The sequence below is a fragment of the Chelonia mydas genome, chromosome 9 (assembly GCF_015237465.2).
Source record: "Chelonia mydas isolate rCheMyd1 chromosome 9, rCheMyd1.pri.v2, whole genome shotgun sequence".
In the NCBI taxonomy this organism is placed as follows: domain Eukaryota; kingdom Metazoa; phylum Chordata; order Testudines; family Cheloniidae; genus Chelonia; species Chelonia mydas.
The window spans coordinates 8,032,211-8,093,158 of record NC_057855.1 but is presented as its reverse complement, the minus strand read 5'-3'; the positions used below and the strand labels follow the sequence as shown (position 1 = coordinate 8,093,158).

Genomic DNA, 60,948 nt, shown 5'->3' with positions numbered 1-60,948 from the left:
GAACAGCTCCCCAGACAATTATTGGCCAGCTTGCTGGCCACTTCCCAGTAATGTGTCAGCAAACGCAGAACTGGCCCCAGTGCCCACTAGAGCAGCCAGGCAAGAGCAAGGACGCTCCTTCCGTTTGATGCAGTCTCCTGTCACAGGCCCCCAGTAGCCCGTGGCCCACCCCCCGCCAATCTGCCATTGTGTTTTCACTCCCCTTACCATGCATCACCTCCATCTCCTGATCTCACCACACCAGACTCCATCTCAGCATTGGACCCTTTCATCTGACGCAGCCAGGTGGGAGCGAATGGTCCGGGCGCACCTGGAGCAACGGTACCCACAGTGACATGGCTGGACGGTCTCCGTGCCCACACAATGGCCGGACACTCCTGATCATCAGTTGCGTCGTTTATTTTTCAGGGGAGAAATGCCTCGTGGTCACCCCCTCCGGGGCTGTAGTCACCCCATTAATCTGCTGCACAGGTGGGGCAGCATCCTGCCCCCTCCTCCATCTGGCCTGCCAGTGTTAGCATGCTCTGGCACAGCACTGTGGGGGCAGTGGGGGGGCAAATGAACAAGTAAAATACCTCAGAGCCCACAGGTAGCTCTTGGGGAGCTTGGCTTGGGGGCCCTGCTCCTCCCATTTCTGGGGAGCATCCCCATGAACCCCCCTTCTAGGTCCCAGACATGGGCCATTCTTCCTTGGACGTCCACTGAGAATTGGACCTACTGTCTCCACACTCATCAGCCGGCCCTAGGGCTCTTGGCTTCTTAGCCACTAACCCCATTTTCAGGTCAGCACGGCCCAACCCCCGACCAGCCCAACCCAACAACGTCCTGCCCTTCCTCGAGGGTGGGGACGCCCTGGGCGCCAGCCAGCGCGGAGCTCTGTGGTCTGCATCGAAGCAGGCAGCAGCTGCCAGCCTGTTATCAGCACCAGTGACATTGTGCTGGTTCCTGGGCCACCTTTGCGCCGACGGCCAGAACGGGGAAGGCCAGGCCGGGCCGTGGTGATTGCTTCGGCCTGGGGCTCGTGCTCAGGAGCTCCTTTGGGTCAACGGTGAGCCACATGTGCGGAGAAACCCTGAATGCGCAAGGGGGGCATAGGAACACCAGGCACACAGGATGCAGCTCCCAGCCCAGCTCAGCAGACAGCTGCTCTGGCTGTCCATTGGGGGAGGGAAGCTGGCAGAGGATGGGCAGGGTTTGAACTCGAGCCTGGAGACTGCATGGAGCTGGGGCAGTTGGCATGAAGCACCCTTGCAAGGGAGAGGCTGCGGAGAAAGTTCCGTCCCTAATTTTTTTAGCGAGGGAGAGGGACAAAACCACCCCATTTGAAACGGTGACAGAGCTGTTCCCCCTTTCTATGAAACGCAGGGGGGCGGGGGTCAGGCTCACAGCCCCCACCGCTAAGAGGGACTGAAGGAGGTTTGCAGACACCATGTCCGCTATGCCCTCGCCCAGGAGCCAAGGGGGCTCAGGTCACGTGACAGCCCAGCAGCCATGGCTCGTTAACACCCTGATCTCACACCCCCATAGTGGGATCTACAGCGGGAGGCGTGCGGGGTTCCAGGGGGCTGGGCCAGCCGTTTAGACAATCGAAGGCGACAGCCCCAGATTGCACGCTCCAGCCATGGCTTTCCGGGGAGAGTCCTTCCACAATGCCTCACACCCCTTTCCCAGGCAGGGCCCCGGCGTGGGCACTCCATGAGTCACGGACGGAGGAGGAAGTGGGAGCAGAGACCCTGCTGCCATGTGTGACTTGTTCCCCTTTCACCGCAGTGTCAGCACCCGGTTCTTGCAGACGCTCACTGTTTTGGGATTAAGACCGAGGGCCAGGCTGGAGGCAAGCGGGGTCTGGCTGGTTCCAAGGCTGGAGGGGGACAGAGACAGGTCAAGGACTGGGCCTGCCGTGCTGCAGCGATGTTGAGGGCGGGTCTCACAAACAGCCTGGGCTGGGACTAGGGGAGAGCAGACCCCGACAGCACGGGGGAGCAGGGCCACTCTGCTGCAGCGAGCCTGAGCAAGGCCCACATGGGCAAAGGCTCCTGAGCCCACGCTAGATCCCGCTCCGGCCACCAAAAGTCTGTGCCCTGGCTGCCTGGCATTGGCTCTGGGGCAGGCTTCCTGCCCGCCTGGGGCTCATCAAAGCAGAGGTTGATGTGGACAAGGAGTCATTGCTTCTCCTCCCCGCCAGGGCCCACTCGCAGCCAGATGCCCCGTGCTGGCAGGCCAGACTGCTTACCACAGACACTGCCCGATTCACCCTGCCCCAAGCTCATCCCACCAGCCAGCCCTACACAGCTGCCCTGCTTTACCCCCACAAAAGGGAATGCTTCCTTCTCTCCCCACAACCCAGCATAGGGCTCACAGCCAGGTATCCCACAGCCCTGCCAGACTAGAGACAAAAGCCTTGAATCTAGGACAGGCAGATCCCTGAGCCCCTGCTGGGCCCAACTCACCAGGCTAAAGGCCGGCTGGAGGGTTGTGTGGTGTCGAAGAGGGGTTCAGAGCAGGCAGCTGGCGTGTGAGAGGCCTGCTCCCCCCCAACGTGCACTCCGGGCCATCACGCTGGAGGCCCAGCACATACAGCAGCAAACTCTCACTGTGCCGAGTGACGGTGGGTGGGCAGGGCTGTGACAAGCAGCAAGTCATCCCACACTTGTCCCATACGTGCCCATGTAACATGGATGTTCCAGGCCACAGTTAACCAGGGAGAGTTCCCTACCCCTGATGTGTGCGCAGTGCCCAGCGGGCACCCAGACATTACCACCACAATGGCAATCTACTTCCCTCGGGACCAGCCCCGCTCCTGCCCGTCCCAATCTCCCCACTTCCCTCAGGACCAGCCCCTGCCCGTCTCAGTCCCCCCACTTCCCTTCAGACCAGCCCCTGCCCGTCCTCATTCCCTCCACCCTGCAGCCTGACAACACTGAGGCCCGCCCAGGGCAGGCACTGGGTGAAGGTCATAGGGACAGAGAGAGTTGCTCCAAGCCCCAGACTGCTGTGCCCACCAGTTGAGTTCAGACGGGTGTCAGGGGGCTACGTCCCCACTGGACGAGCAGGCAGGGGTACAGCCAGAGGAACATAACACCAGCATCACCCCAATGCACTAGCCTGGATGCACCCCACTGCACTAGGTCTGGCCCCGTCCCCAGGGGGCTGGAGGCCCCAACTGTCTGCCCAGCCCTGCTCTCTAGACCTGGCACCGCTGCCTACCCTTGCTGGGAAGTGGGCCTGGGGAGAGTGTCTCTGATCGCATTTCCCTGAAGGTGCCAGACCATTACACCCAGGTGCCCCTCTTACTGCTCAAAATCCCCACCCCTCTGCAGACCAAGCCCATCACAGCCCAGGCGCACCGTCCTAGTACAGCGAGCAGCCCCCTGGGCCTGCTCCGACCCGCTCCAATACAGCCCTCAGGCACTCGCCAGCAGAACGAACCAGCTCTTCAAGGGTTGATACAAATCAATCCCAATTCAACAGCAGCATCTGAAAAGGCTGCCCCCCACAGGGTCGGGGAGATGGGGCAAGGCTCCGGCCCCTGCCCCACATGGTTCCCCTGGAAGCAGCAGGGCAGGCTCCATAAGTGCCCCCCGCCCCCATATCTCTCCCCTACCCCAGAGTGGGCAGTTGAGTCTCCACAGCCAACACAATGGGCAGACGTGCCACCAAACACCTGCCAGCCAGGGACCAGCCTCCAGCCAACAAAACCAAGTGACGACTTCTCTCCCCACCAGAGCCAGCTCGTGCTTCCAACCAGTCAATCTTCCCAGCCTGGGCCTGGCGTGGAGCTGGGTCCCAGCCCACCCATCCCCCCCCGCCCCCGACCAGGGGGAGGCCCCAGCTCATATTCTCTGCTCCCTGAGCCAGCCAGGGCTCCTGCCTGGGCCCACATGAGCACTGGTACCCCCTACAGGGGAACATTCCCCAGCCTGGATGTTCCCCCACACACACCCGGCAAGGCCCCATGTCTCACTCCCTAACCCCCACCCCAGGGCAATTTGCCTAGCGAGGGTAACAGCAGGAGAGGCTGGAAGAAGCTGCCCAGGGCAACTCTGCATGGCTCCCTGGGGCTGCCACAAAAGCCAGGGGAGGGGCCTTTGCTCAGCCTCCAGGCTCAGCCCCCCCCATGCAATACACCACAGCAGCCTCTGCCCTCCCGCACCCAGGGCCGCAAAGCCAGCCGCAGAGACAGAACCAGACCAGCGGCTGGAAGCCAGCCCCATTCAGATGAGGAATAAGGCTGACAGCGAGGGTGGTGAATGGCCAGAACCAGGCACCTCGAGCAGCAGGGGATTCTCCATCTGTCGCTGTCGCCCTGAGCGGCCTGGGGGGCAGGTTAGCCAGCCAAGTCACTGGGCTCAATACAGAGGTTACAGGGTGACATTTAATGGTCTGTGTTACACCAGGTCAGACTAGATGCGCTAATGATCCCTTCAGGCTGTACACTATGAATCATCTATCATCAATCCATCCACCACCACCCCTGCGTTGGCTCTGCCCAGCCCTCAGACATTGGGGCCCCTACAGCCTGGGGCAGGAGCTCAGAGGGTGTAGCCCCCTTCCCAGGGCTGGTGCATGCAATGCTCCAAAACACCCTCGCCTTCTGGACTGTACTCACGCCCCTTCGTTCCTGCCACCTCCCCTTGCCCACAGTAAGAATGGGCACAGTCCTTAGGGGACCCAGGCTGCCCCCAGGTGGCACCTGCCCCACAGCTCCTGGTCTTCGCTGGACTTCTGGGCTGCGTTCAGGTTCCCGGATCTCCCTCCAGACCAGACCCGCGAGCGCTTCTCTTCGGACTCCCCCGTTGGCGATCCTTAGGCTGGAAGAGTGATGGCTACAGTGCCACATAGGCGCCTTCACCCCATCCAGGGCATCCCGCCAGCACCAGCTCCAGACGGGCTGTAACTGCTTAGCACCCATTTGCTAGCTGGCCCCGAGTCCCTGAGCCTGGAGCCACTCTCTGTGCTGCGGGGGCGGCAGGTGAGCCCTCGCAGACACAGGCCCGGATCCGACAGCGGCACACGCAGCGGGATTTAGCAATGTTCTTTTATTTCCAGTTTAAGGTGAAAAGATGCCTTTAAATCTTCAATTAAATACTCCATAAAGAAAAGCAAAAAAAAAAAAAAAAATATTTACAAATTCATGTGACCGGTAATTGAATCCTTGTTTTAATAATTACGCGTGCGGCTCGTTAACATCCGGCGCTCTATAAATACAGGGGATGCAGATGAAGCCACCGCTTGCTAGCTCGCACAATTGTGGCCTTAAACGTGTTGGGGGGGTGGGGTGGGGGAGAAGGAGACAGGAGTTGCCGAGCTGGCCCTGTGAGAGGCTCACCCAGCGCAGAGGGGGCTGGAACTCCCGCTCCCGCCCGGAATGGCCCCAGCAGCTCCCAAGCCGATCTCAGAGGTGGGAGATTGGGGGGAGGGGGCTGAAATGATTTTTTTGAAAATAAAAAACCATCCGGCGGGTTTGTGGTGCAGGCTGTGATCCGGGAACGGGGGAGCGGGAGAGCAAAGTCCTGTCCCCAAACCAAATTTAATAAGTTTATATATATATAATCTCTCTATATTTCAGCAATAAATGGGGGGAGGAGACGGCCCCCAACAGACACGAGTTTCTGGTGCTTTGCACCCTGCAGAGTTTGGCCCCGCTCACTGCGATCCATCCGGGTTTCTGCGCTGGGGCTGAGCAGAGCCCCACAGCGTGCCTGCCTCCTTCAGCATGAATTTATTATCATCAGACACAAACCAATACAGGCCTCGAAAACAAAACAAAAGGAAAGGAGGGAGTTCAGGGGGCAGGGCGGCTCCCCGCGGCCTCTGCGCAAGAAGAGTCCGGGCCTTGGGGCGGGCCGGCAGGGCCCTGGCCCCGCTCCTCAGTTGTTGTCCGATTCGTCCTCAGCTTCCCGCAGCCAGGTGAAGAAGGCCGTCACTGACTTGAGGGCCACCCCCTTGCCCTGCTGCTCGGCCGGGTCCTTGCTCGACTCCCACTTGTAGAAGGCTTCCTCCTTGATGACGTCCTCGTCGTACAAGGCATCGAAGAACATTCGGAGCAGGTCTGTGGGGAGGGCGAGGGGGTGTGTGTGTCAAGGGGACACGGGAATAGCCCCTGCTGAATACCCCCACCCCACCCTGAGCAGCCGGCACAGAAGCCACGTCCACCAACAGGTGTGGGCTGGGATTGAGTGACTGCAGCCCTCCCAGCACCTCCTTTCATCTCCCTGGACTCCTCAGCCCGCCATCCCCCGGCCCTCCCAGAACCAGCAGCCATCCCCCGGCCAGCTGGAGACACTCACTCGGAGGCTGATCCAGCTTCACCACGAGGGCCTGTAAGGCGTAAAGCGCCTGCAGCTCCTTCTGCTCCTCGCTCACGTACTTCTGCAGCAGCTTGGCCCGGCTTTTGATCACCACTGTGTCCACCCGGTAAGGGTTCTCGACTGCGGGGGGAGGGGAGCAAGTGAGAGAGGCAGGGAGCAGCCCCAGACCAGCTCCTCCCACCCTGCCCCAAGGGCCGGAACTCCTGCCCCACTCCCAGCAGATCCTGTGGCCCAGCCCCAGGGTGCAGCAGGTGGGAAACGCAGCACCGGGAAGGGTGGAGGAACGGGGTCCACACTGCACTTGGCACCAGCCAGGTTCCCCCTCCCATCCCAGCTGCCAGGGCTCTGGCTAGTTCAGGCCACCCTCGTGGGCAGGTCTGGGCCCCAGCTGAGCCCACAGAGGCAGGGCAGCCTCCTCCCTACTTACAGACAATGGCCGAATGGCACACGGACGTCATCAGGGCCCTGACGAAGATGCTGGACGAGACCTGCTGCTCGCTCAGGTTGGCCTGGTCGGGGGGAGAACACTTCAGAGGGGCAGCCAGGCACAGCACTGGAGGAAGGAGACCCACCCCCACCCCAGGCCTGGCCTCCCCAGGGAAACCAGAGCAGCAGCAGTGACCCTGAGAGACAGCAAACGCCCCTACCCTGCTCCCCCGAGTGCCCGCTGCTGGGAGAGACTGGGACTGGAGCAGCCAGGTGCACCCCCAGTCAGCACTGCTGCCCTGCTCCCCCCAGGAGTACTTGGGGGCTTCCCCCATAGCCAGCGCCCCTTGCTGGGGAGGCCCTAGGGGCAGCGCACTCACCTCGATCCAGTCGTATATTCTTTGGTTGTTAGAGTTCTCTTTCAGCAGCTTCTCCATCTGCTTGCACAGCTCCTCGGCAGTCAGCTCCTTGCGGCTGGGCGTGTCCGAGCTGTCCCCCATGGTATACTCCACTTTCTGGGGACAGGAGAAGCCAGTGAGGGGAAGCCAGGGCGCTGCGACAGGAGGGAGATGCGCCCCAAGAGATGGCACTGGGGGATCCTGCCTGCAGCGCCGGGCACCGGACTGCTCAGCGTCAAGCTGCCCCCTGCTGGATCCTCCGGCACACAAAGCTCCAAAGCCAGCCAGGGCCTCTCCCGCCAGCAGCTCCCCTCCCCCAGGCCTGGAGAGGGTCCAGCCCCGCTCACCTGCTCCGTGACAAACTTGTTCACATCCTGGTCCTCGGGCAGGAACTCCTTCCAGCTCAGGCCACCCTCTCTCCACAGCGTCCCTGCCTTCTTGTGGCTCTGCAAAGGGGGACAGGGTGGGGAGAGCTCTCCTGTCATCAGGCTTCCCAGGCAGGTTCAAACGACCCCTTTCCGAGGCACAGGAGGGCAGAGTGAGCTGTGCCCAGCTGGAGGAAGGGGCTGGCTGGGGTGGGGGCAGACACTCAGCTCCTTCTGCAACTGCAGCAGGAAGCGTCTCCACATGGCCCAGATCAGGGCTCCAGGGCGGGGTCAGAGCTGCAGGGCAAAGCTTGGAGCCTGCGTTCATTCATAGAACTGGAAGGGACCTCGAGAGGTCATCTAGTCCAATCCCCTGCACTAAAGGCAGGACTGAGTATTATCTAGACCATCCCTAACAGGCATTTATCTAACCTGTTCTTAAAAATCTCCAATAATGCAGATTCCACAACCCGCCCTACGCAATTTATTCCAGTGCTTAACCACCCTGACAGTTAGGAAGTTTTTCCTGACCTCCAACCAAAATCGCCCTCACTGCAATTTAAGCCCATTGCTTCTTGTCCTGTCCTCAGAGCTTAAGAAGAATTTTTCTCCCTCCTCCTTGTAACAACCTTTTATGTCCTTGAAAACTTATCACATCCTCTCAGTCTTCTCTTCTCCAGACTAAACAAACCAAGTGTTTTCAATCTTCCCTCACAGGCCATGTTTTCTGGACCTTTAATCATTTTTGTTGCTCTTCTCTAGACTTTCTCCAATTTGTCCACATTTTTCCTTTCCAGAACTGGACACAACACTCCAGTTGAGGCCTAATCAGCGCGGAGTAGAGTGGAAAAATGACTTCTTGTGTCTTGCTTACAACACTCCTGCTAATACATCCCAGAATGATGTTTGACGTTTTTGCTAAAGCGTTACACTGCTGACTCATATTTAACTTGTGATCCATTATGACCCCAGATCCCTTTCTGCAGCTTCCTTTCATCTAGCGGTGCTTCCTCCAACTCAAACATCCCTTTGGCAGCAGGGTCACAGGGAGCAGGGCCGAGCCAGATGGGAAGGATGAGGACTGCAGGGGGTCAGGGCCATGCCCCAGAGCCAGACAGGAGGGATGAGAACTGCAGAGGGTGGAGTGGGTGAGGGCCATGCCCCAGAACCAGACAGGAAAGGTGGGGTCTGAGGGCCCGGGCCACGGCTCAGGTGTTACATGCAGACACCAGCCCTCCCTGCCACGGATGTGGCTCTCAGTCCCCACTAGCAGGCTGAGGCGAGCAGATGGGCACGGGGGCATCACTTACCATCCCCTTGCACAGCAACCCCAGGATCTCCAGCAGGAGGGTGCTGGCCTTGCCAATGGGCACCAGGGGCTTGGCAATCTCTCTGCAGGGTATAAAGACACAGGTCAGCTCCTCGTTACGCAGCCAGCCATGCGCCTGGTTACGCTCCCCCTAGCCCCAGGAGCAGGGCCTGGAAGGGCAGCCATGCGGGGAGCTGCTCACCTGAAGAGCTCCTCCATGGCGATGCCCCCTTCCCGCAGGATGGGGGTGATCAGCTCGGCCAGGTAGAGCCAGATGTGCGGGATGTCGATCTCCATGTCCTCGGCAATCTCCAGGATGTCGTGCACCCTGAGAGGGAAGCAGAGGAGGGCCGGGCGGGTCAGCGGGGAGGGGCAGCTTCCAGGAGCCCACAGCTCAGGGCCGGCAGCATGGGTGCTGTGTTTCCCTGCCAGCCCAGGGGCATCTGCAGAGTGAGCCAGAGGGGCAGAGCACAGGTTGGAGCAGGGGAGTGAATCCCACCCCTGCCCATGGGACCGGCCAGGCCCCCAGCCCTGATTCAGCAGCCCTAGGAGGGATGGGGCTCCAAGCCCTTGACTAGACCCTTCCCTAGCAAGGTCACAGGGCATGGGGGTTCTCTTACCCTTTGTAGTACTGCTCCTTGGTGAGGTTTCCAGCTTTCACCAGCTGGTACAGCAGCAGCCCCATGTGCTCACGGGCGATCATGCTCCTCTCCAGCGTGGACTCAATGCCATTCCGCACAAAGACATAGAGCTGGGAGGGACAGGCCAGCTCCTGCACGCACTGCAGTGCCTCCTACAGGGGGAAAGAAGACTCAGCATGGCCCTTGTTCCCACCCCTCCACATCTAACCCCCACTGCAGCGCCTCCTGAAGGGGGAGAGAGGGCTCAGCACCGCCCTGGTCCCACCATCACACACACTGCAGCACCTGCTGCGGGGTAGACTGGCACGGCTCAGAATGGCTCTGTGCTTGTTCCTGGTCCCCAGCAAAGGGCTGGCAGCTCCCAGCCGTGCCCCCCCAGCTACCACCAGACAGCCCAGACCCCTGCCCTGCCCCATCCACCCCTATTGTTAAAGGAAAGATCATTATCACTTGTAATTCTGCTGCCAGTTCCAGGGCTGCAGGCGTCTCAGGGCCCTGAGCGCAGATCCCAGCATGCAATGCTCCTCCGGAGGGGCTGCCCCTGCCTTCCAGTTCTCACCTTCATGTCGTTGATATGCAGGTACTCTTCAATGATGGCCTTGGATTTCTTCTCCAGCTCCTCCTCCGACAGCGCTGGCTTGGGGGGGGCCGCAGGGGGCGCCGGCTCTCGCTTAACTGTGGAGAGGGAGAGATCCCATCAGCATGGCTGGGCTGTCGGGAGGATGCCCCAGCCCAGCGCAGGCAGCCAGGCCCTTGACAGGACTTGGGCACAGGGCGGGTTAACATGGCACCGCGTCCCCCTCCCAGCACTGTGCCAGCCCCATTCCTCACCTGGCTCCCTGCTCCTGTCCCGCTCCTCTGTCATGCTGGAAACCTTCCGGACAGCCTCCTGGGCTCCCTGCCTCTCACGCTCCCGGCTCCTGTCCTCCATCTCCTTGCTGTAGCTCCGCTTGGTGATGGGGGGCCGGTTCCTGTCTGCCCGCTCCCCCCTGTCGGGGCGCTCCAAGCGGTCACCCCTCTCCAATCGCTCGCGCTCAAACCGCTCCCCTCGCTCTCCAGCCTTCTCTGACCGATCCCGGCTGGAGCTGCTCCTGGGGGGCGGGGAAGAGTAGGTGAAGCACCCCAGGACATAGCAACCTCCCCCCGCCCCCCAAGCAAGATTCCTCTCTCCTGACTGCACATGCTGCTTCCCCACCCTCTTGAACCCAGGGCGAGACGACTCCGGCCCCGGCCCCCACCTGGGGTTTTAAAGCCTTGCCTGGCTCCCTGTTGCATTTCTCCCTGTCCCCGTCCCCTTCTCCGCAGGTGTGAGAGCCTCCTCCTCAGCAGCTCCTGCATCTCTAGCTCCTTGGGGTCTCAGCCGGAAGTGCCCCGGGCTTTGCAGTCTGATTTTTGTGGCACTGCCTAGCTGGGACTTGGTATCCCGCACAGGCCTGGGGGGCTCTCCCACCTGCCCCACCCATGGCTGAATGAGTAGCAGCTGCAGGGGGCTGAGAGGAGCTCCTGTGTCCCAGAGGTGCAGCAGGGTCAGGGGACGTGCCAGCCAGCAGCGCCCCACTGACTCTAGGCCCCTCCAAAGCTTGGCTCCAGCAGCGTCACCACACACGCCTGGGACTGCCAGGCACTCAGGAAAGCTCCTTCCCCTTGCTGCGTGCTAGTGACTCTGTCCCCGGTCCATGCACAGCCCCGTGCCTGGGAATAATCACCCAGAACGCACTCACCAGGCCCTGGCAGCAGCACGGCCAACAGCCAAACGGGCTGATGCGACTCACCTCTGTACCACGCGCCGGGAATCCAGGCTCTCCGCGGGGGTCGACTGCTGCAGGGCTGAGAAGCGATTCAAGGTGCTAGTGGCTGGCCGGTTGGCATCAGAAGCTGGGAACAGAGAACAGATGAGTCAGAACCGGGTGCGGGCACAGCACACCCCCCCCCCACTGCCCATCTGAGATAGACCACCCAGGCGCCAGGCTCCCCCCGCCACAGAGCCGGCGAGCACTGCTCATGTACCTGAGTCAGCAGGCTTGGCACCAGATCCCCCGCTGCTGCCCTTCCCCCAGCTCAGACGCCCACCAGGTGCAAACAGCTGATTATTGGAGTCGATCGATCCAGGCTGCACAGAGAGAAACCGACACGGAGCTGGCTCGAGTCGTTCCTTGTCTAGCACTGCGCTCCGCCTCCCCCCACGCCCGTCAAAAGGAGCTGGCAGACGCTGGGGATGGCACGTGTCAGCATCCAGGACATCCAGGGCTCAAAGCCCAGCAGGGAAAGGCCATGACAGACACACAGCATCCACCCAGAGCTGGGCTCCCAGGCTCTTCGGAACCATGCTGCTTGCCCAGGAGCCCCCGCTGCCCCGAATCAGGCTTGCCCTAGATCCTGCAGCAAAGCCTCTGGATCTGGCACTGCTCTGGTCATTCCACAGCAGCTTCACTTAGTGAGGTTGCTAGGAGGTGGAATAGCCCAGCCAACGCAGCAGCTGTTCAATATTCGTTATCAGTGGCACTATGTGGGGAAGCAGCCTGGACTGAAGGGTAAGTAGGAGCTGGACTTTTCTGCTGAGATGATCCCCAGCAAAACCATTAATGTTGGCATGCACTGTGCCATCTTTAGGTTTCAGAGTTAACACCCAATTGGGCTGAATAGGGCCATTCATCCATCTCACAGCTATCGATTCAGGCTATCTGCAGACATCTGCATTGGTTACATGCATGCACGTTTTCAAAGCTTTACAACCATAAGGACTAGGACCATGTAAAGGAAAACTGAGACTGTAGCCCAGTTCTGTAGCTGTAGAGAGCTCCCTTCCCGCAGACACCACCAATGCCCTCCCGCAGCTCCATCCCGGCTCACCTTTGTGATCTTGGTTATCCGGCTGGTGTCAATAGGCCTGTTGCCCTTGCTGATGGGGACAGTGTTCCAGCCATCATCTGCAACCTGGCTCCCTCGCCCACCTGCACGGCACAGGGACAGACCAGGCCAAGGTCACCAGCCACCCCCAGCACCACAGAGATACAGACCCCCCCACATCACGCTCAAAGGGCAGAGCCAAGGCCCGAGGAGCAGGCAGCTCCAGGCCCAGCTTCACAGTTCTCCTGCCCACAGGAACATGGGACCCTGCCCAGCAGGTGCTCTGGATCTGCTGGGGCAAGGGCTATCAGCCATCCCCAAGAGTCCCAGCATGGGGGATGGGGAGAGGGGGAACCATTCCAACTGGTCTGTAAATGTCACAGGCCTGAGATCCTGGGAGCAGCAGGGTCGAGAGCCCCCAAATCCCAGCACTCAGCATGGTTTGCCTGTTCCCCCGGCCAGGGCCGTGGGGACTCAGCAAGGTGCTCCACACAAAGCTCACAGGCCTCTCACCTCCAGATGAGGAGCCAGGAGGCCCTCTCCTCTTGTCCTGCTTCGACATGAGCTGCTGCACTTTGATGTGCTCCCGATGCTCCTCCATCTCCGCCTCCTTGTGGATCTGGTCAATGGTTTTAGGGCCCTGGTCTCCTCGCCGCGGCACCCAGCTATTCTGCAAAAGGGGTGGGGGGAGCGGGGGTTACAGCAGCTGCGGGAGGAGGAAAGGATCCATCGGGCTGTCTACGCACTGCCTCACCCATCTGTGCAGGATTGGAATGGCCCGATGGGACATGCTGACTTGGGATTCTCCAGCATCCTGTGCCCCGCCAGGAGCTCACTCCACACAGACACAGTCCACCCACACGCTTCCTCAGCTACCTGCCTTTGAATCCAGAGCCCGTTGCCATCGCAGCCAAGCACTGATTTCCCGGCCCCCTCTTGCAGTGGGGCAGCCTTCATGGACTCTCTCCAGCTCCACTCACCAGCCCAGGTAGCCTCCTGCTGTTTTTCCAGCCCAGTACCATGGGGCGTGTCACCCGCACATCTCCGGAGGAGTGGGGGCTAGATGGTCTGGCCTCAGGGAGGCCAGCCACTGCCAACCCGGGGGGCGGGAAGGGGGGGGAATCTGTGGGCTTGATCGCCACAGCGCCGCTCTATGTCAGACCCCGCTGCACCCCCCTCTGCCTGGCTCTCGGCTTTGCAGCAATCTTTGGTGCAGAGAGGTTGAGAATTGGGAGTCTCCCTGCATCAAACAGCTGCTGGTGGGATTCGACACAGCTGCCTACGTTTGCCAAGTGGGACCTCAGCAACAGTGGTCACTAGCTGGGAGCAGAGGTCACAGTACGGGCGTGGATCCCAAAATCTTTGAGCTGAAGCCCTCTTGCCAGGAAGGGGGTGGATCACGCACCTTACCCACCACTGTCATGTCTGTCTATCCAAGAGGCAAGGCTGGCCCCATGGATCCAGGCATAGGGGATGGGTGTGAGGTTGACACCCATCTATCCCGAGGCTGAAGGAGGGAAGTGTACTTTACCCAACCCAGCAGGATCATGCCCCATCTATCCTGAAGACACGGGGGTGGGACTGGCACCCATCTACCTGTGCATACACGTCCCTTACCCAGGAGGGTCACACCCGCCTATCCAGGGGCAAGGCTGGCACCTTACCCGCCTGAGGTCAATCACATCCTGCAGCATGAAGCGAATTCGAGATGACGTTTTCTTCTCCTTAATGATCTTATCCATCTGGTTGAAATACTGATCCATTCTGGGCTGCACGAGGGGAGACAGCGTTACCCCAGTCGCCACCATGCCCTCCCCACACCTGGCATTGCAGCGTGCCAGGGGCCCACGTCTCCCTGCGCTAGGGCTGCGAGCGCAGCATCCCGGGGCCCCAATCGCCTGGGGGAGTCACTGACCCCTCCTGGGGAGCAGGAATGGAGGGAGTGAAAAGCGGATGGGAAGTAGGGAGCCATTCAGGCTGGGTAGGCCCCACTGCTCCTTCCCCCAGCCCCCCCTCCCCACACTCTCCAGACCCCCCCATAGGCAGCATCAGCACCCCTCCCTGCAATGGGGTGCCGGGGCCAGTATGACACTGAAGGGCAACTCCTGGTGCCCGACAGTCCTAGGCCACTGAGCAAGGTGGAGCAGCCCTGTAGGGACAGCTGCTGCCACGTGCCCTGCTTTCGGGGGCTCCCTGGCTCTCCAGGGTGCCCGGACTTACAGACCCGGGGCAGGGAAGCTGGGGGGAAGAGGGCAGCAGCTACCTTGGCTTTCTCGAAGTCCAGGTCCTTGCCAATGGTGGTGAGCAGACGGCACAGGCACTCGAGCGACTCCTCGTCATGGTTCTTGAGCAGCTTGACCACGCAGTCGTGCATGATGGCCTCCGTCAGCATCTTCAGCTTGAAGAGCTCCCCGATGAACTTGATGTTCCCCAGAGAGCGCCTCCTGGCCTTGTCCCGAGCATCGTCCAGCTCCTCCTTCAGGCGAGCCTTCTCCTCCGGCTGTGGGGAGGGGAGGGGAGTGGGGTTTACCCAGGAGAGCCGCAGCCCACTGCTCCTGATCACACCTCACAATGGGGCAGTGCCCACGCCTCGCCCCCCTGCCCTCTGGGAACAGCCCCACTCACGGCAGCAGCATCATCCATCTCCTTCTGCTTCTTCTCAAAGATCTCGTCGTCGTCCTTGTCCTTCTCAAACTCTTTCTGGCAGCGGTTCAGCAGCAACTTGCGGAAGTTCACGGTCACCGCCGGCTTGTCAGTCGTGGGGACTTTCAACTGCAGGGAGGGACGGGACCAGAGGTGAGGTGGGGTAATACCCGCCAGGCTGGACAACCAGCCCTGTACCCTCACCCCCCACAGCCAGTCCTGCTCCAGCCCAACACAGGGACAGCTGCCAGCTCCACCCCACGCAAGGTGCAGTGTCTGAGCCATTAGAGCTGGGAGCCAGGACCCATGGCTTCCATCCATCTCCAGCTCTGCCACCTCATAGAAATCCCTCTGTTGTCCCCCACGGTGCCTCAGTTTCCCCACCTGTAAGATGGGGGTCCTGGCTCCACAAAGTCTCTAGGAGGCTCTGATTTCTGTGGCAGGAAGGTGCCAGGGCACACAGAGCTCGGAGGAGCTGAGCCCTCAGGGCACTCACCCCCATAAGGCAACGGCACATGTTGGCATAGGCAACGGAGAAGTTTGGCTCGGAGATGGCCTTCTCGAAGATGAGGTCAATGACGCCCTTGAGCCGCTCCTCAGTGTCGATGGACAGCTCCGTGACCTGCTTCATCAGCTGCTGGAACATCTGCGGCGTCAGCTTGTTCAGGATGCTGCGCACACGCCGGAACAGGTCCTGCAGGGACACCCCAGACACCGTCAGTGAGAGCTGGCCTATCGCCCCAAGCCCCCTTGCTCCTCATAGCTCCTCCCTACCTACCTGCGTCTTGATGTTGTCAGGATCCTCCTCCTCGGCAGCCCGCTTGCTGCTGGGCTTCCAGGCCTTCTCAGCCTTGTTGAGCTTGATGTCCTCGTTCAGGGAGACCGTGGCAATGATTTTCCGGGGCTCTTTCCTCTGGCTCTGCTGCGAGCGGCGTGGGCCCAACCCTGCAGGCTGAGGAAGAGGAGACATCAGCACTTCCCTTCTCATCTCCCCACACGCCACTGTCAGGCAGACCTGGGGCCTTGCACCCCATGCAATGGGTCTGTATCCAGCCCCCATGCTGGGGAGCCCCCACTGTAAGATACAAGCCAGATGGGCCAATGGCACCAGCACAGGCTCCTGGGCCTGCTCAGATCCTCGGTTCCATCACGGAGCATCAGTGGCCCAGACACGATGGCACAAACAGGAGATCATCATGCAGGCGAGCAGGAGGCTGAGGCTGGTGACCCTTTGAAGCACTTACCGGTCCCCGGTTGCCCATGGATGGACGGCCCAGGTTGGCAAAGGAAGGGGTGAAGTCAGGGCCGCAGTTCATCCCGCTCAGGCGAATGGGGTCCAGCGGTCGCATCGGCGTTTTATTCACCTGCAAGTGAGAAGGGGGGAGGGAGGGAGGGGGCATGAAAACCACTGAGGATTCCCAACCTGCTGGGCTGAATGCAGAGCCAGACCCCACTGGCCAGCTACATCCTCAGGATGCCCAGTGGAGAAGGGTCACTGCAGAAGAGCGGCCAATGCCAGGAAGGGAGCAGGGCACCCAGAAGGCACAGGCCAGACAGCTCTACCAGGGCCCAGTGGGAGCCCAACAAGGGAAATGGCTGGATGACACTCATAGGAACGGCCAGGCTGGGTCAGACCAAAGGTCCATCTAGCCCAGTAGCCCATCTTCCGACAGTGGCCAGTGCCAGGTGCCCCAGAGGGAACGAACGGAACAGGTAATCATCAAGTGATCCATCCCCCATTGCCCATTCCCAGCTTCTGGCAAACAGAGGCTAGGGATACCATGCCTGCCCATCCTGACTAACAGCCATTGATGGACCTAGCCACCATGAATTTATCTAGTTTTTTGAACCCTGTTAGTTTCTTGGCCTTCAACATCCTCTGGCAAAGAGTTCCACAGGTTGACTGTGCACTGTGTGAAGAAATACTTCCTTTTGTTTGTTTAAACCTATTGCCTATTAATTCTATTTGGTGATCCCTAGTTCTTGTGTTATGAGGAGTAAATAACACTTCTCTATTCACTGTCTCCACACCAGTCATGATTTTATAGACCTCTATCATATCCCCTTAGTCCTCTCTTTTCCAAGCTGAAGAGTCCCAGCCTTGTTAATCTCTCCTCATACGGAAGCCGTTCCGTGCCCCTAATCATTTTTGTTGCCCTTTTCTGAACCTTTTCCAATTCCAATATATCTTTTTGGAGATGGGGCGACCACATCTGCACGCAGTATTCAAGATGGGGGCATACCACGGATACACGGGCAATATGATACTGTCTGTCTTATTATCTATCCCTTTCTTAATGATTCCCAACATTCTGTTCGCTTTTTTGACGGCCGCCGCACACTGAGGGGATGTTTTCAGAGAACTATCCGACAATGACTCCAAGATCTCTCTCGAGTGGTAACAGCTAATTTAAACCCCATCATTTTGTACGTACAGTTGGGACTATGTTTTCCAATCTGCATTACATCGCATTGACCAAGATCCTCTTCTCCCACAGCAAAGGGAGAGGACACGGATGGGACAACTCCCAGGGAAGGCACCTCAGGCATGGCTCAGGGAAGGAGCTGCTGTGGTTTGTACAGTGCCCCAGGAAAGGTCAGAAGCAGCAAGGGAGGCTCTGCCCATTCCAGACTGGGTACTTTTCTCAGCTTCCCAGCACCATGTGCCCAAGTGCAAGGAGTGCACCAGATAACTTCTGAACAGCTACTTGGCCAATGCTGGCTTGGTGGGTATCACCTCTATATTTCCACTGGGATCTGATCTGTGCCATGGCAATGCCCAACCCCCGTCCCCCCCGCCCCTGAACTACTTGGGTCTCCTGTTCTGGCCATAGCAGAGTCCACAGAGAGACCAAGCACGGAACTAAGAGTGGTTAGCAGCGTTTCCCCCATCTGATAACAAGCTTGCGCTGGTAGATCCAGGGTCCTCACCAGTCTGGTGGTGGCACTGACCTTGTCCAGCACCACATCGCTGATCTGGGGCAGCCCCTCAGGTTTCTGCATGCTGGCAAAGATGAACTGGAAGCCCAGCAGGAACTCCCGGTCGTATCTCTTCTTCTCCTCTGGGTTCAGAGGCTTCCATTGTTCTGTGGCAGACAAAAGGCGACCACCCTGAAAAGACACATCCCTCCCAGCCACAGCCCACACCCGGGGGACGTCGCAAGGCAGGAAGAAGGGGCAGAGAAGCTGCAGGCAGGGCCAAGTGGTATAGCAGGGCAGGGAGAGAGGAGCACCCCACACGGCGGGCACTGAGCGGTACCAGCCCAAGCCCAGCCCCTGGAACCCCCCTGCAGTGGGAAGAAGGTCATGCCTGGCTCAGTGGTGACACTGCCAGTCTCTGCCCACCACCCTGATGTAAGGGGATGTGGGGAGGGGGGTCAAGCCCACATCAACCCAACAGGGCAGATGCAGAACCTTGGGCCATGACGGCCTATCAGGAGGCTCCACAACAGGGCAGCCTCACATACAGCAGAGGGACAGCCAGCGGGCAAAGCCTGCAGGCCACGGGGCATGCTGGGACCTGCAGCTCTTCCGACTCCTGGCAAGCTGCTCACACAGCTCCCCAACGTGCAGAGCTGGCATCACCCCTCGGGTTCCGGCGTCTGCAGGACCCAACCTGCAGCCTAAGCCTGAAGCTACTGCCCTGCCCAAAGAACTGCTGTCCTCCAGTGCCCACTGGACAAGCAGGTTGTGAATGGATCTGCCCCCCCCGCCACAGTTCCAGTTTGCGCTAGGTGCTAGTGGGCCCTGCTGGGGTCGAGTCTCTGCAGAAGCCGGCGAGCCAGGACAGTGACCAAGGGGAAGTGAAAGCCAGGAGTGGTGAAACTCAGCGGGACGACCGGCGCGTGCTCCCAACACCCCACCAGTGCAACCCCCGCCTGCTCAGATCCTCAGTTCCATCACAGAGCGTCAGTGGCCCAGACACGATGGCTCATAGCGGATGTCATCACAGGAGGCCGGGCCAGTCCGAGCGCAAGAAGGAAGCAATGAGCAGGACACCTACTTTGGCTGAAGGAAGGCTCACCTTCCTTGTACTGGTACTTCTGATCTGCGGCCTTGACCTTCTCCGGATCCAGCTTGTCCTCTTTCTCTTCCCAGGTCTCCTCAGTCTCCTCCTGGGGGCAGGCTGGGGCGGCCTCCTTGGGCTCCGGGGCTGGGACAGAGGCTGGGGGCTTGTTCTCTGCCTCAGAGGCACCATCGCTGATCTGAGACTTCCAATGAAAGGAGCCAGCGAGACAAGAAATGAGTGAGGAACCCAGCCAGGCTCTCCCAAAACCCTGGAAACGCACTCAGGGCCCCAGGATACCTGGTCCCATAGCAGCCCCCAGTGCAGAGAGCTCCCAGTTAGAGGGAGCGCTAGGCACACAACTACCCCATGCCCTCAAGCCCTGGCCCTGCTGGGGGGAACCCCGACTTCCTGCTGCAACTCAGATCCTCAGTTCCATCACGGTGCATCAGTGGCCCAGACACGATGGCACTAACAGGAGCTCATCACGAGAGGCAGCAGCTCTGGGAGGTGAGGGGGTGGGAATGCGGCGCCCATGCTGGCTCACAAGACCACACACCCACCTCTTTAAAGGCATCCAGCAGGTCGCCCACTGCTTCCTTCTTGTTGAGCTCCTTCATTTTCCGCTTTTTCTTTGGCACCGACACGGCAACTGGAGGGGAGAGGTAGGAAAGTGAGACCCCGGCCCCGAAAGGGGGAGAGAGAGACATGCTGCGGCCACCCCTCCAATGAAAAAAAAAAAACATCTTGAGCCCCTCCCCCTGCAGTGCAGGGAGAGATTCCCCTGCTACTCCGCAGCCCTTTCCCCGCGCAGAGCCCGCCCCACACTGGCTGGCTCCCCGCGGCGCAATAGGGCAGCATGTGGCCCAGCAGCCCCAGCGAGGGACCCCAGGCAGTGCCAAGGCACAGCTTGACCACCGGCACAACCTGATCAGAAGGCTGCAAGACAGGCCTACACAGGACCTTGCTTCCTGCTCCAGGAGCCCCCATCCTTAGCACAGGGGTGCCCCCCTCCCAGCTCCCACACCTTGCGTGATCTCCTCGGAGCTCTGGGAAAGAGGCGCTTCCAACGGGGAATTCTGCTCTTGTGCTTCCAGGGGCTCCTCGCACTCCTCTTCTTCCTCCTGTTCCTCCTCCTCCTCCTCTGCAGGGGGGGAGGCTGGGATGGCCGGCTCCTCTCCCTTAACCTCCTCGGGTTCCGAGATGGGGCTGACATCTGACTCTGGCTGCTCCTCTGGCTCGTCGGCCTCCTGCTTGCCAGGTACCCCCAGCCCGTTGGGCAGCACCAGCTCCTCTGGCTGGGCAACGGGAGACTCCACAACCGGCTCTAGCTGGCACACAGGTGGCTCGGCCACTGGCTCAGGCGTTTCCTCCAAGACTCCATTGGATTCAACAACAGCTTCGCTGGAGGCCTCTTCCTCAGGGGGCGAGGGGCTGGGGGGAGTGGCAGGCTTAGCTGGCAGCTCCTCGTCCAGGGGCACCACCTCCGGGGGCACCACCTCCGGGGGCACCACCTCCTCTTGTGTTTCTACCAGCACTGGTTGGGCTGGGGGTTCCAGGGCTGGGGGTTCCAGGACAGGGGTGGCAGCTGCCTCCTCCTGGGGCTCTGTGTCCAAGGCAGAGGCTTCCTCGGGCTGCTCCATGCCCCCTGGCACTGTAGTGGTGGCTTTAAGAGGTTCATGTGTCTCTGCAGGAGCCTCAGCCAGCTCTGCTTTAGTGTCCACGTCCACTGGGCTCTCCATCGGCACCAGTGTCACCGCGGCCAGCGGCACGGGCTCCACCTCAGCGATCAGGGGAGGCGGGGGAGACGGGGACGCTGATTTACTTGGCTCTAGGGAGACGGGTTTACTTACAACCGGGACAGGCTTTGGGCGGTCATCTGCAAAGAAGGGAGACAGGGCGTTAGCGGTGCCCAGGGAAAGCCTGCTTCCCAGGGCCAATCTGTGGAGCTGGGGGCACAGGTGGGCTTTTGGGTGTCAGCTGGCTGCCACAGAGGAAGGAGGGGCTCAGGGTCAAGGGGGAAGCCAAGGAAGCAGGGTTGGGTGAAGCACCCGACAAAGGCCGAAGAACAAAGGAGCCAGTGAGAGGAGCAGGAAGAGATGGAAATAAACGGCAGCCAGGAGGAGGGGTTGGAAGAACAGAGGGCAAATGTCTATGGAGGCGAAGTAGGGTCCTGCCCCACAGGAGCAAGGAGTTTGCAGCAGACAGGGGAGATCAGGCATCAAGGGGCTGAGCTGCTAACAAATACACCTGCAGTCGGCTACTGTGCTGGAGCACAGCACGCATGAGACCAGGCTCTGAAGAGGCACCGGAGTGAAGTTGGGAATCACAAACAAGGCTTCAGTGCCACGTCGGAACACAAGAGCTGCCACACTGGGTCAGACCATGGGCATTTATACCGTGTCTCTGATAGTCGCCCGCACCACAGCTTCAGGGGAGTGTGTAGAACAGAGCAATTACAAAGTGATCCGCTCATCTTCCTCTCCTGCTTCTGATACTCAGAGGTTACGGGTCACCCAGAGCATGGGGCTGCATGTCTGACTATCTTGGCTAATAGCCACTGATAGACCTTTCCTCCAGTTCTTTTTTGAACCCAGTTATTCTTTTGGCCATAATATTCAGTGGCATTGAGTTCCACGGGTTAACGGCACATAGTGTGGAGTCCTTCCTCTTGCTTGTATTAAACCCACTGCCTATCAATTGCATCGAGTGACCCCTCGTTTTTGTAGGGTATGAAATGGTAAATAACACTTCCCTAGTCACTTTCTCCGCTCCATTCATGATTTTAGAGCCTTCTGTCTTATCCCCCCTTGATCATCTTTTTTCTATGCTGCCTAATCCTTTTAGTCCCTCCTCATATGGAAGTTGGTCCATACCTCTAATCACTGTTTGCTTCCCCTCCACCATATCCTCTGGACACAGTATTCAAGAGTTGAACGAACACACCATGGATTTACATAGAGGCATTTTGATATTTTCTGTCTTATTTTCTATGCCTTTCCTAATAGTTCCTAACTGTTCACCTTTCCGACCACTGCTGTGCATTGTGCAGTAGTTTTCAAAGAACTATCTACGGTGACTCCAAGATCAATTTGAGTGGTAACAAGAAAAGAACAGTGTAGTTCCCCTTCTTAAAGTGAAATGTCACTATAGTGGGTGTATGTTTAGCTGGGATTATTTTTTTCAAATGTGCATTATTTTGCACTTATCAACATTGAATTTCATCTGCCATTTTGTTGCCCGGTCACCCAGTTTTGTGAGAGCCTCTAACTCCTTGCAGGCAGCTTTGGACTCAAATGATTCTATATCATCTGCAAACTTTGCCTCTTCACTGTTTCCTCCTTCTTCTAGATTGTTAATGAAAATGATGAACAGCACTGATCCCAGTGCAGATCTTCAGGGGACCCTGCTGTTCACCTCTTTTCACTGTGAAAACCAACCGTTTATTTCTACCCTTTGTTTCCTATCTTTCAACCAGTTACTGACCCATGAGAGGATCAGCCCTCTTATCCCACAGCTACTTAGTTTCCTTAAGAGCCTTGGTGTGTGACCTTGTTAAAGGGTTTCTGAAAATCCATATACACTGTCAATTGGATCACCCTTATCCACATGCTTGGTGACTCCCTCAAACAATTCTAATAGATGAGCAAGGCACAGCTTGTCCCTGCAGACTCCGGGCTGATTGTCCATATCATCACAGGATCCTATAAAGTGTCTTATCCTTCTTTTATCTTTTCTCCCCACTACTGTATCTCCAATAGTAACATTTAACTTTAAAAAGGGGAACAACACAGGAATGAGGATGGTAGTTAGAGGGAAATTAAAAAGAGAACAAGGGTAAAAGGCCTGCAAGCAGCATGGAGACTACTTTCAAAACACCTTAATAGAGGCTCAGACTATTAAATGTATACCCCAAATAAAAAAAATCAAATCCCAATGAGAAAAACAGGAAGCAGCACAAACTCTGGAAAGTAAAATGTAAAAGTATAAGAAGTCTGGCCAGGAAAGAATTTGAGAAGCAACTTACTAAAGATGCAAAAACAAGTGCGTGAGAAGCAGGAAGCCTGCCAACCAGTCAGACACCAGATATGTTAAAGCAGCACTCAAGGAAGACAAGGTCATTGCAGAGAAGCTAACTGAATTCTTTGCATCAGTCTTCACTACAGAGGATCTGGCGGAAGATCCCCACAACAGAGCTATCCTTTTGGGGCAACAAATCTAAAGCACTGTCCCAAATTGATGTTCCAGTAGGAGAGGTTTAAGAACAGATTACTGTTTAGTTTACCAATGAGTCACCAGGACCAGATGGGATTCACCCAAGAGATCTGAAGGAACTCAAAGATGAAACTGCACAACTACTGTCTGTAACACGTAACCTATCACTGAAATCAGCCTCTGTATCAGATGACGAAGTTAGCTAATATAGCGCGGATTTTTAAAACCAGGCTCCAGAGGAGAACCCAGCCATTACAGAGCGGTGAGCCTAACTTCAGCACTGGACAAATTGGTAGAAACCAGACTCTGCAGGGAAAAGCCATGCCTTGCCTATTAGATTTCTTTGAGCACATCGGCAATGACACCTCACAAGTCTGACCTCTAGTGAAACACCACAACGGTCACTTAGACCAGTGGTTCACAACCCTTCTGGCTCAGGACCCACTTGTAAATGCCTATGGCTTGTCACAACCCAGTAAATAGTCTGGGGGTGGAGGCCTTGGGCAGAGCCGTAACTAGGCATTTTAGCACCCAGGGCCAGCAAGCATATTTGTGCCCCCTACCAGAGGCAATGCCCTGTTTTTTGGTTGCGCCACCCCAACTGAGACAGACTGGGTGACCCGCTGAGGCGAGTCATGGGCGGAGGTCCCGCCCCGAGCTCCGCCGCGCAGGGCTGGCCCGAGCCACCTGGCGTCAGCCAGGGGTAGCTGACCTGCTTGCTCAACCGTGGTTACAGCCCCGCCCTGGGGTGGTTTTGGCCAGATCCTGCACCCGGGTGGGGTTGGGTCCTGCCCAGCACTCTCACCATAGGGGCGGCTCCTGCAGCTCCTGTGCCGTGAGGCTGGCTGGGCTTGGCTCTCCACTCCGGGCGTTGCAACCTCCGGGTTTGCAGCAACTCTTGGGTTTGGCCCTGCCCCCTGACTGGACCAAATGTGTGTGAGTGGAGTTGTGACCTGGCTCATGCAGTTGCAGTGCCACTCACTCAAATTTGGCCTACCTAGGCTCCCGTCATCATGACGGCTGGGCTAAACCTGAGTGTCACTGGAACCTGAGAGATTCCAGTGCCTGGAGCAGGGAGGCGAGCCCAGTCAGCCCGATGGGACAGGGGCCACAGGAGCTGCTACGCAACCCTTTGAAACACTCTGGTGACCCAATTTTGGGTCCCAACCCCCAGGCTGAGAAACCCTGACAGACAAATCACTAAGTATTCCTGGAGGTGGGCCAGGACAAGGGGCCCAACAGCAGGATGGGGGAGTGGAAACGAGGGAGAATTGTCTGGGGTGGATTTGGATCACGCAGTGAAATCAAGGCTTATTGGCTTCTCAGTACTGGAAGAGGCACCCTGAGCATGGAATGGTTCTAGCATCTAGGTATGAATGTCAGACTAATGGCAGCAGGAGCTATAAGCAGCCACAGGGTTCGTACAGACCCAGGCAGGCCCAGCCAGACAAGTGCTGGCTGTAGACCGACAAAGCAGGCTGCGAGCTGGGAACCCAGCAGAGGAATACCTGGGCTTTAGGGGAGCATTCAACACCATCTCAGCCAGTATGACTTGCAGAATTAGAGTTGCTTGGCTTGCACATTGCCTTGGGGATGGGACTGCCCCAAGACATTGGTCACGGTGACCCTGAACTAGGAGGCCCTGCCGTGATCACAAAGGGTCCAAAGTGATCAGAAACAGGCAGAAAGTGACAGAAAACCGCAGCTGATCTCTTAGTGGGAATAACCTGAAATCCAGACCCGCGGCGAGGGTGAAGGAGAAGCTGAGACACACCTGGTTTCCAACCAGACCAGTTTGCCATGGGACATGGGCACAAAGAAGACAGGTTGATGCCAGTTTGAGCTGCTTACATTGAGCCCCCTGTCCCGGAGCTGGGAGGGCCTGGTCCTCTCCACATCACTCGAGGGATACCCTGCCCTAGGGAAGGAGTTCGGAGAAGAGCTACCGAGCTGGAGAGGCTGAGCCTGGAGCAGAGATGGAGAGCGCTGGGTGTGCTGAGCTTGGATGAATCTAACCACCCAACAGGTAGAAACCCCAAGGAGGGGGGCTCTGGGCAAATGGAGTGAAACTAAGAAAGGGGGAGGTTCTAGCCTGAGTCTTAGGGAGAACGGCCTCCCAGGTAAGGCACGTGGGGCTGGAGCATCGACTGCCCAGAGGAGGGGCGGGAGCCACATTGCTTGGGACACTGAACTAGCCCGAGTGCAATGCTGCAGGGACCAATCCTGCCACGAGCTCGGGATGGGGGCCCCCAGATTCCAGGAGAGGAAACCCCCCACCAGCCTCCAAGGACTTAAGGAGCTTCTCCCTCCCTCACCCCAACAGCTCCATCTGCAGGAGGTCACAGCAGGAGAGAGCAACAGGCCGCAAGCCGGGGACAGTCACCCCAGCCCTTCAGCCGCTTGGCTGCTCTCCTGCTCCTACCCCAGGTCCCACACTGGCCGCAGGCAGCTGATTCTCTATAACCAGTCCATGGGGGATGCCCCTACCCCACCCCAGACACCCACCTGGCCGGACAATAACCGCTACGTGGGGCGTCTCGCCATTGGCCTGTGGCTCCAAACCGCTTCCAGCCTGTGGAACAGAAGCACATGAAGGTTTAATGAGTGCCCTTCCCCCACACTAAGAACTTAAGTATAACGACCTCACGCACTGGTGTGGATTTTCCACGCCCCTGAGCAGGACAACTACCAGCTATCGGGGAGGTGGGAGCGCCCACGCTGAAGGGAGACGCTCTCCTGTCGGCCTAGGTAGCGTCTTCATTAAGTGCTACAGCAGTGCGGCTACAACCGTGCAGTCCTGTAAGTGTAGACAAGCCCTTAAACTCACAGCCACATACCACCCCTCCCTAGAGAAGGAACATGCAAGGCCCATCACTTGTGTGTGTGTGGGGGGGGGGGGGGGGCAGTCAGTGGGGCAGCTAGGGAGGGGCCCCTTACCTGAGGAGGGGTGGGGGTGGAAGAGGTCCTTGCTCCAGACATGATTTCTTCGGTGATGTCTTTGCCGCCCTGGTTTGGATCTCGTATCCGGATCTGCCCATATAAGAGAGAGAGGCAGAGCATCCATTAGCGGAGGGGGCCCACACTCCCCTTTCTCCCCCCCACCGCGTTGGCAGGGTGAAGGGAGGGGCGCACACATCCCAAAGCAAGGGATAAGCTGGCAGCAGGGCACAGCTAACCAGCTCACGCCACTCCAGGCTGCCCTGCACCCCACCCGAGGGCTGGGTTCAACCCAGCCCTAACGTCCCCTGCATGTACAGTGCAGCCAGGCAGAGGCCTCTTGCGGATCTGCTCCAGGACAGAACTGCCTCCCAGGCAGCGAGCCCCCCGCACACCCCAGGGCCGGGACAGCCCCGTACCTGATCCCCGAGCAACCGGGCGGGGAGCGGGTCAGGCCAGGCAGGAAGGGGAGGTTTGTTTAGCTTCCGGTGGACTGCTGTAGCCACGTGGAGCGCAGCACTCACCCCGCTCCAACACGCGCTCGGCTGGGACCTCACACAGCCCATGGCAGGGGGCCAGCGGCGCCGCAGCCAGCTGCCATTTCACTCCCGCTTGCTCGGCACATTCCCCAGCTCCCCCCTCCCACAGAGGCCAGGCCAGGAGGAAACGGCTCCTCCTGCCCCAGAGCAGCCAGGATGGGACTTTGGCTGCTGGAGGGGGAGTAGCCAGGCCAAGGGCAGGGGGAAGAAGGCACTTAGCAGCAGCCTGTGAGGTCACAGAGGCTCTGCCTGGCAGCCAATGGCAGAGCAGCCCTCCTGCTGTGCTGGGTACATCAGCACCAGTTGGGCCAGGCAGAAGCCACCCCACACCCCCGGGGAAGGAGAGACCAGCAGCCCCAGCCAAGACAGCAATCCCCGACCCAATACAGCCTGGTATCTCCCCCCACTTGAGCAGTGGGACAGTCCAAGCATCTCCCCCCTCCACACCCTACCCCAGCAGGGCACTGGGAGAGTCCCATATTCCCCTCCCCAAACTGGGCAGTGGGACAGTCCTGTCATTCTGATTGCATGAGACAAGGGGGTGTCACAATGCTCAGGGAATTGAGCGTCCCCATTGGCTGAACACTCCACTGCATCTGTCCTGGTGTCTCATGCCCCTGCCCTGCCCAGGACAGGCTGTAACCCAGGGTGAGACCCCCTCGGGCAGCAGTGGGACCCCAGGCCCCCAGCCTGTAAGGAACAACACTGCCCTGGAACTGGCAGGGGGGGCGGGTGTGGCGAAGTGGGACTGTTCTTAATGGTTCCTCTGAATAACGTGGGGTGCCTCAGTTTCCCCTATGCAGTTCTTAAGTGTCTAGGTGATGGGGTAAGGGTGTATGATCATTGCAGAGCCCTAGAAGGCAGGTGTGTGCAGGGGTCTGGACACAGAGAATGGCTAACACCCTGTTTCCTGGCAACTGATGGCCTGGGCCCTTCCCCCCTGCAAGGTGAGAGCTAAAGGGTTGGAGAACAAAGGAATCCGGCGACCTCCTGGCCCAGGAAAGGGGAAAGCCCAGGGGAGGAGGGGCTGGAGGGAGTTTCAGTTTGGGGCTGGCTGGGACATGGAGTGCAGTGCAGACATGGTTGTCTGGCTCACTGGCCCCCAAAATGGACCCAGCTGAGGGGTCCTGTTCTCTGCACCCGCAAACTCTGTTTTAGACCATGTTCCTGTTGTCTAATAAACCTTCTGTTTTACTGGCTGGCTGAGAGTCACGTCTGACTGCGGAGTTGGGGGGCAGGACTCTCTGCCTTCTCCAAGACCCCGCCTGGGCGGACTCACTATGGGAAGCGCACGGAAGGGCAGAGGATGCTGAATGCTCTGAGGTCAGACCCAGGAAGGTGGAAGCTGTGTGTGCTGAAGACAGGCTGCTCACAGAAAGGAGACTTCCCCAGAGTCCTGACTGGCTTCATGGGGAGCAGTTCCAGAGCATCGCCCAGGGACTCCGTGACAGCGGGCAAGACAAGCCGGGTTCTTGGAGTCTCCACCCTGCCTGCACATGGTGCAGCGACCCCGAGAACACCCCACCCCCAGCACAGCAGACATCCCCACTGCTGCCAGGGCAGTTACACTCCAAGCCACATGGCAGCTACCTACCGCAAGGGCCCAGCAGGGCACCTCGACCCTCCCTGAGGATAGTGCTATTCTACTCATCCTGGTCCTGCAATAGCCTCCCCCATCCCCCCCCAGTGCAGCGTGCACCACACTCTAAGCCGCCCCCTGCCTATCAGGCTCAGCCTCACTGCAGAGGAGTGCCTGTGTGGAGAATGTAGGTGAACAAGTGGGGCACAGTAGGCTGGGATCCATTGTCTCTGCTGTGCCCCTTGGGGCAGGGCAGAATGTGGGTCACTTCTGCCTCAGCTGCATGGAGACCCCAACACTGCACCATGGTCCCTGGGAATGGCCCAGGCCCCACAACAGACCCGACACCCGCATACCACAGAGCCCCTGGCCTGCACCCCAACCCCCAGCACCGCAGTGGGAATTCTGCCTCCGATAACAGGCAGAGCAGACGGAGGGGCCCAAGCTGCCTGCTGCCCAGCTCGGCATGGAGGAGGCAACAGGCTGCCCCGGGCACAGACAGCTCTTCCCTGTCCAACGTGGGCTGACTCAGAGACAGCTCCAAGAGGCGCAGGTGCCTCTTCCCTGCCAGGTTGCCACGGTGGCCTGCTGCTGCCACAGCATCAAGGTGCATAGCCTGGGCAGATGGGCTCCCAGCAAAGCAGGGTCCCCGCATATCTCCGACTCAACAGCAGTGCAGGTGCTCAGCTGCCCAGGCAGCAAGGGCCAGGGGAAACGAGGTGGCAGAGGGTTTGAATTACAAGCCACGGAGGAACATGTCCCCACATGAGCCAGGGTGGAGCCCGGGGGGATCTGCGCCCCCCCCCCCCCCCCCCGGGGAAGGGGTCCTAGCAGACCCAAGCTGCAGCGCTCACCGAGGGCGGCTTAATGCTATAAACAGATCCTGTGCCAAGCCTCTGAGCAACAGCATTACTGCAGCTCCGGCAGGCACCGGCTGGCAACTGCAGCACCCACCCCCAGCCGCAGCAGCCGTGACTCAGCACATTCTCCCCACCAGGGAGGACAGGGAAGGTCGGGCCTGACTGTGCAGACACAACCGAGACCCAGCCATGCGCTCCCTCTCCTCACCACCGCCGTCCCCATCCCCTGCACACAGCCACACACGGCCCCCCTCGCCCCCGCCCACAGAGGGGACGACGCAGTCCCGCCCGCTCCCTGCTTAGTGCTAGTCAAGATGGGTGTGAGAGGCCTGGCCAGGCGGCCTCCCAAGGAGCTGGGCTCTGGCCCCTCACTCCCCACAGGGGCAGCACTTTCAGCTTGGGGGGGGGGGGGGGTGCCCCGATGGCCAACAAGCCATGAGCCATTCTCAGGCACCCCACAAGAAGCTCCACCCCTTGGCGGGGAGTCACCATCACAGGGCTCCCATGGGAGGCAGCACAGAAACCCGGCCCCCCTCCCCCCCCCCACCCTCCTTACCGTCTTGCGCTCTCGCTTTGTCGGGATGGGCGGCTGCTGGTTCATCATGACCTGGGCAGCGGGGACCCCGGCTGGGAACTGCTGCACCCCCTGAGCAGGGTAATAGGCACCAGCTGGGACAGGAGAGAGAGAGAGAGAGAGAGAGAGAGAGAGAGAGAGTCAGGGCACCGGGCAGCAGCCAGGACTAACAGCCTGGAGCCACCAGACACCATGCCAGAGGCAAATACCCGTGGGCCCTTGAGCAAGTGCAGTTCCCCCCAAGGAACCCCCACTGCTCGCGGGCCGGGAGTTTTGCCAGGCAGGCCCAGCAGAGCAGCTCCTCCCTCACAGCCCAGGCAGCTCTTGCTTGGCCTTCCCTGCCCAGTGCCACTCGGGGTGCTGGGGATCAGAGCCCTCTAGAGCACCAGAGCACTACCCAATGAGCTGCTGCGCCCATAAACACGGGAGGCCCATGGGCTGCTCAGTGGGGCGGGATCCTCTCCCAGCAGTCTCAGGAATGTCCCAAACCTGAACAACAGGACCAACCAGCACTTCCGAGAATTCCTTCCCCATGATGCAGAGCGTACCCGAGCTGCCCCCACGTCCAGCCGCCTGCTGCGGAGGGCTAGCCAGCCCCAAGCCCAGCCCTACCCCGTGGCAAGGCACAGGGAAGCCATCCCACTGGCAGGCAGGAGTTAAACTTGCCACCAAGGTTGCCTCAGCTGGCAGAAGGCAGCTGGAAAGAAATCCCTATTCCAGGCCCAGCTACACTTCCCAGAATGCTACAGGACAGCTCAAGCTCCCACCCAGCCCCCTTCCAAACCTATCAGCTGGGCAGAGGAGGAAGCCTGTGTGTGTCTGGAGTCCATGCCCCATCCCGAGAGACAGGAACTCCCAAGCAAGCACTGGGGTTCAGGTGTCTCCTCCCGCAGCTGCTTTCCGGGTGCCCCAGCTCTGCAGCAGCAGCTCCCCGGCCTTATCTCCCTCACACCAGACTGCATCCGCCCCAGCTCCGCAGAGAAGTGAGTAAGAAACAGAGCCGTCAGTTCACTCTGCTCACACCCTAGAGCCTTTCACCCCGATGGCTGGAGAGCTGGGGCTCAGGACCTTCACCAGACACATGGCTGTTAGGCCAGCCAGCATCCCGGCCCCACACAGTTGGACTACAGCACCAGGTAGTAGCCTGGCCCCCCCCGGGATGAGCCAGGATCACAACAAGGGCAACATGTCTGGGCTACCCCAACTCCATGGCTGCTGCAAGGTCCCATGACCCCCAGCTGCAGATGCTGATCAGTCTCAGCCAAACCAGGACAGAACAGGGCAACCAAGAGCCCCAGGAACAGTGATGCGGGGCAAGGAGCAGCAGCACGGGCCGGCTGCTCAGATCCAGGGTGACTGATAGATGGACACAAGCAGTCAGACAGCGCAAGTCAGAGCTGGTCTGTCTCAGAACCAGGACTGGGAATCAGCTCTCTGCAGAGACCCTGTCTCTGCCCAGATCACCAATGGAGAGCCAGGCCCATGGGTAAGGTGCCCGTGGAACACAAGAGCATGACCCGGGCACAGGAGGGTGCCCAAGGAAGAAAAGTGTCAGCCCCTGGCCTGAGCTTTATAGCAGCCAGCCTTCCCTGAACGACGGGCCAGACAGATGCCCCCCACACTCCCTCAGCAGGGCAGGCGACCGTGAGATGGATGCCAGCACGGGGAGGGAGAGACAGTAACAGGTGGGAGCCTGGCCTCCTCCCAAATCCAGCACTTTCCTGGGCCCCTAACACCCTTAAACCATCAGCAGCAGCACTAGCGGGGACCAATGGGGGCTCCAGATCTCCACACCAAGGGCTTGGGCCTGTCCCACCCCACTGGCCACCCACACACCCCAGCAGGGCACTCACTGCTCAGGTCAGGAAGCAGCCAGGGGGCAGACCAAGCGTGGGGGAGTTCAGACAGGCTGGCCAGGAATGGTCCTGCTAGCTGGCGGGGGGTGGAGGGGGTGAGGGAAGAGAGAATAACCCAGAAAAGTTACTCCATCCATAAGAACACGTGGTCCCCGAGGGCCTGTGTACAAAGGGGAAAACTGACAGAGGGGAAGTGACTTGCCCAAGGTCACCCGGTGAGTCAGTGGCAGCGCTGGGAACAGAGCCCAGATCTCCTGGTCCTGTGATGAGCCACCAGGCTGCCCTTCCCCAGGTACAGACAGAGCCCCCAGCAAGTGATTGCAGGGGCTCAGCAAAGGAACAAGAGCCCCTCCCATCTGAAGCACCCGACACCAGCTCAAAGCTGCAGGTTCAAGCCAGCCCTGTTTCTTACAGGCCCCTTGGAGCTTTCCCCCAGCCTCACTGTCTGGGAGCCAGACTGCCCAGGAACCACACCTGACTACCCTTATCTTTGCCAGGATTGGCTGCTGGTGGAACCCAGGAGCCCTGGTATGCAACACCAGGAGGCTCAGAACAAGATGGAGGAAGAGGTACAATTGCCAACAAGAGAGGATGCTGGGAAGTGTAGTTTCCACACAGAGTTTAGCCAGCCACCCTCCCTCAGCTCAGCCTCCCACAGCATTTGTGGCCAGGCTCCTAGAAGTCAGGTCCTTAGAAGACCCTTCTGATGGCCGGTGACCACCAAGAGGAATACCTGCCGAGAGCGCCGAATGACGATGCTTTGACAGGGAGCTGGAAGCAGCAAGGGGCTGGGAAGCCAGCGTGTCAGGTCCCTCCTCTGACCCATGCAGCCAGCAGCATCCCAGGACGGACATTTACTAGTGACTTTGGAGGCCTTGTGCACTGGTGAGAAGCTGCCACGGGGCAGAGCGATGCAGCTCCTACCACACAAGTCTGCCAATACCTGCAGCCCAACGCCCACAGCCCAGACCCCTTCCCTCCACAGTCCTGCTCACACCCCTCAACCCTGACCCATAGCATCCTTTTGCATGTCATTCCCGGGCCTCCAGCAGGAAGCTGCCACTCCCACTGGCCTGCTGCTTTAGGGAGATGAGGCACGGATGAGTCACCTGCCCTGTATCTCCTTCGAGGGGCTCCAGCCAGCCTGCCATGACTCACACACAAGGCTGCAGATACCACTGCTGACTAGCTGCTGTTACACAAGAGCATGTGGTCAAGAGATGCTGGGGCCTATCAGCTACCCCACCCCCAAGCTGAGGATGAGACACAGACAGGCCTAGCCTGGAGGTTAGAGGAGCCCAGCCCAGCAAGCCTCAGTGTCTGGCTCTCTCCAAGATCTGAATCCCAGCTGGGGAGCAGGGGCTGCACCTACCTGTCTCAGGGCCAGCCCATTTTGGTACCGTGTCCAGAGGCGGCCGCTGCTGGGGATGGGATGGGACGCAGGCCCCAGCGGCTCACATTGCTGCGTCTGCAGAGACGCCCGCCCGGGATGGATCCAGACTAAATATAGTCACAGCTCTGCTGGCCATGTGAGCGCAGCATGGGGGAGGGGCGGGGCGGCTGGCTGCACAAACACACCGCTCCACTCCAAGGAAGGGCAACCTGGGGAAGGGGGGGGACTGAGGAGCCATGGCAAGGAGGGGGAGCACATGGGAGCCCCCTTCCATACTCCCCCCTGAGCCCTTGGCTTGGCCCCGTGTTTATTTAGGGAACAGCTGACTCTGGGGCTGCTGCCTGTTTCCTTCCACAGCGACCAAAGGGCAGGCTGGGGCTAAAGTCTGCCTGGCCTCTCTGCCAGGACAGTTAAACATTAAGCTGCCCTCACTGGGGGTAGGCGGGCAGGGGGCCCTAATGGGGTGGGCCAGCCTCAGTGTTCTGCCCGCTCATTTCAGCCCCACGCTTACATCTCTCCTACCCTCCGGCGGTGCCCTCCTCCCGCAGAACAACACTCCCCACCCCTCTCTTTTGGCAGGGACCAGTTCGGGAACGAGGAAAGGGACGTTCCTGGGAAAACCCTCACCCCCCAACTCCGGGGCACTAAGAGAGGAGTGCAGGGGGTGAAATTCACACCCTCTTCCGATGGGACACGCATCCCACAAAACGAACATGGCAGGATCCACAGCCTTTATATAGGGAATAGCAGGGGGCTGCATGGAGGCCAGAGCTGGGGCAGCAGGGCTAGCCGGGATTCAGGGGCATCAGGAGAGCTGAGAGTGTGGGAAGCCCAGGGCATCGGCAGAGCTGTGTGGGGCACAGTGGGGCCCAGGGCTGGAGTAGCAAGCAGCAAGGGGGGCTGCAGGTCAGGATTGAGAAGCATCAGCAGAGCCGCACAGGGCACAGCAGAGCCTCGACGGGAGTAATCGCACGCTGTCTGGTTGTCACCAGTGGCATCAGCCCCGTGGTTTCAGGCGCCCCAAACTCCCACACCAGACTGAATGGAAGAGGAACAGCGTCTCCGGGGGCCCTTACCGTAGGTGCCGAATTCCGGGGGGTTGGCTCCAGGGTAAAAGCTGGGGGCGCCCGGCTGGACTGGGTACTGCTGAGTTGGAACAACATACGTGGAGCGACCCTGGGTGGGCAGAGAACACACTGGTTACTGCCTGCCAGGCCGTGGAGCACACATCTTCGTGCCAGAGATCTGAGGAGACTCTCCCAGCAATGGTCACAGAGGGCAGGACCTAGGGTGCGGGCGAGGCTGCAGAGCAGGAGGGCCCTGGCACCAGGCTGCCAGCCCCACGGGACATGGCTCAGCGGAGCAGGCGGTCAGTCCCTGCCAGTCCAGCAGCAAGCAGGGCCTCCTACCACACTTGGCCCTCGAGGCTTCCTGGGGCAGAGGTGACACATGGTGTCACTCAGCACCAGCCTTTCCACCCCAACAGCAGCACGACAGGCTTCCAGAGGGTATGGGGCTGGGCCCCCTGCACGGGGCAGCAGAGAAAGAGGGGCAGGGTCCAGAGGACTTCACATGGGGGAGCCCGAGAGCCTTCCCTCCCACTCCGAAGAAGATGATCTGGTGGCCAATTCTGTCCTGATGATGCCACACCCCCATTTCAAAGCCAGTTTGAGCCTCATGCTGCAGGGAGCAGAAGCCCAAGGAACCCAGTGTCCGGATGCAGCCCTCACCTGTCCTGGGATGTAATAGGCTCCTTGCGAAGCAGGGTAGGAAATCTGGGAGGGGATCATCATCACCTGGGAAGCAGCTGGATAGACATGAGCAGGCGGGCCGGGCCGGGCCGACGTGTTACTCTGCACCCGGGAAGCACTTGTCGGAGGCTGGGCCCTGCTCTGGTAGAAATGCTTTGGGAGAGAAGGACGGTGGCACTCAGTTAGTCCCAGCAGGGTGCCAGGACCGCCCAGCTCCACGCCCCACAAAGGCAGCTGCTTCCCATCTCTGCATCCCTTATCCAGAGGGCTGGACAGCAGCTACCACTAACCCCGGAGCTGGGGCCACAAGCAGACAGCTAATGTTCCGCCCCCCAGCTGGGATAGGAAAGGCAGTCTAGAGCAGGAGGTGTGAAGAACCAACAGCAAGGCATGGCATGGCATGCCCACACAGCTTGTGGTGTAACTCTGGGACCCTTCTGACACATGGTGCCCAGGCGCTAAGAGGTGATCATCTGACAGCACACATGACCAGCTTCATGGAGTGGCATAGCTGTCATCTGTGCTCATCACAAGATGGCTGCAATCCCCAGCTGGCTCCTCCCACCCCTGGGGCCGTGGGTGTCTCACTGCAGGACCCAAGGTGTGCAGTGCCCCAGGTTGGCTCAGCTCCATTGACACTAGTGGGGATGGACTGGGCCCTACTCTCTTCCCCTAGCAAAAATTCCCATCATTCCTCAAACAGCCATGGAAAACTACAACTCACAGAAGGCACCTGTAGGGAACCACAGGAAGTGGGACAATCTATCTCCCCCTATTCCCCTTAAGCACAATGCTCAAGCTCCATCCAGCCAAAGGCTGCAAACCTAACAGAGCTGATCACAGCCACTCGCAGCACCCTCAGTACAGATGCTGTGGCCTGTGGAGACTACAGGCCCGAGCCAGCCAGGCAGCTGGGACTGCAAGAGAGCACTGAATTCTGGGACATGTCATCTCCACAGGCTGCCCTACAGATGGAGCTGAGCAACCAGCTGGAGCTGGGTGGAATCGCTCTGCATACATAGGGAGCACAAGGAGGGACCATCTCATTAACCAGCTGCTGTGGGGGGTGCTGGGGTGCACCAGGCAAGTCCAGCCCTGCATCTTTCTCCTAGGGGGTCTCCTTTTAAGTGGGAGCAGCCCTGGGCCTTTCCAGACCCCAGTGTAACATCAGAGCCCCCCTGTGCTTGGGAGGGAAGTTACTGCATCCCAATCCTGAGCTCCAGAGCAGCAGTCCACCAACAGCCCCAGCCCAGTGAAGCATGGCAGATAGTAGCACCGTGTTCACACACACATACACACACCACGTGCCCTGTCTCCCACTCCCCAGCCGAGAGCACCACCTGAGCAGGGGTAATGAAAAAGCGTTACCTGAAGAGACCTGAATCCTCCCTGTTAGCGAGCACACACACAAGGGGAGAAGGAAGAGAAAAGAGACAGGAGTTACCCCACAGCCTCACAAGGTCCCAGGCCCCAGGGACAGGCGAGCGCTGCCAGGCCAGAGGCAAACACTGCTGTCGGGGGAGCCGGAGCTCAAGCGGGCTTTTGGTACAAGAACCGCCCGGCTATAAGGGAAGGTCAGAGGGGAGGGCCAGGCGGGAGAGCAGTAAAGCAAGCGTGTCTCATGGGCACAGATGCTGCACCCCTAATGCACGAGAAGGCAGCCCTGGCACCAGGCGATACCTTCAGGGCCACGGCCCACTGGGCTGGCAGGAGGCTCAGGGACCTAACCCCTCCCCATATGCAAGAGCTGGGCAAAAAGACCACAGCAGCCCCTCAACTTCCCTCCCCCAGGATGCCGTGAGCCAGGGCACTTTCTGCCCTTCAGTCCCAGAACGTGCCTCTAGACACCGCGCATGAGGGTGGGGGACTCATTTCACAGCCTGGACTGCCCATTTTCAGGGCCCCCATCCTGAGTACAAAGGGGGGCTGCTGACACCAGCTGATCTGGGATGGGCCTCAGCTTCAGGACCCCAACAGCACCAGGGCCCACCCCCATGAGCTACAACTCCCCTCGCCTCTCCTCCTCCCATCAGACCCTATGTCTTTCTCCATCTCCACGAGCCACCCTGGTCTTCAGCCAGACTCCGGGCAGCGAGGCCCCAAGGTCTGCAGGACAAGCAGAGACGATCTGCAGATTGTGGAGTGCCCCTCTGGCAAACTCCACTCACGCACCAAGAGGCAGAACTATGCAGGTGGTGAATGGGCCTCTCTGCCCTGCTAGGCCAGCCAGAGCCCAAGCTGGGTCTTAACAACAGACCTCGACCTGACCCAAGACAAAGCAGCGGCTACAGTGCTGGAATCCCCTCTCCGGCCTGCGTCTGATCAGTACAGACAGCCCAGAGCTGCCACCTCCAGGGCACAGCTGGTGTGAAGGAAATGCCAATGCGCAGCCCGGCCTCAGGAGCCAGTGCGCCTCTTCCAGCAACCAACTCCAACCAACCGTCCAGAGGAGAATCGGACGCGTGTCCCCCACCAGCCACCGCAGCTCCTCCCCTCCACAGAAACGCTCGGCCCCACTGCAGGGTGTTTCCCATCCCGTGAACCGCCATGTGACCCCACTGTGCCAGACAAGGTGTGGAGCCAACTTCACAGCTGGGGGGTGCAGAGGGAGGTTAAAAGTCAGGGGAGGGACCATAGTTACCAACAAGCTGCCCACCCCTGCTGCCCCCTCTGCTTTGGCAGCAGAGTAGGGACGGGGCCCACCTCACCCTGCAGCCACTGCGTGAGATTGGAGCCATTTTAGTAAGGGACAGGCTGACTGCCATCTTGGGGTGCTGCCCTGGGCGCTGCCAGGGGACTAGTCCATCTGAGGAGCAAGGGCGAGACCACCCATGGGTCAGGCAGAGGCAGAAGCAGCTTTGTGGGGCAGAGTGGGTTGTGGGGCTGGTAGCAGAGAAGCAGCCACATGCTCCAAGCTTCATGCAAGAATCACGTCAAGGTACAGACGCTGCAGTGAAACTCCTATGGCCTCCTACCCAAGGACACCTCTCTCCCCCTTCCCCCCCCGCCCCGAGACACCCACACGGCCAGCAGAGATCCCAGCGCACTGAGCTGTTTGTGTCAGCAGCCCATTGGGCCAGCCAAACCCCCCGGCTCCCCATTCCAGTTGTCTGTCCGGCCCTGCAGAGCCCCAGAGTCTGGCTCCTGGCTCACGTGCACTCGGAGTTTGGTGCGATTCAACCAGCGCTCAGGACCCACTGTCTTTGCGCATCCAGTCACCCACTCTCCCCACGGTGGGACCACCACTGGCCTGAGAATGTGGCAGGGGTCCTGGGCCACAAGGAACCACATGAGACTTTGCCAAGCCTTCCTGCTCCTTGCATTAACCCAGACCAGTCACCCCCGGTGCCCAGTGCAGCAGCCCACACCCTCCCACTCCTCTAGCCCCGCCGTTTCCTTGCAGCATCCAGACAAACACCATGTGGCTGCACCCCCGGGGGTCCGTACGGCATGCGGGGGGCAGGGGCTGGTTAGTACCTGCTGGTGTAAAGTACGAGGCCCTGCTGGAAACTAAGACAGGAAAGAGCGAGGGGAGAGGAAAGAAGAAGCAAGGTCACTTCAGGTTCAGACAAGACTGTGAGGCCTGGGAGGGGGTGGGGGGCAAACACCAGCAGCTCTGCGCTGCGGACGCAGGAAGGGGACGCAGGCCGGGAGGGAGGGTGGGCAGACAGGCAGACCGACATCCATCCCCTCACAGTTCCCCTGCAGTCACCCCCCCTTCCCCTCCCGAGAGAAGAGCACACGTTCATTCAGGCCCACCTCCTCCACACACACGGCTGCGTGCACCACAGGGCCAGAGCCCCGCTCAGGGGAGAGTCCGGGTAGCTCTGCCCTCCCTCTGCCTGGCACGCTGGAGCCCTCCAGCCTGACTCAGAGCTGGGGCCAGCTCAGCACCACAAAACCTGCTCGCCAGCAGATCAAAGGCCCCCCAAGCGCAGCCAGGCTGTCACCCCAGAGAACCACACAACCGGGAGGCAGCAACCGCCCCTGGCCGTCAGAGAACCTGACAGCCAAAAGGCAGCAGGAGTCCCAGCGGCCCCCAGGAAGCCAGCAGCGGCCCTGCCCCAGTGCCCCCTTACCTGTCGAGGCTGGGAAGGCGTATTCATTTGTGTAGCTTGCGACGGGTTAAAAACCACGGGTGCCGTCTGACCAGGTGGAAACGCCGACTGCAGGGAGACAAGGAAGGAGCAGGTTGGCACGGCAGCTACCAGGGCTCCCCAAAGCCACAACCCTGGGACCCTGTACACGGCGCCCCCTGCTGGGCAGTGCCCGGCACCCCTTGGGCTCCAGGCTCTGAGCACGCCTCCCTCACCTGGCGAGCCCAATCCTGACCCCAGGACTGGTCAGCAGGGAGCCGAGCGCTAAACCAGGCGTCTCACCTCGTATCTCAGCGGAGGACAGGATCAGGCACACGCAGGGCTCTGAGGGGAGATGCTCCATCAGCCTCAGAAAAGGGCCGGGAGGGGGTGCAGAGGGGCCCTACCTGTGGAAGTCCAGGAGAAGGGGCAGGGTGTGGGGCTGTCGGGGCTCCTCCTGTGGGCTGTGGAGCTTTGTTCATTTCATGTGGTGCTGCATAAGGATCCCCTCGCTATCTGTGGACAGAGAAACAAAGGACACACGCTCAGCGGAGGCGGCAAGGAGCCTGGGGTGAGCAGGGCAGAGAGAGGAGCTGGGCCGAGGGCAGGGAGTTCCCCGAACGCTAAAACGAGGCCTCAGCCCAGGCGGCTCCGGCAAGGGCTGGCTGATGACTTTGCTGCCTGGGTCCGCTCAAGTCCGCAGCACAAGCAGGCTGGCCCCTGGGGCCCGAGGGTCTGCGTGCCAGGACAAACGAGCCTCAGACTGCAGCTAGCCAGTACAGTCCAACGCGGCAGCGGGGTTTCAGGCAGAGATTGACCACCACAGTCCCAGGAGCAGCTCGAACAGCCAGAGCCAGGCACGGGCAGACACTGCACGAGCTCCTGCTAGTGATCCCCGCAGAAGTGCTCAGTGGACGCCACTCAGCAGGGGCGCTGGTGGTCTAGAATCCAGGGGCCCCACCCCAATGATCATCCCTGGTCCCATTTATCTTCTCCCTCAACCATTCCTCGTTTCCTTGACATTCTACTGTCTCCCCTTCCCCATGGCCACACCCCACCACCAACAGTAAGTCCTGGGTGCCCTCAATATCTGGAAAGGGCTCCTCACCCCTGTGCATTACTGAGGTAACACCAACAGTGGGTGGGGGGATTATCTCAGAGCAGCCTGTACCCCCAGGTACGGGCTCACCTGCCACCCCCTCCCCAACACAAACAGACAAACATTTCAGGAGGTCGGAAGTGCCATAAAGTCAAGAGACCAAACAGGGCGCAAGGCAGCAGGAACCCGGCCGTGCCCCCCACAGCCAAGAATGGACCCAGCCACAATCACTGGTTACAGGGAGGGGAAGCCGAGAACTCTCCCAGCTTTAAGATCGTTAGGAGCTGGGGGAGACACCTCTCCCACAGACCTGGAACCTCGGTGAATCCCCCCCTTATTAGTTCTCAGGTACTACAGGGGGCAGTCCAAGCACTGCAGGGGCCCCTCCATATCACACCCCAAGAGCTAAGCCGGGTCGGTTCCCCGCAGACATGCAAAGGGCGTGGGGGTGGCAGCTTCTCTTGGGGATGCAGCCCGCCAACCCCCTCCCTCCCAGAGACCACTAGCCACAGACAGTCGGGAGCCCCATGGACCCAGGCCTCCCCAGCTCAGGAAGAGTGAAGAATCCACTGACCTAGGCTTGAACCCTGCTACAGGGACCTGCCTGGGCCCATCTACACAATAGGGGCAGGCCAGGCCCCCCAGCTCAGCTCCCCACAAGCTCATGACCCGCCCCATCGGCCTGCAGCTCCCACAGGCCAGACAAATGTGTTTCTAGAGAAAGAAGGCCACACTGGGAACTGGATCCCCACAGCACGGCAGCCTCACAGTCCCACAGGGATTCCTGCTGGGAGCTGCCCCACAGCCACTGTTCCTGCCCTGCTCCCTGCTGTGCCAGGCTGGGACTGGCACCACGAGCAAGGGCTGTGCTCACCCACAGCCAGAGAGAGGTCTGCTGGGGGGGGATTCCCTGCCCCGTTCTCGCTGGGTGCCGGATCCGGAGAGCAGCAGGGAGAGCCCAGACCCATCTCCGATGCTGACAGGCCTTGCCCCAGAGAGGACTCCCTGGCTGCTGCTGCTTCCCCTCCCCCTTGGTTACAGTGCAAAAGCCACAGTGACAGAGCATGGGGAGCCTGAGACCAAGCTGGGGGGGGGGGGGGAAGGGGGTAGAGAGAAGACCATTGAACTCACTGAACCCCGCTGGAGCACAGAACCGCCATATGGAAGTGCCAGCCAGAGGCAGCCCAGGCCAGCCCTGCCAGGGAACCCTCCCCAGCCATCCAAGCCAAACAAACAGAGCCCGGCTCCCGCTGTAACCTGATGCTCAGAGTCAGCATTCCAGGCATGGGGAAGGCACAGCCAGTGCAGATCAGGGGGCGGCCATCTCGGTGCAGGGGAGCTTCACCACCGCCAGACCCTCTCCTAGCACCCCTGGGAATCACGGCCAGTCCCCCCAGAGGTTACCGCCAGCTGCCAGGGGCAGGATCCCACAGCAGCCTGGGTCACATAAGGGGGGAAAAAGAGCTGCGGGCGCAGTCCGTGGGCCCAGTGTTTCCTGCATCCTCCCCACTGCCCTCAGCTCTGACCCCTGGGGTCCCACTGCATTTCAGGAGCCTTTTACCCGCTGCAGTCCAGGGGCTTTTAAAAGCAACCAGGTCCTTGCTGCCTGTCTAGGATGAGCAGAGGGGCTAGGAAGAGCCCAGCCTCCCCAAGGAGTCCACACCAAAGCCCTGCAAAGCAGGGCCTGCACGGCCGGAAGCAGGTGGGTGAGCAGGCCCAAGCACCGCGCATGCCCATTGCCGTGCAGCATGGTAAACACTGGGCACCCCACATGACAGAACCCGCTCAAAGCCAACCTCCCCACTGGAGATGTGTGTCTGCAGAGCGGGCTGGGGGTCGCCCCGGGGGGCCTGGGGTTGGGGATCTGCGAGGGGCAGAGGTGCCCACTAAGGTCACTGCCATTCTCAGCCCCATAGCACGCAGCACTGGGTCCAACGCCCCCAGTGCAGGCAGCACCCCCGCCCCCACCAAGGGCTAGCATTTCAGAGACTGTCTCCCGGCCATTGGCATACACCCTGACCCAGCATCCCACAGCGCTGACCAGCCCACCCCAGCCCAGGAGTGGCTTGGCTGCAGCCTTGGATGTGCCCGGAGCCCAGAACTCAGCAGCTGCCGACCCCAGCCTGGACGAAGCCCTGGAGAACAGGACACAGCAACAATCCGACCTGAGACCTCAGGAAAGAGGGTGCTAGATGGGACCGACCAGCACTCTCTAACTGCCCTCCTCCACCTATCCAGGGCGGAAGCCAAGGGCCCAGGGTGTGGCTCTCTGCCCTAGGCCCCTCCCCTGCAGCCTGGCAGGGTGCCTGGAGTGCATACCCAGGCTCTCAGCCCTTCCCTGGGGGAACACCGAGCTTGGGGGAATTGTAATATTCTTTTGGGATAACACCAGCAAGTTACTCAAGAAGGGGTGGGGGTGGGGGGGAGAGAGACTTTGGACTGCTGAGAAGTTCCTGACTGTGCAGTGACACCCCCCAGGAATGGGGGAGCCCAGGTCTCGCAGGCCTCTCCCCAGCACAGCTCTGATCCACACTGCAGCCAGACCGAGCACTCCCCACGGAGAGTCGGAACACCCGGTCAGCCTGGCGTACACACAGCGATCATTACAGTGCCATGTAGGGAACCCGCCTCACCCCCCGATACACACAGACAGGAGAGAGAAGGATACTCACCCCTGCCCCGGGAAAAAGCTAGGCAAGCTGAGCGGGTCTGTAGAGATCTTTCATCCAACTGACTTCAAGAGAGAGGAAAATCAGCCTGCAAACCTGCCCGCTTGCGGTGGGGAGGGCCAGGCGAGCCAAACATGGGCAAGGCAGGGGAGAGCCCCCCGCCCCCACCCCAGGGAGGACGGGAACATGCCTGCCAGGGTCAGATCGCAGAGTCTGCTGCAGTGCAGAGACACCGAGAGGGAGAGCCAGCCTGAGCAGCCAGGGAGCATCCGAAACCCCACCCACAGGCAGAGCCATGCGGCCTCAGCACTGCCCAAACCAGTCAGAGAAACCCGTCTCCATGCATGAGTCACTCGTGCTGCACACGCTCCCCGGCAGGCAGGAGAGGAGCTGAGCCCCACGCCAGGCGCTCCCTGCCCTGCCTCTCCCCTCGCCATGCAAAGCAACCAGACACCCACCTGTGCCAACGGCACTCACGCAGGCTGGAGGCAGACAGACTCTGTGCGATTCCACCAGAGCTCCACCCAGGCTGCCCCCCCCCAGCAGTCTGCTCTGGCAAACCAAGAACCCCCCACACACACACCTCTGCCCTCCGAGAAGAGGGAGGGGCAGCAGGGGGCAGCGCAGCAGCATCACCCTCCTCCCTTGGGAGCTGGAAGGCAGCCTGGTAATGAAATGCGCAGGTGGCACTAAATGGGGGAGCTGCAAACCGCAGCCAGGAGGGAGGATGGTGCAGAGGGGCAGGAAACAGCACCAATGCCACCTGGGAGACAGGCAGCTGGGGAGCCGGAGTGGGGGGAAGGGCACAGCACACCAGGGAGGAGTTTGCCATGGGACACAGTTGCAAAAAGCCCACTGCAATTTAGGGGCTGCGTATGCCATGGCCTCCCATGCACGAGCAGGGTGGGCACCATCCCATTCCATATGGTTCTGGGGAGACTCCCCCCATCCCCACCTCAGGCCCCTCCCCACAGATGCAGGGTCACTTAACCCTTCAGTAGCAAAGGCCTTGACATGCCTCTGGCCCTGCTCCCATTTCACAGGTGGGGAAACAGGACTAGACAGAGAGCCTGGACACCCCCTGTGACCACACACAGGCCTCTAGACCACACCCACCTCCCCTACAGACCAGGGTGCAAATTCCTTAGCCTTGCTAAACCCCAGCTTGGGTATTTACGGAACATGGGGCACTATCACCTCACCTTCCCCGCAGCGGAGAGGCTCCTGGGACCCTGAAAGCCCACATTCAGTGGAGGACCATGTCCCTGAGGCCAGAAGCCACCTTGCAATCCTCAGCCACCCTCCCTCCCCAGGTGCAGCTCACTACACCAGCCAGTGGCTGTTCCTGGCAGCTGGTGATGCTAGATTGTGTAATGCTGCTGCCCTGCTAATCCAGCCTGGCGGGCCCACTCCCAAGGCCAGGTCGGGGCACTGGGAGGAGGATGCCCACTGCTCTGCACTTGGGGACCCCACCCTGTGCAGAACTGTGAGAGCTCCAAGCTGCAGGCCATAGCAGGCAGGCTCACGGAGCAGGGTAAGGGTCTCTAGGCAGCAGGCCCTGCCATATGCTAGGGAGACACCAGAATTGCGCTCAGGGGACTGGCATCCTGAGCACTCGGGGGATGGGGGGGAAGGGAGGTGCTCCCCCCTCCTCCCCGTCAGGTGCTCATGCACACACAAAAGCTTTAGCCACTCAAGGTCTCTGTCAGCCCAACAGTGATTAGACCAGCCATCCACGTTAAACAAACACCTCAAAGGTTATGTCCAGATACCAGCCCACAAGAGCCAGAAGCCCATGCCCCAACGCTGCCAGCTTGTCCTCGCCTACCCCAAGATGGGCCAAGGGCCATGAACTCCTGGGCCTGGCAGGTTAAAACCCCATCCACAGGGGCAGATAAAGGGCACTGCAGAGACTGAACCAAGGTGGCATAGGGAATAGGCTGGCTCATTGGTCAGCTCAAGCAGCCAGGCCCCCTGGCTCCTCCATTGAGGAGCACAAACACCACCCCCTCATCAATATGGAGGTTCAAAATCTGCCCCAGGGTAAGCAGCAGCCTGGGGAGCTGGTGTCCACCCGTGGAGCTCTCCTCCTCCATCCTGGGGTGTGGGACTGTTTGTCAGCCCTTGATTTTATTACAAGGCAAGCTTCTCTGGGCAAGGACAGCGTCCTCTTTGCCTGTGAAGTGCCGTGCACTATGGGCCACGCCAGCTTCAGGCTGACACAGCCCCAAGGACATGTTCCCTTTGACCCTGATCAGCATCCCAGCAACAGCTCATTAACAGCTGGACCTGGGCAGAACTAGCCCAAGCAGCAGGGATGTGGCAGCGTTAGGGTTCGTTGTACTCTAGTGCCCCCCATGTTTCCAGCAGGATCGGGGCCCCATTGGGCAGAGCACTGGACAGTAGGGATGTAAATATCAGTTTAAAGAATTAACCCGTTAACTGAGTAAAATTATATTGTTTAACTGGTTAACTGAGGTCGCTCCGGCTGGCCTGGCACGGCGGGGGCTGGGGTTGCGGCCCGGCCAGCACGGGGCCGCCAGGGTTAACGGTTAAGGTCGGTTGACAGTAAGTCTAGCGCTTACCGGTTAACCGCTTAACCTTTTACATCCCTATTGGACAGACAGCAAAATATTTACAAACTAGCTAGATCCCAGGGCGTCCACATCTTCAGAGTCCTCCCAAATCTTTGTTGGTTAGGGGGCTCCCGGGTTCCGACCCACCCACTCAGGCAGAGCCGGGAGAAGTTCTCCCTTACTCAGGACCTTCCTGCCCTTTTGCAGGTTTGAGATTTAAGCCAGGTGCTAAAATACCTTTAAACCACCCCAGTGACTCTGCCTCAGATTTCTGAGAGGCAAGAGGAGAGCCAGGGTCATGAGGAATTACAAAGGGTTTCTATCTCATCCACAGACGCCCCACACCGAAGCGTCACTGCGTTCCCCTGCTTGCTCTGGGGTCACTAGGGGCAAGGAGCGAGGCACTCCTCCTCCTGGACCAGGGAACGCCTAGCATTAGCGGGTGCTCAGACCCACCCCACCGCTAGCTCCAACCTTGAGATGGCAGCACCCTCTGCTCCCCACTACATCAGGGCCACAGGGCGTACTCGGTCTCATTTAGCCTGGGAACTCCTGGAGGCCAGGCCTGAATTCCCTGCTCCGTACAGTGCCAAACACACCAGCAGCTTTTACTAAGCCAGTCCCCTGCCCTAACCTGAGCCAGGTCAGCCAGACATTTCAGAAAGCAACCTCCTGTGTGGAATCAATAGCTGGAGCTCACTTAGCTTGATGTTCACTTCCTAATGGGAGGCAGAAAAACATCCGGCTCCTTAGGTAGCTATTTTAATTGTCTGCTAGGTTCACCTGAAAATAGCCCTGCTGCAGCTTGGATGAGAGGGAAGGCGTTAACCTCCTTTGTAACAACCACCCAATATGCAATTAGTATGGAGGCAAACAGCTTGCTCTCCAGTTTACAGCCCAGCTATTTGAAGTGGCTAATATATGACCCCAGTCCCTGAAATATAAGGGAAGAGAGGCAGAGTATTAACCTAGTCAACAGGGGCTGGGGTTGCATCAGATCCCAAAGCAAGCGGAGTCAGGCCTGGCTGGAGACCTCCAACGAAAAGCTGGGGCTGAGGAGGGCCGCACATTAGCATGGCACTGGGCCTGCTGGAGGTGCTGACTTTGAGTAGAAATAACTGAGGCCCACAGCACTTTTGTGGAGAGGCTGATCACACTCTACCCACCACAAGTCCCGTCCCCCCCGTCCCCGGGAGCTTTTGGGAATAATCCTTCCTGTGCTTATTTCGGGGGGGGGGGGGGGGGGGGGGGGGAGACGGGGATGGCAGCATCTGGGCCCCTCCGATTCCTAGAGCAGCAGAGCTAAACTAGCATGAACTCAGTGTCTCTCTGCTTCTCCACAAGCAGGAACCAGGCAGCAGGAGCCGCTGTTGGTACTGGGGTGGGGAGGGAGGAGGAAGCAGTGTGCGTCTCCTCTCTCTGTTCCTGGCACAGAGAATGGTGCCTGGGCTGCTCCCGCAGGTAGCACATCCCTGGCACTGCTGTGCCCATTGGACCAGAGCGAAACGGAGGAGGAAGGGCACAGCCACCATCTTAGAGAAGAGGCTAAACAGGGATGGGGGGAGGTGTTCTGGATGAGAAGGGGCATGGGCACCATTCACCCTGGTTCTTCCCTGCAGCCCCAAGCCAAGCAGAGCGAGTTAGGAATAGGCCTATGGAACAATGATCCCTCCCTACTCTACAGCGCCATCCCCTGGGTGTAGCAGAGTCAGAGACGACCGTTTTAGGGGCCAATTTTATTCTGCTACTTTTGTCTCCTGTAAGCCCTGTAGGGCCAGTCCAGCTGCAGGAGAGGGAACTGGATTCCAGGCTGGATTCCAAAACTGTTACTGAAATGCAAGAAGTGGCATGGGGCTCCACAGATGCTAATGGGGGGCAGAGCTCAGCCCGCAGGCGGTACACGCCAACCTTGTGCCCCAGTCCGAAGGATCTAGTTCCCTTCTCAGATGCCAAGGAAGAAGCTGCAGGGCAGCGACTTTACTTGTAAACTGAGCCCTTTTGACCTGGAGTCACGGAGAGGGTAAACAGGGAGCCCTCAATGCCAGTTTCACATTAAGTCCCCTTCAAGGGTGTTTGTGGCAGCCCCAAGACTGTTCTCATGAGAGGTCACAGAATAAACGAGCTCCCGCTATCCCACAGACATAATTGCAGAGATCAGATCAGAGGACACCCCCCACTCACAACTTCAGACACTGCCCCCTCCCTGGAGAACATGCACACCCCACCCCACCCTGCCAGAACCAACGGTTTGGAAAGCAGGGCACCAAGAATCCCTGTTTTTTCCTCTGCTTTGATACAGGAGAGCGCGCGTGCCCAGGAAAACGTCTCAGACACAACCGGGTTTATGGAGCAAAACACAGACAGGAGAAGGGTAAACAGCCCCCTGGGTAGCCCGGCTTTGAACTCCCCCTGGCCACAGTCCAGAGGCTTACGGGGAGCAGCGCGCAGCAAATGGATCCCGAGCGCTCAGTGGGCGCGACATGAGGTACCCCGCAAAGAGGAGGCACAAGCACGTACGCCCCAGGGATATGAGCTGTGGGGCACCTCACCAGCCCCCACGACCACCAGGGCAGGGGGGCCCCAGAACCTGCATCGCCATATGTAACAGGCAGGTGGGGGACCCCCCCCCCCCTCCGGACAGGCTCCTCGGGGGGCCCCAGAGCCCGCTCCCCAGAGACCATCCAACAGGCGCCCCCTCCCACTGGCCCGCCCTTCCCGGCCGGGGCTGGTGCCGGCGGCGCACGGAGCCGAGGGAAGGGCCCGGCGGCGGCCTCTGCCAAGGACACGTGTCACTCCCGGCGGCGGCCATGGCTTCCCGGGAGAGGCCCGAGCGGGAGCCGGCGCCTCCGCGCCACGGCCGCCGGGGGGAGGCAGCCAGAGCCGGCGCCGCAGACCCTGCCCGGGCCCGACGGAAGGAAGCCGGGCGGCAGCGGCGACACGTGGGGGCCGGGCCTAGACACCGGCTTGGGAGAGGCCGGGGCTGGGCCTACGGACGGGGGGAGCCGAGAGCACGTGGGGGCTGCCGCTCGGTACTGGATAAAGGCCTTGGGGGAGGGGCCAGGCATGGGGGAGGGGGCTAGAGAGGCCCATTCAGGCCCCTATAGACGCCGGATATTTAAGGGGAGGGGTCAGGTGGGGGGCGGGGGTGCGCTCAGGCCCCTATAGCACAGAGACGCCGGGCATTGTGTGTGTGGGAGGGGGCGCCGGGGGCTCAGGCCATTATACGCACCAGGCATTTGGAGAGGAGGGGGGGACACAGACGTGGCAAACCATAAGGGATTATACGTACCAGAGGGAGGCAGGAGCTACCCTCGGGGCCTATAGACGGCAGGAATTCGGGAAGGAAATGGATGCACTCAAGCCCTATAGGCAGCGGGGGTGGGAGGGGGAAGCGCGGGCGAGGTGCGTTAAGACCCTATAGACACCAAAAGGGGGGGGGGCGGTTCAGGCCCTATAGACAACGAGCCTTTGAAAAGGGCCGCTGGGATCAGGCGCTATAGACAGCGGGAGATCAGTCAGGCCGTGCAGATACTTGGGGGGGGGCCCCCACTGGGGAATTTCGCCCCCCCCCAGACGGCGGAGATGTGGGCTTGGCAGGCGAACCAGGGCCGAAGAATGTGCGTGTGGACGGTGGGGCGGGGGCCCGCAGGCCCCACGGAAACAGGGCGGGGGGAAGAGGTCAGGCCCCCCGATGTGGTGTACGGGGGGGGAGGGGGAGGACATCCGGGCGGCGGGAGGGCGGATCAGGCCCTGCAGAGCCGGAGACAGCGGGCCCCGGGGGGCCGGGGCGGAAGGAGCGAGATCCCGGTCTCTGCCCGCCCAGGCCGAGCCCCAGGCCCGCGCAGGGCCGCTCCCCTCCCCGCCAGCCGCGCGCGGGCGCCGGGGGCTCCATGCGGCCGGGCCGGGCCGCGACCCCCCACCCCACGTGGTGGCCGGGCGGGCGCGGGGCCGGGGCGGGCGGCGCGGGGCCCGGGGGCGGCGGGGCCGGGCTCCCCCGGGGGCGGATGGCGGCGGATTGCTCGGGCCCCGCTCCCGTCCCGGCATGGCCGAGGGAGGCGGCGCCGCCCGGCCGGCCCGCCCCGGCCCCCGTTACCTTCAGTCTCCTTCAGTCCGAGCGGCCCGACGCAGCCGCAGCGCAGCCCAGCACGACCATTTCCGGAGCCGCTCCGCGGGGAGGGGCGGGGCCAGGCCGGTCACGGGGCGGAGGAGGGGGCGGGGCCGGCTGAGGCCGAGCTGCGCCCCGCCCCGCCCGCGGCGGCACCCGTGTCACGTGACCGACCGACCGCCCCCTTCCGGGGCGCCCGGCTCTGCGGTCAGGTGACTCGGACCGCGACGGAACCTTTATCATGTGACCTGCCGTCAGCCAGTGCGCTTGGTCAGGAGCGGCGCTCACGTCATACGGCGCGCTGCCGGTTCCCACCTTCCCGCTCACATGTGACAAGCACGTGTCAGGTGTGGGAGGCGGGGTGCTCCAGGGAGGCTGCCCCGGCCTGTCAGCCTCCCCCACACGCACCTCTCCGGGGTTTAGGATCCCCCCGCCTGGCACTTTAGCACCCCCACACACACCCCTCGTCCTCGGGTCCCCCCCCCACACACCTCCTAGGCTTGCCAGGGGTCCAGGTCGAAGAAGGACCCTGGCGGCTCCACTCAGCACCACTGACCAGCCCATTAAAGGTCCAGTCAGGGGGGCCAAGGCAGGCTCTGTGCCTGCCACGGCTCCACACAGCTCCCGGAAGCAGCGGCAGGTTCCCGCTCCGGCTCCTACGTGTAGGGGCAGCCAGGGGGGTCCGCACACTCCCCCGCCCCAAGTGCTGGCTCTGCAGCTCCCATTGGCTGAAAACTGCAGCCAGTGGGAGTTGTGGGGGCAGCGCCTGCCGACAGGGCAGCGCGCAGAGCGGCCTGGCCGCACCTCTGCGTAGGAGCCAGAGAGGGGACATGCTGCTGCTTCCAGGAGATGCTTGAGGTAAGCGTCGCCCAGAGCCTGCACCCCTGATGTGCCCGCCCCCGTGCGTGCTCCAACCCTCTGCCCCAGCCTGGAGCCCTCTCCCATACTTCAAACCCCTCAGCTCCACCCCCAGCCTGGAGCCCCCTCCTGTACCCTAAATCTCTCATCCCTGGCCCAACCCCAGAGCCCGCACCCCCAGCCAGAGCCCTCACCCCATCCCGCACCCCAACCCCCTGAGCCAGCCCTTTGAGCAAGTGAGTGAGGGTGGGGAGAGCAAGCAACAGAGGGAGGGGAGATGGAGTGAGTGGGGGCAGAGTGGGTAAGAAGTGGGGCCTCGGAGGAGGGGTGGGGCAAGGGTGTTCGGTTTTGCGTGGCAACCCTAACACCTCTCCCTAGGCTTTGCACACACCCTCCCACACACACACCTCTCCCTAGGTTTAACAGTTGCCCTCCCACACCTTCCCCCTAGGTTTAGCACCCCCCCAGGCCTTGCACCTATTCCCTCCCACAGAAACACACACACCTCCCCCCACACTTTGACCTAGGTTTAGCACTCCCCCCAGGCCCTCCTCCTAGGTTTCGCACCCCCCCCCCCGGCCTTGCACCTATTCCCCCCCAGACACACACTCCCCCCTAGGCTTAGCATTCCCCACCCAGACCTGGCTCTCTGCCCCACACACACCCCAAGGCTTGGTACCTTGCCCACACTCTTGAGTCTGATGCCCTCTCCCCCACACATGCACATTCTAGGCCTGGCACTCTACTCTGCCCATGGCCTGGCATCCTAGACACGACCACACACACATTCCCCAGCATGATGCTGCCTACCACCAACCCCCACAACACATACACCCATCCATCCAAGTCTGGCACCCTGCCCTTTTACCACTCATACATCTATCTCACCCCCACTGTTCCCTCTAAGCTGTGCGCTTGTGCGCGCGCACACAGATCCTAAACCCCGCACACACGGCAAAATGCCGCGCGCGCATTGTCCGCGTCCCAACCGCACTTTGGTCGGGACGCCCTTTGTCCCGATATCGGGGACCGCTCACCGTCACCGCCCCCGGCCCCCAACCTGACCCTAGGAGCCAGGCAGACCTGCTGGCTCTTAGGGTCTCTGTGCGCTGCCGACGCCTGCAAGCCCTGCTCCGCAGCTCCGGCAGCTCCCATTGGTGCTTTTCCCGGCCAATAGGAGTCACGGAGCTCGCGCTTGTGGTGGGCGCAGCATGTGGAGAGTCTGGAGACCCCCCCTCCCTCGCCACTCTGACCCTAGGAGCCAGAGACCTCCCAGCAGGCCAGGGAAGGGGGCAGGGCATGATGGAGTGAGTGTCTGGGAGGTCTGTGGTGGAGTACTAGGCTGTGAGGGTGTGGAGGGCACTGGGCAAGGTTTGTGTGTTTTGGGGTGCTAGGCAGTAGGGGCCTGTTGGGGGGTGCTGGGCAGTGGGGGTCTGTGTGGGACATTGTTTAGTTGTGGTGGTGGGACTGTGGGGAAGGGCACTGGGTGGGAGGGAGGAGAAATCTGTGTGTATTGGGAAACTAGCAAGTGGGGGGTTCTGTGTGGGGTGCTGGGCAGCTGTGGTGGGGCTGTGGGCGGCGGGCACTGGGCAGGGGTGGTGGTGTGCACAGCACTGTGCATTTGTGGTGGAAATGTGGGGGGCTTGTGGGGAGGCTCTGGGCATAGTGGGTTCAGGGGGTGCAGGGCAGCTGAGCTGTGTGGCTCTCTTCCCCACCCCCCGATTCGCCCAGTGTGTCCTGATATTTCACTCTTGCGATCTGGTCACCCTATTTACAGGCGACTTTTGACATTGTTCGCCCGCCATCTATCAACACAGCCAGATTCTACTAGTTGGCAAGGGGGGGAAAGGGAAAGGAGGGCAATGACTCGTACCCCTCCCCGCCAGCATTTCAAACGTGGAACGTTGATCACGTTGGAACGGTCGGGACTCACACATCTCCTTGTAGTCTGTTCATTTGGCTGTGTACAAACTCAAGTATGAGCAAATAAGTCAAAATGCCTGGCCATAGTTGCTAAGGAACTGCAAAGATTTCCCAGAAATGAATAAAGGTAAATGTTGTTTTCGTGATTGAAATCTTTCAAAGGCATTGGACTTCATACATTTACTCGTGATGTTTTACCATTTTCCCATGTTTTTTTGCCACAGATGCATGGACATGATCGGAGCTATGCACAAACTTCCGGTATCCTGATCTGAATGATCTCCCATTTGCCCTTTTGTTGAGTCATGCTGTTAAGCGCATTGAAATAGTAGCCATATAATAAAAATATTAATTTTAAATAAACCAATCTGGTAAAAAATCAATCCCAAAATGTCACTGTCTAGAGGTCTAAAGCGTAAAAGAACAGCGACTTCATTTAAATCTGGATGGCTGGATGAGACTATAGAGACGGTTACACCAAAGTCACACAGCGTAATGCTTGTTAAACTTCATGAAATATTCACATATCATGAGGACAACGGAGTGGTTTGTGTATATTGTCGAGACGCAAGAGCTTCGGGAGAATTTTCAACAGGAAGAATGTGGAATGGTGTATGGAAGTTGGATTTCTTAAAGCATCATGTGTCAAATCCCTATGCTCAAAATACGAAGAATTTCTTGCTGAAGAGATTGTTATAGTCAGTCAGTACAATGACTTCAAGTTTGCAGAAGCCGAAAGAATCAAAAGCCAATTGGTTTTAAGTTTCCCGAATATGGTGACATTTGCTCACCAGAACGAACAGTTTCAGGATCTTGCAAAGTTGTTAGATATTGGAGGAACATTCCTAGCCTCAAGTGCAGACTGTGAGCGTGGCTTTAGCGTAATGAACACTCTAAAAAACAAACTACGGAATTGTTTACAAGCAGATCATTTGGACATGCTGATGTGTATTAAAAGTTACCAGCTGGATGGAGGACTGATAGATCTGGACAGAGTTTATATTGAATGGGCAAATGAAAAAGATCTCAGGGAAAAACAGTAAGGTTAGTTTAGCAGTCTTTGATATTTCGACCAATAAGGAAATTAAAATGCATTTGTAATTGCATATCTTATTCTTGGCTGATAATCATTTATTGATTTTTTCAGGAAAATTTTAAATTTAAAACACAAACTCTTGTTTTTCTTTTTTTACTTATGTCGTCTCTATCTGAAAACCCATATAAATTTGCTCACATGGAAAAGTACAGGAAACTACTTATGTAGCTTTAGCTTCTTCTAAGGGGATTCAGCATGTGGAAGTGAGGAGCCAGGACCCACCTGGCCCACCACTGATCCCCTGCCTTCCATCTGAGAACCATTGATCTCACAGACATGATGCAACAAGGAGGGAGAGAACAGCCATGATGGGTAACCAGTAAGGCCTGACCGGTTTGGCATCCATAATATTGGGCAGTGACTCATTTCATGCACATTCCTTAGCAAACGTGGTGGCTTGGAAAATAGGCTTTGGGACAGCATAAAGGGGGGGGAGAGGGGGCAGAGAGCAAGAGAGGGGATGGAAAAGAAGAACAGGTCAAAGACGCAGCCAGATTCTAGCCTTAAGAAGGGGGCCAGAGCCTCTCACACACCTGAAGACACTATTATCAGCCCCATTTAACAGAGGAGGGACCACAGAAAGCAGTGAAGATGTTCCTCAGAGTCACCAGTGAATAGAACCCAGGAGTCCTGACTCCCAATCTTCTGCTCTAGACACATCACCTCACAGGGCCGCTCAACAGCGCATGTCCAGACTTTTCTCATGGGGGGGGGGGGAGAAGGGGCACCTACATTGGCAATTGGTCAATGCCTAATCTGCCTAAAATAAAGCAGATGGCAGCCACCATGCCTCTGTAACATGGAGGGGTAGACACAGAAACTACCAGTCCCAGCATGCAATGCAGAACCAACTTGTCCCAGCATACAAAGGCCCCCTTCAGGTCACAGTGGAGTATTGCATGCTTATATCTGGAGTCTGACCATGTGGGCAAACTCCATAGGTTTGTTTGGCCTGGGATTATTACTGTAGTGCCTAAAACCACCAGTCAGGCGCCAGGGCTCCGCTGTGCTCAGGGCTGTACAAAGAGGTTACCTGCCTGGAGGAGTTTACAATCCGTATGTGCCCATCTTGAGCCAGCATCGCTCGGTGGGTCTGAGTCAGGAGTCCCCACTGGTGGAGGCCAGTGATTTGTGAATTGACACCAATCCAGTCCAGAATAATCTCCCCTGTTCCTCCTTATGTGAACAGGCCTTCCTGGTGTACCTTGGTGGGGGAGGGGGTACAGCTCCCAGTCGATTTGGCCAACTCTACCAGTCTCTTAGCTGTATAGCAACTGATGGCTGCTTTGCAGACCAGAGAAAAGACCCAAACCCCCAGCCCCAGGGGGCTCACAATCTGAGGTTAGAGGGAAAAGGTTCTGACAAATGATGGCATTGCTTGTTCCGTGGCTTCGGGGTGCGGGATGTTGATGCTCAGCACTCCTGCCATCAGCTGGATTTTCACATTTCTTTAACAGAAGGGTTAGCTGGGTTTGGGAACAAAGGAGAGGAGCTGGGGTAGCAAGCAGGGTGGGGACAGGGCTGAGATGAGAATGACTTGCCAGAGTTAAAGTAAGCGGTGATTCCACAGGCAGAGCAGTGGCTGAGTTCAACAAGTGGCCATGCCCAGGACAGCTGGCACCGAGAGCAAGGAGATTGGCTGGCTGCACGTATCAGTATGACTGAGCAAAACTGTACCAAAGCATGGCACGAGCTGGGTGAGTTAACAAATGCCAACTGGGTTCCAGTAGCAGGGAACTGAGCCATGTGCAGGGGTGAAGCAGAGGGGCCGGGAGTGCCCTGAGCTGGATTGGAAGCTGCTGCTGCTCCTAAAGCAAGTGATAAACACATACCTTGGTACAGCTCTTGCTGTGTTGGTAGCTCCCCAGCCTGGGGGAGAGAGGGTGAAGCAATCAGCACGGGATCTGGCACACGCCTAGCTAGTGAAGGGAGCTGAGCAGTCCAGAGAGGGCGGTAAATTTCCGAGTTTATGGAAGGGGCTAAGGTGAGAACGCTTTACAAGGATCAGCCCATTAGCAAGGCAGCTGGGCTTGGGAGGAGAGGGGAGTCCTGCAGAGGAAGGAAGTAGGGAACAGGACTACAGTGATACCAACTAGAGAATGACAGAGGTAGGCTACCAGACTTAGTGGCCCAAAGGCAGGGGTGTCTCATGTGGATGGGAGGGCAGGCAAGGGTTCAGGAGTAACCTTAGGACAACGCTGCTCTTGAGCAGAACTGGCACCGGTAAGAGGGAAACGCAGCCAGAGCTCAGGGTGGGTCGAGTTGATCTGGCCTGGCTCACCCTGCAGTGCCCTGCTCCAAGGCTGGTAGCATGCTAGGGAGACACTATCCGTCTGAGATGCCTGGTTGTCGGCTCAGCCCAAGTCACAGTGGCAAGTTGCTGGGAGCCCAAGGGATGCACGTAGTTTGCACTTCACCCTGCCACAGAACCATGCCAGGAGAACTCCCTGGGCGTGGCACATGCCAGCAAGAGAACAGCCTTTGGCTTAACTCTCACACCGCCCAGGCAAGGGGCAGCTAAGGCCCTGCCGATCCCCGCTGAGCTTCACCCTCGCCCAGGCTCTCTGTGAAAATAAGGGGCATTCTTCTGCTGTCACAGCTGGGGATAGTGAGGCTGGGGGTGGAGGTGGACGACTGAGCCAAGGCCACAGCAGCTGCACGGCAGAGCCAGGACTGCGCCCAGCAGAGACTGGACCACATGCTAGGGCACGGGACAGGGCCTCCATTGGCTACCCCACCATGACTGAGTAGGGGTGATACCGCTGCCAGCCCAGGTAACAGGACTGGGGGGGACGCTGTGTCCCAGGCCGGAAGGGGCAGCAAGGACACAAGGTGAGTGGGGTGTGAGCTCAGGGGCTTTGGCTGCTTCCCTGAGAACGTAACATCAGAAGGGCCATAGTGGGTCAGACCAAAGGTCCATCCAGCCCAGGATCCTGTCTTCCAACAGTATGCCAGGTGCCCCAGAGGGAATGAACAGACAGGTAATCATCAGGTGATCCAGGCCCTGTCACCGATTCCCAGCTTCTGGCAAACAGAGGCTAGGGACACCACTGATGGACCTATCCTCCATGAATTTATCTAGTTCTTTTTTGAACCCTGTTATAGTGTTGGCCTTCACAACATCCTCTGGCAAAGAGTTCCACAGACTGACTGCGCTGTGTGAAAAAATACTTCCGTTTGTTTTAAACCTGCTGCCTGTTAATTTCATTGGGTGACCCCTAGTTCTCGTGTTCTGAGAAGTAGTAAACAACACTTCCTTATCTACTTTCTCTACACCAGTCATGATTTTATAGACCTCTATCATATCTCCCCTTAGTCATCTCTTTTCCAAGCTGAAAAGTCCCAGTCTTATTAATCTCTCCTCATACGGCAGCTGTTCCATACCCCTGATAATTTGTGTTGCCCTTTTCTGAACCTTTTCCAATTCCAATATATCTTTTTTGAGATGGGGCGACCACATCTGCACGCAGTATTCAAGATGCGGGCGGACCATGGATTTATATAGAGGCAATATGATATTTTCTGTCTTATTATCTATCCCTTTCTTAATGATTCCCAACATTCTGTTCGCTTTTTTGACGGCCGCTGCACATTGAGTGGATGTTTTCAGAGAACTAACCACAATGATCCCAAGATCTCTCTTGAGTGGTAACAGCTACTTTAGACCCCATCACTTTATCTGTATATAGTTGGGATATGGTTTCCGGTGTGCACTACTTTTCATTTATCAAAGGAGCCGAGCACCTTTCCGTCCCGTTTTCGGAAGGGGACGATTGGCAGGAGGAGGGAAATGGGCTAGTGGAGGCAGTTTGAAGAAAGCCTCGAGGGAGGCTGACCAGGGAGCCCCTGCATCTCCTCTCACTGTTTCTGAGTGGGGAAGCGTTGTGAGCCCAGCCAGGGAAAAGTATTTCCCAGACCCCCCAAAGCAGGCACCCCCATTGCACCTCCCTCTGCCCCGGGGCTCCCACTAGTGGCAGACCAGCCTCCATTTCTGCCACCTTGAACCCCACCTTCATTCATCTCAGGCCATCTTTAGATTGAGATGCTGTTCGGGGCGCCTTGGGCTGGGATCAGCCGAGAGCGCAGCCCCGCTGCGTGCTCCAAAGGGAAGGTGGAGGGAAAAGCGCGAACTAGCCCTGTGGAGCCCCCACCCAGCACTGTCAGGCAGCACCAGCTCCATGGGGCCAAGGGCACCCACTGCCCCTCGCCATTCCTGGCCCTGCGACAAGCGGTGCCTGGGACATACATATCTTAGAGGTCCAGAAAGGGGATAAATGAGGAAACCTCTCCCCCTCCGCCCCAGTGTCAGCGCTCGCTCTCGCCTACCCAGCCCATCGCAGCTCAAAGCAACTGGGGTGTCAGTCTGTGTGCACCAGGAGAGTTCAGAGTCCTGAGTGCACATCGTGGCTTAGAATTAACAAGGGGCCCTGGCACTCTCCTCCATCCAAGTCTGACACCCCTGCACTGAAGCAAGGCAGAAAGGTACCACGTCGCCCTGCAAAGACTCCAGGCAATGGAGAATCCACCCACCCCAGTGAGCTGGTCCAGTGGTTAATCCCCCTCCCAACCCCCTTTGAGTTTGTCTAGCTGGGAAAGGGGGAGAACCACTGGGCCTTGAGCCATCACATCCACTGCTCACTGCCCCTTACACGGTGCATAGCTAGAGATAGATACTACAGCCCCCTGGCAAGGCACCAGCCATTACTCAGCCACCTGTCTGTAGTCCAGGACAGAGGGGACCAGGCCCCCACCCGCACATGCTGCTCCCAGAGGAAACAATGAGCAGCACCAGTCTCTCTCTCAAGTTTATTTTTTAAATCAGCAATTTCAGTAACAAAACCACTAAGTGGGGAGTTGGGCCCCTCTCCCCGAGTGTGATGCCCAGCGCCTGCCCCCTCCAGGCACTGCCCAGTGCTGTCTCCCCCCGATCCCGCCCCATGTCAGCTCAGACATCATAGTTGGGGTTTTTGCGCAGGATGACAAAACCCTCAAGGATGGGGGTGACTGGCAGATGTTCCTCTGTGGCCAGCTCTGCCCGCTCGCCGTGCGCCAGCAGCACCGGCGTTGTGTGCGTCTGGAAGCCAGTGATTGTCTTCGGTTTGCCCGCCTGGCCCACCACGTCTACAGCCTGGACGGGAGGCGAGAGGTTAGAGCTGAGGGCACAGAGGCAGCCCGGATACCACCTATCACCCGCCAAAGTCTGGGGCCCAGAAGCCAGGACAGGCGCTGGAGAGGCTTCATCACTGGCATGAGCCATCAAGGCCTCTGCACTGACCCAGCAGCTCCTGGGAGGAAAGAGACCCACGTCCCCATCCAGCCCAGGGACCTCAGAACGGCCCCGCTCAATCTGCTCAATAAGCTCACCTGCCACGTCACCCTCTAGCCAGATCCCGCACTGATGAAGGGACCCCTCCCCAGCCACATTCCTGAGGGACCCTGCCTCCTTACCTGCCCCACCCTGACCGACACCGGCAGAGGCCGCAGCTCCTCGTCAAAAGTCACCAGCATGCGCGGCTGCATGGCAGCCACCAGACCGTACAGAACGTAGTGGGATTTGCCCAGGATGACTAGGGGGAGAGAGAAGGCACGTTAGGGCCCCCAAGGCTCAGTCCAAAGTGAGCTCTTGGTCACCTGGCTGCTGCCACCTGCCATGGCAAGGCCTCAGTACCAAGATCGCAGGCATGGCCCCGCCCATCCACCTCCACGAGCGAAAGGCAAGGCAGCCTGCCTGCTAGGAGAGCCTGGCAGCAGCCAACACAGCAGGGGATTCCCAGCCATCTGCCCCACCCGCACCCTGGAATAACCTCCCTTTGGTCCCAGGAGCCTGCCTGAGGGGCCGGCTGCCGTCTCCCTCCTCTCCAGGAGGATCAGACACACGGGTACTCACTGTTGCGCACATCCAGGAAGGACACTAGGACGGTCAGCAGCCCCGCGACAGCCACCTGGCTCATCAGCTGCCGGTCGCTGTGGTAGGGGCACAGGGTGAGCGTCCCCTTCCCAAGGTGGGTCAGACCCTGCACAGCAAGCAAAGAGCACGTGAGCGGAGGGGGCTCAAGAACAGAGGATGGCATGAGACCTGGCAGTGATGCCCCAGGCACACCTCTCACTGAGCAGGCCCTATCCCCCAGCGGCTGATCAGTCCAGCTGACCTCTGGGGCAGGACGCAGCTGGGAAGCGCTCAGAGCACCAGAACCCCCACCCGCCCCAGAGAATCAGGGCCAGCCGCTCCGGTAGTCACCTGGGCCAGCCGCACCATGAAGAGGTTGTTTGGGTCTTTGGCATGGTACTGGGCCAGCTGCCTCAGCATGGCGGCCAGCCGGGCATTGTTGGTGCCTGCAAACAGGAGAAACGGGGTGAGCGGGAAGCCCTGGCAACAGGCACAAATCCTAGGCTGGGAACAAGCATCCAACTTCCCTCCCAGCCAGCGCAGGACAGAGTCTCTCCCAGGGTGCTGGGCCACATGCAGCCCCCCAGCTGGCAGAACCCACACGCTGCATTCGACAGCTTCAGGGCACAAGCGCCCATTAGCCACCCCCAGCCCCAGAGATCCTGCCCTGCCGCTTCCAGCAGGCCCAGCTCCCCTGGGCCCTTCCCAACCTCACCCAGCAGAGGCTGGCAGTATCTGACCAGCGGCCCAGTTAACAGTAAGGCTCTTGCCAGCCAGGAACAGGTGGCCAGGCGAGGGCAGCCAATTTCATGCAGCCGTTGGAAGAGGCACCGAAGCTATTCAGCCCCTTCCCCGACCCGCTGGCACCCTGAGCCGAGACGCCAGCTGCTGTGCTCAGACAAGGAAGCCCTTGAAGGCAGCCTGGACGATGGGGGGTGTCCCAAGAAGCAAACTCCATCACCGGCCCACCTCCCACTCGGCGCCCCCGGGCCCACGCAGCCCTTACCGCTGCCCACCATGCCCATGGCAAAGATGGAGTTGTAGGAGACCTCGGGGTCAGCATCGTGGGAGAACTTGCTGAGGGTGTCGAGGATGTTGAGGCGCGGGTTGGAGACGGAGATGAGCGCCAGGGCGAGGGGCACGGCTCGGCGCAGGGTGGGCTCCCCATACCTCAGCTGCACAGAGAGGAGGAGGGAGACATTATTAGCCCCCAGGGCAAGGGACTATACCCAGTGCCAGTCACTCCCACGCCGCCTGGCCCAGGCCATTCTCCCCGTCCCTGAATCCACTCACGGGTCAGGGACTTACAGCCACTAACCGTTTCTGGAACTGCCCCAGGGCTGCAGCAAACGAAAAGCCCATCGGGGCCCTCTGGTGCTGCAGCTTCCAGACCGGATCCAGGGGACCAGAGAAGCAATGGCTTCCCCCTGAGCGGACACGGCCCCAGCCTGCCGGGAGTGGGGCGGAGGGTTAAGCAGTTGGTTTGAGGGCAGCGCCCCAGCTTGGCGCTCCCCACACACTCTGTGCCTGCTCCCATCTGTGTGTCCCCTTCACAGCCTGGATCGAACTCCATCGCACCGAGCCCTTCACTAGCATTCGGCTCAGCTCCAGGCACCTCCCTCACCCTGCCATGGGGCGCCCTGCCCCGCAGCCCCCAAGGCAGAGGCCTCCGCCCCACAGCGTCACTCACCAGGTGGCCGAACGTGCGCAGAGCCATCTCAGCGCCGATCTCCTCCCCCATGGCGATGAGCGCGATCCCCAGCACTGCCACGCCCTGCAGGAGAGGAGATGGAGAACTGGCCGGGGCGCTCCGTAACCCCCCTGCCACAGGCTCCCCAGGCCACATGGGACCAACCCAGAGCAGGGTTTGGTCCCCCTTCCCCCAGGAAGATGGTTCTCTCCCGAATCAACTTCCCAGTATGAATGGCTCCACATTGGGCCCTTCTAGTACAGCTCCCTTTGGGGAGCAGGCGTCCATGCTACCGCGACTCAGCTGTGCAGAAACCCCA

General features: G+C 59.4%; 2 protein-coding genes, 1 long non-coding RNA gene and 3 other non-coding genes across 33 annotated transcripts in view; 1 reads left to right on the top strand and 5 right to left on the bottom strand.

Moving 5' to 3' along the window:
• Positions 1 to 5,137: 5,137 nt before the first annotated feature.
• EIF4G1 (eukaryotic translation initiation factor 4 gamma 1) lies at positions 5,138 to 49,302 on the bottom strand. Of its 27 annotated transcripts, none has more exons than XM_043522151.1 (34): positions 49,164 to 49,302; positions 39,134 to 39,242; positions 38,730 to 38,816; positions 38,128 to 38,160; positions 36,019 to 36,039; positions 34,630 to 34,803; positions 33,976 to 34,075; positions 29,633 to 29,745; positions 26,099 to 26,191; positions 25,667 to 25,733; positions 19,974 to 20,825; positions 19,510 to 19,598; positions 18,944 to 19,151; positions 17,872 to 18,026; positions 16,185 to 16,304; positions 15,719 to 15,892; positions 15,437 to 15,634; positions 14,923 to 15,069; positions 14,561 to 14,797; positions 13,962 to 14,066; positions 12,811 to 12,967; positions 12,301 to 12,401; positions 11,458 to 11,560; positions 11,223 to 11,325; positions 10,282 to 10,541; positions 10,010 to 10,125; positions 9,430 to 9,602; positions 9,012 to 9,137; positions 8,811 to 8,892; positions 7,483 to 7,581; positions 7,118 to 7,252; positions 6,739 to 6,820; positions 6,291 to 6,431; positions 5,138 to 6,052 (listed from the first exon to the last, which is right to left on the bottom strand). In XM_043522151.1, the coding sequence occupies exons 2-34, from the start codon at positions 39,206 to 39,208 to the stop codon at positions 5,871 to 5,873; spliced, it is 4,908 nt and encodes a 1,635-aa protein (XP_043378086.1). In that variant the 5' UTR covers positions 39,209 to 39,242; positions 49,164 to 49,302; the 3' UTR covers positions 5,138 to 5,870. The 27 variants fall into 27 exon arrangements, with proteins under 27 accessions (XP_043378086.1, XP_043378091.1, XP_043378092.1 ...); XM_043522156.1 differs by having other exon boundaries at positions 17,893 to 18,026; XM_043522157.1 differs by having other exon boundaries at positions 17,893 to 18,026; positions 18,965 to 19,151.
• On the bottom strand, positions 16,067 to 16,142 carry LOC114021402. Its single transcript, XR_003565973.1, has one exon. It is a non-coding gene; the product is annotated as a small nucleolar RNA SNORD66 (small nucleolar RNA).
• Positions 18,819 to 18,895, bottom strand: LOC114021403. The gene has a single exon (XR_003565974.1). It is a non-coding gene; the product is annotated as a small nucleolar RNA SNORD66 (small nucleolar RNA).
• On the bottom strand, positions 19,364 to 19,440 carry LOC114021404. The gene has a single exon (XR_003565975.1). It is a non-coding gene; the product is annotated as a small nucleolar RNA SNORD66 (small nucleolar RNA).
• A 67-nt stretch (positions 49,303 to 49,369) lies between the features above and the next one.
• On the top strand, positions 49,370 to 52,975 carry LOC122461623. 2 transcript variants are annotated; one of them, XR_006283638.1, is made up of 3 exons: positions 49,370 to 49,522; positions 51,851 to 52,083; positions 52,181 to 52,975. It is a non-coding gene; the product is annotated as an uncharacterized LOC122461623 (long non-coding RNA). The 2 variants fall into 2 exon arrangements; XR_006283639.1 differs by lacking the exon at positions 49,370 to 49,522 and adding an exon at positions 50,220 to 50,269.
• A 4,869-nt stretch (positions 52,976 to 57,844) lies between these two features.
• Positions 57,845 to 60,948, bottom strand: part of PSMD2 (proteasome 26S subunit ubiquitin receptor, non-ATPase 2) — a 19,375-nt gene continuing 16,271 nt past the window's right edge. The window contains exons 16-21 of the mRNA XM_037909015.2: positions 60,630 to 60,713; positions 59,946 to 60,114; positions 59,291 to 59,385; positions 58,940 to 59,066; positions 58,501 to 58,619; positions 57,845 to 58,180 (exon numbers count right to left, since the gene is read on the bottom strand). Of these exons, the coding sequence (XP_037764943.1) occupies positions 57,998 to 58,180; positions 58,501 to 58,619; positions 58,940 to 59,066; positions 59,291 to 59,385; positions 59,946 to 60,114; positions 60,630 to 60,713 (777 nt within the window). The 3' untranslated portion in view covers positions 57,845 to 57,997. The remainder of the gene's footprint in view (positions 58,181 to 58,500; positions 58,620 to 58,939; positions 59,067 to 59,290; positions 59,386 to 59,945; positions 60,115 to 60,629; positions 60,714 to 60,948) is intronic.

Coding starts and splice junctions, on each gene's coding strand:
- EIF4G1 (XM_043522151.1), bottom strand. CDS start 39,208: ATGAACAAAGCTCCACAGCCCACAGGAGGAGCCCCGACAGCCCCACAC. Junction 14,067..14,560: donor TGGACTTCGAGAAAGCCAAG/GTAGCTGCTGCC, acceptor CCCCTCGTGCAG/CCCAGAATGGATCAGTATTT. Junction 12,402..12,810: donor TCCTGGCTCCTCATCTGGAG/GTGAGAGGCCTG, acceptor TGTGCCGTGCAG/GTGGGCGAGGGAGCCAGGTT.